Here is a 57,618-nt window from a genome sequence, read left to right as displayed (position 1 = left end):
GTTCTTGTCATGTTTTAATGTTGTAACCTGCTGTCGGTGAGTCTAGTCTGTTCATGCCACGTCTGTTCAAGTCAAGTTTGTTCAAGTCAGAAGTTTTCGTTTGGATTTTGGATTTCACGTTTGTCAAAAAACTGCACTTGGGTTCATCACTATGCTTGCCTTCAGTGGACTCTTTACAGACTGCACGACCGCACCATGGACCCAGCAATTAGCCTCCTCTGCTTTCATCAATGCGACAGGGCCATAGAGGACTATGTTGCCAACTTTTGTAGACTGTGCCATGTGGTGGATTTTAATGATGTGGCTTTAAAGGACATTTTTCAACATGGACTTAATGATTCTCTTAATTATCTCATGCCTCGCCATACCCCTCAGCGATATATCTTTTGTTGCTGGCTGGTTCACCTCTTACTGTGGGAATTGCGGATGAGAAGCCCCGCAACTGTTCTGTACCCGCTACTCCGAAGCTCACTCACGTCATGTCTGCCATGCCAGAGCCTGTTTCCCCGGCCAAGATGGCTGCCATGTCAGAGCCTTGTCATGCCACGGCTGTCACCAAAATTTCCCCAAAGGATTATTTTTGGGGGGGCTATAGTACCCAAGCTCCTGCGAATGCGGAGCTTGGGCCAGGACTTAAGAGTCTGATAGCTAGTGTGATGAACTTACCACTATTGTCAGTGAGAGCTGCAGGCATCCCGGTGGCATCAACGCTCTCAAGCCCCGCCATCTTAAAGGTCCTGCCACCCTCTACTGCCCTTCCTGTAGTGGCGGCTGCCATTTTGTGCATGTGGGCTGCACACTGCACTCCTGAGGCCTCTTCTGTCCACGAATCTGCTCCAGTGCCTCCAGAGGTGGCGGCGTCCACTGCAGAACCACCAGATGGGCGCCTTCCGCTGCAGAACCTCCAGAGGCGGTGGTGCCCGTTCATGAACTTACTGCCTGTCCTGTCACGGCCATGGCCCCTTGCTCTTCCGGCTCCGCCTGCTCCGTCACGGCTCCCAGCTCCATCTGTTCCGCTACTGCCCAATGCTCCAGGCCCGCCTTTGCCCCATGCTCCAGGCGCGCCTTTGCTCCACACTCCAGGTCCTGTTCCCCTTCATGGGCCTGGCCCTCCATCCCTGCTCCACCACCCTCCTGGCCTTTTTGGGTTCTGTTTATGGTTTTGTTTCATGTCCTTGTTTTCATGTCTCTTTGTTTTGAAGTTCTGTTATGGTTCCTCTTTGTTTCATGCTTCCCTTGCTATGTCTCTTTGATTATTTCACGTTGTTCATTGTCATGTTGTCATTGGTTTGTTCATGTCATGTGACCCTCATTGTTTGTTATAAGTAGCCATGTCCTTGCCTTTAGTTCTTGTCGTGTATTAATGTTGTAACCTGCTGCCGGTGAGTCTAGTCTGTTCATGCCACATCTGTTCATGCCATGCCAAGTCTGTTCAAGTCAAGTTTTTGTTTGGATTTTGGATTTCACGTTTGTCAAACTGCACTTGGGTTCATCACTAACCTCGCCTTCAGTGGACTCTTTACACTCTAGTTCTAAAATCTTCTCTGTCAGCCTAACTATATCCCTGCATTTATCACATGTGAATCCCACATCGCCAACAGAGAGAGATAAACTGTGCATGTGACATGAAGTGCAAATAACAAGAGAAGGAGAAGCCATTACTCAACATGACAGATGAATTATTCACTTACCACTGTTGTTTGAACTCGTGAGTTCAAACGGAGTGAGAGAAAAGAAAACAATAATAGGCGCGAGTGGAAACGCGAATGACAACCTAACCGGCTAACGAATGCTAACGCATGGCACTCGCGGTTTCAGATTAAAAGCAAACGATCAAATTAGTCAGATTAGTTTGATAGATAATATCAAAAATACGGAGGGAATTAAGTTATATTTTATCCTACTATCACTCTCTGTTGTTTAAAGTGATAGAGTTTCAGCAGAAAAGCGAAGCTACACGGAGCAAATCGCAAACCTCTAAGCAGAACGGCAGACAGGGACCTTCAGAAAAAAAAAAAAAATCTGCTTCACTGAAGGGTCATAGAAGCATGTAGTCTCTGTTACCCTTAATGGAAGAGGTTTGAAACAACCAGGATTCTTCCAAGAGCTGGCCTCCTGGCCAAACTGAGCAATTGATGGAGAAGGGGCTTGGTTATACGGGGGACCAAGAAGCTGATGGTTACTCTAGTTGAGGTCAATGATCATATATGCAGATGGAAGAAACCTACAGATGGACAAACATCACTGCAACACTCCACCGATCTGGGCTTTATGGCAGTGTGGCAAGACTCAATCCTCTCCTCAGTGAAAACAAAAGAAAACCCACTTGGAATTTGCAACAAAAAAAAAGCACCTAAAGGACCCTCAGACTCTGAGAAACAAGATTCTCTGGTTTGATGAACCTATATTCAGTTTGAAGGGAACCAGCTCTGCTCATCACCTGTGGAGTAGCATCCCAAAAGTAAAGTGTGCTGGTAGCAGCCTCATGTTATGGGGCTGTTTTTCAGCAGCAGGGACTGAGGCACTTGTCAGAGTAGAAAAAAAGCACAATGCACCAAAATATAGAGAGAGCCTTAATGAAAACCCAGTCCAGAGCATTCAGTACCTCAGACGGCCGGAAGATTTACCTTTCAACAGGACAGTGACCCTAAGCACACAGCGAGAGTGGCTTATAGACAACTCTGTGAATGTCCTTGAGTGGCCCAGCCATAGCCTGGGCTTGAATGCAATCAAATATTTCTAGAGAAACCTGAAAATGTGCATCTGCCCCATTCAACCTGGCAGAGCTTGAGGCGTGAACAGCTGAGGAGAGGAATTGCAGATAATTGCCAAATTCTGATGTGTAAAGCCTGTCGTATCATACCCAAAAAGACTTGAGGCTGTAAAGGTGCTTCAACTAAGTACTGAGTTAAGGGTATGAAGACTTATGCAAAGTTTTTGTACTGCTAAAATATCAGGAAGCGAATGATAACAGAAGACTCCACGCAAAGCCACTAGAAGGGAAGCCTGCAACCTTTAGCCAAAAAAGCTTAACAGCTAGTGCTAACACTTCCGCTTTGGGAGTACATGGGAAAAGGCCTTTTTTTTTTAAATGGATGTCACCGCTGGAGAGGTTTCACTACACTGAATAAACGGCATTATAGACTGTTACAACGGCAACAACATAAACAAACGTTACTGCGCATGCGCGTTTTTGTGGCCCTAACTTAACTTCCGGTAGACAGTCAAATAGAATCAATAACAACAGCTAGCCTAAATCTCTCTAGAGTAGATTCTTTTTTGATAAGCAAAATATGTTTGCTGCGTAAATCAGATTGACTTATTAAAAATGCTAATTCATTATCTGCCAGCAGGAGGCGCTTTAAAATGGGAGAATTAGAGGCTACCCTGGTAACGGCTGTAGGCTGAGCTTACAAACGCTACTTTATCAGGCATTACATGCAAGAAGCAAAGAAATTGACATCGAACATTTTCTAAAGACATGCAGTCTTTCTTCAGAAATACAGTGATATAAAAACACCCGTGCATCGTTTCGATTTTTAAACGTGCATTACATGCTCATGTTTACTCAACGAAGCCTTTTGGAAAATCGGTCAGTTTATAAATAAATGTATGGGAAATACATCCCACAGCACAACAACCTGAGGCCAACTTCATTACTACTTTAACTTTAACTGCGTTTGTAGCCGGCGACACTAACCAGACCAATAGACATACACTGATCGGAAGTTAACTTCGGGCCAGGCGTGTGCGCCCGATGAAACCGTCTATAGAGGAAACAGCTTATCATTTAATGAATCGACAGCCCGTCGGATAATCTTCAACATGTTTTACACTAAATAATACTTTTGGATTTAACTATTTTTAAAGTTTACACTGAAAAAAATGCTGTTTTATAAGAGAAATCACTGACTTTTTGCGACAGGTGGTATTCAGCTTACAGCACTTCCCATTCATCCCTATGGGATCCGTAAACGACGACTGAAGCTGTGTCTCATTTAGAAGGCTGCGGCCTCCGGAGGTCGCATTCGAAGGCTGCATGCGTCATCGAGGCCGTCTCATTTCAGAAAAGCCAGTAGGACACTCCAAATGCAACCTTCAAATGTGACCTTCTTTCACAGGAATTCGGAGGATGCATCATGTGTTTCCTTCTCTGCTACAGATAACCCACAGTGCTTTGCGTCGCTGTAAACAACCGTTGTTAATTTGAAAAATGCCGGGGCCAGATCTTCACCTGTCAGATGTGGTGTTTACAACTTAGTTTAAATCTTCTCCGGTAAAAACAGATGAACTTTGCTCTTAATATCCTCCTCCTTTTTTTCTCTAACAGATTTGTAGGTATGCTGCAGCTCCTCAAACATTAAGCAAAATAAAACAAGTAAAAGCTTTTTTTTTCCTCAAATGACTTTCCAAATTTAGAAATAATTTAACTTCATTTAAGTATTATGAGAGCACAATTATTCTCTAAATTTTTTGGCATAGCAACGTGATACTTCCTGTTTCCTTTTCCGCCCATGAAGGCCGTCTCGTTTAATTCTTGGTTGAGGACACTTTGTATGCACATCCTACAGAGGATGCGACCTCCGGAGGGCGCAGCCTTCTAAATGAGACACAACTTCAGTGTCGCACAACGGACTGAAATTCAGTGACATCAAGGATGTAAAGTGATTGGTCATTAAAGGACACGTGATCCAAGTTGACCGTTATAGTAAGTATAAGACCCTCTCATCTCCCTATAGCAAGACAAACTCTCGTATACGTTCAAATTACAAATGGCCACGCCATTAAGGTAAATGGACTTACCTTAAAAATAATGTGGATATAGCGATTCATTCAAAGTAAGTTTCCCCACGTGTGTGTGTGTGTGTGTGTGTTTATGGAGAAGGATAAGCATTATGTCATTGTGTGCTGAGCTAGAAGGCTCTTATGAAACAATGGCTTTTTGTTTTTGAATGATTTCCATCAATTCTATCTCCGCGTTGAGCTGCGCTATTCCCGTGAGGCTAAACAATCGGCAGCGAGCGAGTGAGCGAGCATTAACTGCAGACTGTCCGCTGTGACGCAGAGCTCTGGCTCTCGCTGATCGATCGGCGTGTACTTTTTACCCCGCTCAACCATTGTTGCTGCACTCCCACCCTCACACACACACACACGCATACTTCCTAATTAAACCCAGGAGTGCGTAGCTCAGGCCATTTAGCCTTTGTTCAACTTTCCTCATCAAGAGCTCTCTTAGATATGCAGAGCTGCGGCCATCTGCCTCATACAGACATATCCCACAATGCCACAGAGGAGGAAAGACGTCAAGCCTCCAGCAAGGGAAACTGCAGAGCGATATTTGATTGAAATCTGTGTGAGAAAACGACAGATGTGCGCTGGGAGTAGGCTCATTCATTCGCTCGATCATGGTACGAGTGAAAGTGAATGCAACCTTTAAAAATTTCAAAGGAATTAATATCTACTTTTATTCTGCAAGGATGCATTACATTGTTTAAAAGTGACAGAAGATTTCTATTTAAAATAAATGTTGTTCTTTTGGACTTTGTTCTTTTGCGATTCACATAACGAGCCGTTCAGTCTGCTTAGCGAACCGATTCAATAGTTCAAAAGAAATCAATACTTTTATTCAGAAATGGTGTAGGCCTGTTAAATTGATCAAAAGTGATAGTGAAGACATTCATAATTTTAGATAAGGTTTCTATTTCAAGTATGTTGCGTTCTTTTGAACCTTTTATTTAAAGAATCTTTCCACAAAAAAAGTGTTTGTTTTGGTGATTTATATTTATATGTTGAAATATTAATATTGGCTACCAGAAATCACTTACCCCACCTTTAAGCAACAAATCAGCATATTATATATTATATTATATTATATATGTGACAAAGATGCTGAAAATTTTGCTTTGTCACAGGAATAAATTTGATTCACTTTACGCAGTATTACTGCTTTTACTGTATTTTTTTAATCAAATAAACGCAGCTTTGTTGAGCAGAAGAGATTTGTTTTTCCCCTGAAGTAGTCATTATTTCCACCCTTACAATTAAATAAACTGTGAGATTAGAAAATATATATTTTTAATGTCTCAGTATTTGTATAGAAACATCTGATTCATTTACTGTGTACCATAGGCTGGTTAAACCAACAAAAAGATTAAATATTAACATTTCAGAGCGGTAGTTTTGGTCAGAAGAAGAAAGCTTTGTGAAAACGGTTCAATGAAATCTCAAAGGAAGCGGCCCAGTGTTGGTGTCAATCGCTCTTACATCGGCTTGTGTAGTTTCTTGACGTGTGAGATCGGCTGACCTTTGAACAACCTCTTTAGACAATGATCTCAGAGCTGGGATTCAGGAAAACACTATGACATCAGCACTGGTATCAATGAGCCTCAGGACACACACACACACACCTAATACGCTCGTATACATTTTAAATGGGAAAACAGAACAATCCAAGCTTGTCATAGTTACCAAGCACACATATTTATGCAGTATGAACTTGTGTGTAGTTCACAGAAGGAACTTCTATAAAGGCCAATGTCCAAAGAAGAGGCAGTTTATAGGATAGAAAAATTATGAACCTTTGAGGGAAAATTCCAGGTACAGTTCAAGTCGACTGCAATTGTTGCATAATGTTGATTTAAATAATAATAAATAAGAAAAGTTTGATTCAACCTTTTATTTGAAATGAATCAGCTAGAATGAATGATTCTTTGTGATTCATGAAATGAGTTATTCAGAGAGTTATTAAAAAAGAATAGGCTAGAACGACCAATTTTTCTGCAACTCTAAAAAGTCTTTCAGACCGCTTTCTGAACCTGTTAGACCTTTCTTTGAAAATAATCAATTGGCATGAACTATTATTGTCCTATTCGCAAACAAGTCTTCTTCGAATTGCAAATGAGTGATTCAGAAGACTTTGCAAACCAATCTGATCTTTCCTTTGAAGAGAATGGACTAGAATGAATGTTTCTTTTGCAATTGTTGTTTAGTTGAGCTTTTCAAACTTATTTGACCAAAATGGGAGTAAACTGTGTCAACACCTGCAGGGTTTAAAGTCTGCATGAAATGGCAATTCCTTTTTAAATGCGTGTTATTGCTCTTATTATGAACAATTTTTCATGCACGTTTCTTAAATTTTTTGGCCTCATAATTTTTTTATTCAAATTGTCATAACTTCCAGTCTTTGCATCCATCCCTTTCTTAAAATCATCTGCAAGCTCCAGTCAACACTTAATGCACAGATCCAAGTCCGGCCCTACATCTTTTATTTTCCAAAAGCAGATGGCGTTTGTTTGGACTTCTTCTGACATGGTTTTCATCATTTTGTTCTTCCCCTTTTACGCCCATGTCACCTTGTAACTGCAAAAACCAACCAAACAAACAAGTCAAGACATTATTTTCTGTGATAAAGAACATCTCTAAAATATTACCAGCAAGTAATGACTTTAAATTTTGACTTTAGTGGACTTGACATATAGCAAAGTTATATGGACTGCTTCTGGGCTAAACAGTAGTTCTGAATGAAACATCTAATATTACATTCACCCACAATCTCTGTACAAGTTTACATCAGTGTCCAATCTGATCTGGGTTGGGACACACTATTAAAATTAAACCGAAGGTCATTTTATTAGGCTTTTGTGACCACAAAATAACAAGGGGTTTCTCATTCTCTCAGACCTACATGGAAATTCGTGGCTGGCAGCGAGGCGTTTTTCCCAGGGTAAATGATGTGAATTGTTGAGATGGTTCATGCAGGAAGCGTGAGGGTGTGTCTCTCTCAGCAGCTGCGGAGGTCGGGAAGCATTTAACGGTGATGTCATGAGCGGTACGGTCTTCACAGCGCTAGGTTTCCTTTTATCTCACCTCGGCCTGCTGTGAGAAAAAGCTCACAGTTCATCCGTCAACCTCCAGAGACGCATTAAACACTGTGACACAACGGCTGAGGGTCTGTTATGCGTTTAGTCACAGGAAGACTGATGCATTGTGGAACTGTCAACTAGCAGGTCATTTACTTCTGGTTTGTGTGCTGAAACAGTTTCACAATAAACTCCTGTGAACCCTCATGTCTCATGAGTTTTTGGAGTCACAGAAACTTTAAACACATTTTGGAGTCACTTAAATTCCCTTGTCCAACTTTTTTTGTTCGCTTGCAAAATATGTGCACTCTCTCGCAAGTGTTGCACTGCCCCAAGAAACTGTGTTCGTTCGCAGAACATTTGAGTTCCCCCAAGAAACAATGCAATACTTTTATTAGAAAACACAAATGTTTTGCGAACAAACGCAAAAGCGTGTTCCTTTTTTTTGCGATGAATGCAGCTTCTTCTGCGTTTGTTCGCAAAATATTTGCATTCTCTTGTAAGTTTTTTTTTTTTTATTAAGTGAAAGTGAAGTGACGTGTGGCCAAGAATGGTGACCCATACTTGGAATTTGTGCTCTGTATTTAACCCATCCAAGTCCCCACCCCCACCCGCATCATTCTGTAGGTTACTGATGGGCACAGCAGGAGTGTGAGTTTGAGATCGCAGGGCGTTATTGGACTGACAGGCTCTAAATTAGCTGTGAACATTCCTGCCTCCGCCGAGGGATGAGCGTGAAAAGGGTTTCCGATGGAGATTTAAAAGAGAGGCCGAAACCAGGGTTAAGTGTGTGATCGTCGCAGGAAAACTAAAACATACAGATGACGCCTTTAGAAAACTGCTGCTACAACCCATAGTAAAACTATCTCAAGTTGTTTCTCCTATACAGCAGTGAGATAAAAATGAAAAGTCAATTCTTGCTCTTTAGCTGATGTCTACAGTTGTTTCCCCTGAGAAAAATTTATCTCACGTGTCTCCTCTAGATTTTCAGAAGAGCTCTACAATCAAAACACTTATTTTCAAATGATCTGTGCTATCCACAATGGATTACTGGATGACAACTCATTTACTGTATATGTACTGCATATTTCATTAGAGTAGAATATAAACGGATACAGACTTAGTCTCAATCAAACAGTATTTCAGATGTCAACTAGGTAAACTATAACTTAGGGCTTGGTTTCATTTGTCAATGAAACCAACCTGTGCGTGTGTACATTCTGACATTCGTGTTGAATGTAGGCGAAATACAGTGGCTCAGATGGGCCTGGGTTTCGGCTGCTCAGTCCTTGACTAGAGGAAATGTGGAGACCAGGGAGGAGACGTTCCCACACCCAGAAGAAGGGCTTTCGGCTGATCTAACACAAACACTGTAGCCCTCAGGAAGGAAAGGGTTCCCAGACACCTCACAGACCGAGTGACATTGCAGGTTTGCATTCACGCACGAACAAAGAAACAGACACTCATTTACATTTTTGTGGAGTTTGAGACAAAAATCACTATTGCTCATAATTATAATCCAGAAGCGAAGGTTGAATTTACGCAAAAAGTCTCTTCCAATTGCTTTTTGTCAGAGGAACTACAAGCTTGCTACACGAGTGTTTCGATTTGCGTTTGAAAAAATGTAATGATTATTTTACTGTTTACAACACGAGTCGTTCAGACCACAAACTAGGAGTTGAGACCGCTTTCAAACCACTATGACTGATTAATTGAAAAGAGTCGAACCAAATTAACTATTCTTTAATCATTCACGAGTCATTAAGACGCTTTATGAACCAATTAGACCGATAAATAATCGAGTAGACTGAACGATTCTTTTGCAATATTCAAAACGAGTCTCAGAACGCTTTGCAAACCCATTTGACCTTTTCGTTTTCGATTAGAATTAATGATTCTTTTGTGATTCAGACCGCTCCCTCTGCAAACCAATTTGGCCGATTCAGTGAAAAGAATTACAATGAACGATTCCCAAAATGAGTCATTTTGAAATTTTGTGATTCACTTAGGCTATGAATCAGGCTTCTTCCGGTGTTTTTTTTTTTTAATACGGTTGCTTGTTAGGAAAATCTGACAAGCAACTTAGTTTCTTTACATTGTTTGCTGTATTCTCCATTGCATTGATTGACACTCTAGGTGTGTTCGGCTTGAAGTAGTGCTGCGCAGACCGAACGGTTTTTAAAGGGGTCATCGGATGCCCATTTTGCACAAGTTGATATGATTCTTTAGGGTCTTAATTAAAAGTCTATAATATACTTTGGTTAAAATGTCTCAATGGTAGTGTAAAAAACACCTTTTTAAACATATCAAAATCAGCTCTGTTTTCATCAAGCCATGCTAGTCCATGTTTCTTTAAATGCTAATGAGCTCTGCTGACCCCGCCCTTCTCTTCCGTGGGGTGACGAGCAGTACTGTGAACTTCAGCCGTGAAACTGGCTAACTAGCATGTTATTAGGAAATTTGCAAAGATTCATAAAAACCCTTATACTCACTTCTACTGTAGATGAAGCTGGATCACGAATGATTCGTGCAAACATAGATGCATTTAGGCAGATCGGGGATCGGCGCATTCACTTAAAAGCCTAAGTAATGTTAATCCTCTGCATCTTCAGTGGCTCAGATGTTGGGAGTAAATGACGACTGCTATATTCATCATTACATCCAACAACATAACACCTCAATCGCTTAATCAGACATCTTGTCTTCCCCTGCACCGGAGTCGACACAATGGCGGACAGCTCTCAGTTCACTCAGGGCGGGTCAAAGATAAGATGGTCTTGTCAATCAACTATTGTGGGGGGGGCCTGTACAGAACTACGTCATTCTGACAAGAATCTCAGAACAGCCTGATTTGAGAAAGGGGATTTTAAAATAGGGATTTAAAGAAAAAACAAAAAACAACACGGTGGATTTTTATCATTATAGGATGGATGTGTACACATCAACACACATTTATGTTCAAACAACTTGAAAAGTGAATTTTGCGTCGGATGAACCCCTTTAACATCACAATACAGTGAGCTATAGAAAGCGAAGGCTGTGATTTCGAATTGCTCTCATGGTACATTGATGTCAAACACTGATTAGTCTTTGCATTGCCGCTTCAATATCTTTTCGTTTATCTTAGAGCTGACAGCGCGAATATAATGATGTCGTCATTCATAATATGCTTGTGCAAACACTGCAGCTTTACAAAGCTCATCGACGTCCTTCACGTCCACCTCGGAGGAGGAAGACAAGCGGAGCGTCGAGCCCTCTCTCTGGGGGAAGAAACCGCGGTGCGGGCTTCTGAACACAGGGAGCGGGCGCTGGATCTGATGGGAAAGGAAGAAGATAGGGGCTCGCCCGTCTCCATCCCCTCCACCTGATCCATGTGCAAGCCCCACGAGTGCAGCCGCCACTCCGCCTCAGCAGCCAGCACCGTGAGGAACACTCGCAAAGGCTCCTTTCTCGAAGAGAGCCCTCCGGGAGCGAAGCGTGCGTAGCGGCAGCCGCTCACAGTGTGAGCAGTCGGCTTCCTCGAGAGCAGACTCCGCATGCTTCGCACCCAGGCAGACCACACCACGCACAAACTGTGTATCCCCGCTCGTGATTGTAGCGAGAGCAGGGAGGGACACACAGCTTGAAGCGTGATCCGAGATCGCCCTTATGCTTTGATTTACTTGTGGCTTTGGACATAGTGCTTTATCTTGACAAACAACACCAAATAAGACTCACAAAACAAATATCGGACTGACAGACACACAGAGCGCTTGCTGAATGACAGAAAGCTGAAGCCGGCTCCACCTCACATGCTTTTAAAGCTTCCTGGTCGTGACGTCACCCGCCCGTGACGCCTCGCCCTTCCATTGGACTGATTGTACAGATGATTCAGAGCACGGTCACGCTGAAGGCGTTCCCAAAGCGTTTCAGACGCAGCTCGAGTTCCTGAAGGGGAACAGAATACTGTATTTTTCAAAATGGCCTCTACTGTAATGGGTGGAGTCTTAATGAAAGCTACTGAGTGTGATCAGCACGAGGAGAGTAATCAGGTATACAAAGTTTCCTTTTTCTAGAATTAAGGGCTCAAGAGTTATTACCATTTTAATGTTGAATTTTTGAACTAGTGGTGGTGCTATAGAGTTGGTCCTAGAGATCCCAAAGTTGGTCAGATCACTATTCATGGCCATCACTACAAGTGTGCCAATTTGCATAATTTTCCTATATTCCGTTCATAGGGCTGCCATAGACTCCCATTGGGAAGAATAATAAAGTAAATGTACAGATACAATAATAACACTGACCCATACGTTATTATATAAATACCATAGATCCATAGAGCGACGTCCACAACCATTGCTGCAGCACTTCTCATTCTTTAGACAGTTACAGTAACAGTAACAATAATACTAACTAAAATGTAACTTATGCTCATATGCCACTGAATAATATAGGCATTATCTTAAAATTACACCCAGGGTGACCTTTAAAATTTTTACACAGACAATCTTTAAAAACAGGGTGACACCTGATCTATGTCATCCCTGTTACCCAAATGTCAAAACTGAAAAGTAACAAGGATGACAACAGGTTAACTAATTTGCTAATTTCTAGCTAATAGTGAGTTTCACATAAGCACATGTTGAACACTTTGAAAGGATTTTACTTGTAGATATTGATTATATTAAATGTAATAAATAATTGTTTAAATTTATATTTTAAAAATGGTAACAGTATTGACACTGCATGATGCCCCCTCAGTAATATCTCATAAAACATCAAAAACATAATATTATAGAAGTGAGAGAGAAACATGCTTGAGTTTTAAGTGTAGGAATCCTGGTTGGGAGATGATGTAACCTCCTAGAAGTGATATCACTTGAATGTAAATTATTTTACAATTATTATTATTTTTATGAGGTTAACAGGGCTGACATGGAATCAGGGGACACCAATGCATACTTGTGCCAAAAACACTGCTTAACAATGAGACTATGTTGAAAACAATATGCAAATTAGATTTTTATATCATTTTGCCTTCATTTTACAAATTAAAAGTCCCACTGAAAAAGAAAAATAATAGTGAGGGACAGGCCAAAAACCTTACCCTTATTAGCATAAATGCTATTTAAATTAATTAAAATAATATTTAATTGACTTTTTTGATGCAATATTGATGAAAGAATACTTAGTATTGTTACATTTCTAATTTATTAGTTATTATGCTAAATCTATGTTTGATTATTTATTGGGGTTGCAAAAGGCACCGATTTAATAGAGTTATCTAATAGACTAATAGATCTAATCTAGTTGTAATCGATCTAATAGAGTTGTCCTATGTCTTACACTGCAGAATCATCCACATCCACATTACCCAGTTATAATCAGATTACGATGAATGGGTTGATGAAAATTTAGAAGCAAATAAACCAGGTCCAGATCCATTTTGAACTGAGCTCCAGTCATGATAAACTTTTAACACATGCCGAGGAGCTCCTGCTGGATGTCCCCTTTAAACGACCTGCCCCTTAAAACAGGTCAGTAAGTAAACATCAAGGGACATAAAAAAAAAATCTATGTTATGACACAATCAGTTAAATATATTTTACCGTTCAGTCACAAAAACACACATATATTTCGTACTGGCAGGTGTGTGTGAATATTCAGGGTATCAAGTTCAGACCCTCTCTCTCATAATCGAATAAGTCTTGCTGCCCATGTCTAATGGACTCATCTCCACAGAAACAATAAATAGGCTCAGAGCAGTACACACACACACACACATCTGCTCTCTGCTTTTCTCCTACAGCCATGCCAGTCTCTCAGCACAGGAAAAACACTCACACAGCTCTTCTTAATACGTGAGTTCACACAACATGAAGTTCATTTGGAAATCTCTGGCAGATCATGTTTTTGTAAACAGAACAGAACTACAAGCAAACTGTAGATGTGCTTGTGCTTTTTCAAAGCTTCCAAATGATAGTTTATCGGCTCTTAATGAGTGTGAACTTTACAGAATTTCAGTCTGGCAAACCTCTGATATGAGTCTTCTTGGTTTATCGTATACCAAATGTCCTCCGACGCAAACTGCTGCCAAAGGCATTGAGAAAGTCTGTTTTTGACCTCAAGAACTCCAGCGAAATAAAATGCTTTCTAGGGGTTTCAAAACTCTTCCACATGATTCGTGTCAACGTTCCTCACGCCACAAGTCAAGCCACAGCATGTACCGGCACCACATGCATTGACAGTCAGATGTTGCAATGCACTTGTTCAGACCACTTTGCAAATCGATTCTACAGTTAATAAGTGTAAACTTGCGAAACTATTCGCAATCGGCTGTTTTGCAAATCCATTTGATCGATTCATTAAAAAGAGACGATTCACAAAACAACCATTCACTTTGTGAAATGAATTGAGAAATTCATAGAAAGGAATCGACTAGAATGAATTATTCTTCTATATATATTCTATATAAAATAACCAGAGTGCTTTGCAGTCTAATTTTACTAATTCATTGAAACGAATCCACTAGAACATTTTGTTTTCAATTCACAAAACAGTTCAGACTGCTTTGCAAACCAATTAATAATAGTCAAATTTTACTTTTGTGAAAACAATTCAGGGAATTGCAAGAGAGGAAATATGTATTTGCCAACAGTGGCACAGGGATGCAGGAACAGGAATAAACGTGACAAACTCGTTAAGCGACAGGAAACAGAATTGTGGGTATTGACGTGGAAGAGAGGGTGGCTTTGTTTATGCATGTCTGTCAAAAATAAAGTCTGAATTCTGAAACCATCAAACCTGATCCTGGAGCAGGGAGGTAAAACATTCGGCGTCGCTCTTTCTGGACAGTTTGGCACCACAGACAGGACAGACTCCACCCACACCTCCGACTACACAAACTGATATGGCAAAAAGCATTTAATTCCTGCTTATTCATTAAATAAATGTCTGACACGCTAAAAAACAGCTTGTGATTTCAAAATGCATGCACAGATGTTGTGGTGCCTCTGTATCTCTGAGATTTCACTTATCAGTTTGATAATGTCAGCAGAGTGAATGAAGGCAACAATCTGTTCTTCAGGCTGAGAGCCATCAGAGCTCCTCTAATTATTAACAGTCATTACTATTATTGCTCATATTAGTGTTAGTGATGTGATTAAACCTCTAGCATTTAAGTATTAAAGTATTAAAATGTCATGCTCTGACATATTGCACCTAAAAAATATATTTTCTGAATGTGTATCATTTCATGAACTCATTGTACTTTTATTGCAGCATTGCGAATGATATAAGAGCATAATTCTGGTTTTGAAGCACTTGTGTCTGCTTCGAATGACTCTGGGTCAAAGTTCATGTGAAGCTTGAGGACTGTATTATTCTGCCCTCTGCTGCTCAGAAGAGACTTTGCAGTGAATATGACCTGAATAGACCTGCTGTCATGATGAATGATCTGCTTTAGGAATGAGTGAATTATTCATATCCAGCATATCAATTTCATGGATATGTACTAATCTGCAAATTCATGCTTTTCTCTTGCTCTGTCAGATTTAACTCCAGGTTTTGCTATGCTAAAATACCTTGCATTGCCAATGCATTTGCACCATTTATGACCTATATATTTTCCCCTGACTTCATTAGGAACGAGAGACTTACTGATTAACTTTAACAGATTTAACTGATTGGCTAACTGACTGATATGATTAAATTGTTTTCAAATGTGTATTTTAATTTTTTTAATTAATTAATTTGATTCTTTAGTGCATTTTGGAGCATTTAGTTGCATTTCAGTTTATGCAGAGTTTTCCCATTGATTGATTAAATGGTTGGTTGGTGCATTTTGAAGCCAATTGCATTGTAGTTTAGGTTCAGTTTTTTCAATTTCCATTCGTTTTTATTTTTTCTTGTTTTTAGTTGGATGATAACATTGTCTCTAGTGGTGATGTGTGTCTCTCTGTCGTGCTTATGATAGATTTAGAGTGAACTCTACTAAAACAGATGGTTCAATCCCTCCTCACAATCAAGATTAGGATTACACAGGAGCCCTGCTGCGTATTACACACACCTACACAATCAGTGCATGTGTCTTAAAGACACGGAACACAGAAAACAATAGAGACTCTGCCCCGTCTCCATCTGCACCAATAACTTTAACCTAGATTTCAGACTGCACTAATGTTTTGCTGGAGTCACTAGAATACCAATGATATAAATGCATTTACAAATACGTGTGCATATGCAGTGATTTTAGTGAATGCACGAAGTCAGTTCCCAACAAGATTTATATACCAAATAAATCCAGTTTCCACAGAAATATGAAGCTGCACAACTGTTTTTAACATTGATGATTGATAATGTTTCTTGAGCAGCAAATCAGTATATTAGAATGATTTCTGAAGCATCATGTGACACTGAAGACTGGAGTTGATGCTGAAAATACAGCTTTACATCACAAGTATAAATTACATTTTATAATCTATTCAAATAGGAAACAGTTATTTGAAATTGTAATATATTTTACAATTTTTACCGTATTTTTTAATAAATAAATGCAGTCTTAAAAACACAGGATCTAACCTACCCCAAACATTAGGCCCAATGTATCTGAATATGGAGCTACTGTAGTGTCTTTTATCTTTTAGACTCTGTTCCTGATTTCTTTGTCCAGTCTTGTTACTGAAGAAGGTACAGGTAAAGATCTGCTGTGGATTATAATATTTTTAGACATTAAACACTCATATTCAGTGCGTTTTTGTGCACAGTTTTTACTTTGCCCTAATATGCAACTCATCTGAAAATGCTTTGGCAGTACAAACGTGTTTGTGATGCCAAAATGCATTAAAACTGAACGATGGACAGATAGAGATATAAGCCGCAAATGCTCTGGCGATACAGATGTATGATTATTAGTCATGCCAATAAAGCACATTAAACCGAATTGAAAGACAGTCAGACAGACAGTGAAGGAGAGAGAGAGAGAGAGAGAATGAGAGAGAGATTTGTGTCAGTTAATCCCTCACAGGTCTGTATGTCCTGAGAGACACGGCTCACGATCCGTCTCAGTCCTTCACCGTCCCGCCGCCACCATGAGCTTCATCGCCGACGATGTGGAGATAGACCCGGTCACCCTCAACCTCATCATCCTCATCGCCAGCTATGTCATCCTCCTCCTCGTCTTCCTCATCTCCTGCATCCTCTATGACTGCCAGGGCAAGGACCCCACCAAGGAGTACGCACCCGACCCTGTGCCCAACGTCAACCCCACTCCCATCCGGCTGGTGGTCATGCAGAGTTCACCCGCCAATGCCAGGTGGGACCAGAACAAGATGGTGACCACTTACGAACCTCTGGGCACCGAGAAAAAGAGTACTTTGGTCTGACATGCTGGAAAAAGAAGGACTGATAACAGCAGCTACAGCATACATTATCTTTTCTATCTACTGTAAATACTCAAAGTACAATATCTCTCATTTTATAACTTGTGTACACTTGTAACTTTGCTTTTTAAATAACTCATAACTTCTGTGCAAGATTGAATCATGTCGGGATTGGATTATCAGAAGAAACGGTGAGTAAAAACATCTCTTTCATATCTGTTGTTTCTTCTGAAGCACTGAGATTCAATGGAGAATGAATAGAGGTTTGTTCTGTTTCTCTGGGAAAACGATCTCTAAGTTTCTAAAATGGATTCTAAAATTGTTCATTCTAAAAATGGATCATTTGTTAAACTGTGCTCAGATTTAGGCCTACATAATGTAGGAGTTTAGGATTTTTTACTGTAAATTAAAAGATGATAGTTCGCATTTACTTCCAAAGTCTGTCAATTTAACAGTATTTTACTGTAAAGCTACTTAATATGTCCCCTCGTCTCACGGGATGTTCTCACAATTTGCATTAACATTTTTTAAAAGTGATATAAATGGTTGGACAACACGTTCTTAAAGTAATGTGCATGGAATGTTCTTATAAATTTATTATTTACAGTAAAAATCAGCAGCTGTGGTTTTTAGAATTTTACTGTTAAAATAACGTAGCAACATCTACATCAACATCTACAACAAGGATACTTTACATTTTAACGTTCTTAGAATATATTTAAAAAAAATTCAAATAACATTATATTTTGGTTGAAAATATAGTTAGTAGAAAGTTGTAAAAAAAAAAAAACTTTTTCATAAACTTTAAATAACATTCTAATCACAACAATAAAACCGGACATTCTAACATTAGAATATAAAAAAAACATTTTGAGTTAAAATAAAGTTAGTAGAACACTGTAAAAACATTTAAATAACATTCTGATTACAGCAAGAAAACAGGACATTTTAACGTTATTTGAATATTAAAAAAGAACTTTCAAATAACGTTATATTTTGTGTGGAAAACATTAGTAGAATTTTGTACGAAATGTTTTTTTTTTTAAATAACGTTATAATCGTGACATGAAAACATTTCAGCATTTTATCAGCACCTTAAAATAATGTGCCCACAATGTTTTTATAACCTAAATTTGTTACCTGGGCCATTACTAAGTGAACTTGCCATTAGCCAATTAGCAGGTGTTTTTTCCATAGCATTTCTACAATCTTTTACTTTAAAATTTCAAACATTTTTGGCTAACTATTGACTGTTGTTGGAGAAACATCTGATGAGACAGAGCTGATGCTTAAATGTGACGTAACAGACAATGTCATTAAGTCTCCTGAGCTATAAAAGAGCAACTTCGGAGCAATTCAGAGCTTTTTCTGAACCCCGTTAGATCCATGAATCAGTGAAATTGAGGTCAGACGTTTCCGTGAAGTGTCCGCAGTGCCGGTGATTGGTTAATAAACAGTTGTCCAAGACGACATACCGCATCTATTCTGAGTCGGCATGTCACACACTTTGATCTCGTTGGCTTGTGGATTAGATCCACGGCTGAAGCTGTTTGAAGGATATGTTCAGTGTTTTTGTTTGGGTGTGTGTCTGCAGTATTGTGAGGGTTTGAATTGCTGTTTTGTCACAGAGGTCTTGACCCCATTAGCTGCTGAGCTTTACATCATGCTACTTCGTACTTACTAGCTATTTTTACACTTCAGTTTCTCAGAGCGAGAAGCTTTTGAACGATTACAGTACATTTACATTATACCTTCCCCGGAACGATTCTGAAAGATTAATTTAAGCACTGCAACTAATTTTCATAACAATTTCATGATTGTTTGTTTGATTAATCAGTAAGTGGAATAAAGAGGCCACATTTTACGTTTTTTTTTGTTTGTTTTTATAAATGAAAATCAATTTATTCTATGTTTTCCTATGAGCAAATTGAAGGCCATGAAATGAGTAAAAATGTAAACACATGCTACATATTATATGCAAAAATACATAAAAATAATAAACTATTTAAATTCTAAAAGTAATAGGCTAATATATGAAAAAAATAAATCAAATTCTATTAAAATAAACATTTAGACCCAACTAATTAATAAGTCAACTACTGTTGTTGTTGTTTTAATTGAAAATGGATTCCTAATTAACTTTTTTCAGTAGAAAAAATACCATTCAAAGGGTCAGTAAGGGTCATATTTTCACAAAAATATGAAGCAGCACAACTGTTTTCAACATTGATAATAATCAGAAATGTTTCTTGAGCAGCAGTTTTTGTTTGTTTTTACTGTAGTTTTTATCAAATAAATGCAGCCTCGGTGAGCAGAATAAACTACTTTCAAAAACGTTAAAACATCTCACTGATCCCAAACTTGTGAACACTAGTGTAGCTGTATTTACTGTTTTGGAAACTGTATCTGCCATATTGCATACATGACTTTCTTCCAAAAAATAATGCATAATTTATCCAAATAGAGCATCATAAAAATGCTCGCCAGCTCACAGCGCTGGTGATTAGATATAGGATAATTTAACACAATCATCTGTGGAAGTTTATCGTTGTCGAACATCATTGACACACTCACACACTCCATCTATTTCAAAGGTTGAGTGACACGTAGCACAGAGTAAATATTTAATGTGAAGATAACAGAAGATAGCGCTGTGTTGCACTAACACACGTACGAAGAGCACTTCAAAACTGGACACATACGTTTCATTTCCATTATGATAATTACTCATCAAGCTATTTTATGGGGTCTTTATAATGAAAAACATGAAAAACAAAGACACTTTTAGCATTAGCTAAGCATTTTACTTGGTGTTAATGCAAGAGAACAACATAACTGACATCTCCACTAGAATAAATGCATCTGGGACAAATTTCCATTACAGAAACAGGGCCAAGGGAGCACGTTTGATCCGGGCTGATCCCGAGAGGTTCTGACAGGGCTGTCAGGAGACTGACAGAGAGGATTCTGGGAGGTCGGCATTGTCACTGTGTTTGGGGCTCTGGTTCTAGCAGCATGTTTGTCCCTGCTCTTGGGGATATTATTTCAGCTTTCTCCTCTCAGGTGGCCCCTTTTGTTATGTCACCGCAGTTCCTACTCTTACAGTCCATGAAAGAGTAATGAGAGATGTTTCCCACTGGGAACATGCGCTGTGCAAAAACTATCTGGGTGTAATTTAATTTTCAAGTCCCTCCGGACCTTTACCTCGAGACAAAGTGAAAAATATTGTTCGTTTTGGTGACCTGGATCTATGGATAGTCTTTTTATAATAAGAACATAGGCTAGGTTACCATTAGCATTTCAGTTGATCTAATAGATTTTTTATTTGAATATATTACATATTTTGTGTGTGTGTTTGTGTACATGTATATTATAATATTCACCTAAGTATGCCAAGTCCGTTTAATGTGATTCAGCCAAGTAGGGGATTTGAATTTTTATTCTCAGACCAACATCTGATGCTGGGCCAGGAACATGTCCTACTTGGCTAAATCACATTGCGTGTACAACCCTGGTACTGCCATTACACTTTTTTTTTTTTTTTGTGATGATCTAGACGACCTTAAATCCATCTGGACCAGTGTCAGGGCAAGCCAGGCTACCAAAAGATCCAAGAACCATTGCAGGTCACTTGTCTGGAGTGATTGTGAAAGGAGAAACAAATGCATATGGTGCCAAACGCTGAATGTTGTTCTGCAGTTAAGCTGAATGGGTGAGGCCTGAAAATGACAGCTTACCTTAAGTTTGAGATGTAGAAATATTGATATGCTGTTTTGGGCAGATGAACACATCCAAAACTTGATAAAGATTGATAAAAGAGCTAAGATTGAGATAAAAAATGGAGATGACAAGTGTTTTTGGTTGTGTTCCAGTCATTCAGTGTTCCGAGGTAGAATTCAAAGTTCCATAGTGCATATTTAAGTATATGTTTAAAGGAACGCTCATTTTACATCTCCCCTAGTGATAAACAGTTGACTTTTACCGTTTTTGAATCCATTCAGCTGATCTCCGGGTCTGGCGGTAGCACTTTTAGCTTAGCTTACCATTAGCATCGATAATTTTCCTATTTAATACTTGACTCTTCTGTAGTTACATCGTGTGCTAAGACTCACAGAAAATGAAAAGTTGCGATTTTCTAGGCTGATATGGCTAGGAACTATACTCTCATTCCGGCGTAATAATCAAGGAACTTTGCTGCCGTACCATGAGTGCAGCAGGCGCAATGATATTACGCAGCGCCTGAAAGTAGTCCCCAGCTATATCATAACTAGTTAACAGGATTGGAACAAGTCATGCATGACAGATTTTTTGGGGGGTGGTGGACTATGCCATTAATGTTTGCTTTAAAAAAACAAATTTTTTAAAGCATATAAAAAACACAGAGAACATATAAATAACATTTTAATGGGAACATTAGCAAAACATGGAACACATTTTGGCAGCTGGGTATGTTAATGTTTTCATATATGAACAGAAGATTTGACTGTAGAGAATTACGTCATGAAAGATTACAAGAAGGAAGAGAAGGATCAGCTTTCCTGTTAGTGTCTTAGTGTAATTCCACCGGTTTATTTAGCCCTCTCAACTTCCTCTAGCTGCTCTGGACTCAAGAGTTTGCTGGTTTCCGAGAGCCGGGCTGCATTGGTTTTGACTACCAATCAGAGGGTGCAAATCATTGCTATTTCCATGAACACATGTGGCTTCTAAGGGCCTCTGTCACTGTTTCTTTGTGTGCGTTACAGAAGAGGTTAAGCTGAAGAAGTAGGGCTGCCGTGGATTTATCTGGATATGGTTATCTTGCATTTGCCTAAGAGACTAAAGCACACATTATCCAACACCTCTTATATTTAAAAGTGGTTGGGTTGATGCCATTTAAACTCATATTACACTCTATCATGTCCTGCAAATAAAAATCACAGGTCTTGTGGTGGTTTTTCAGGACTTATTTATATTTTTGCTGCAGTTTTGTTGCAGTATTTTTTGTTTTATTGTTCAATGCATGTGGTTGCACTTCTCAGTTCTATTTCTGGTGCATTGTGGGATGGTTTTGGGAACATTGTTAAAGACCAGATAACATTGAATAGATGTTCTGGTAAGTTTACTGGAGGAATGTTTGTTCGTAACTTTAAGAGAACCTTTCCAGAACATTAGCCAAACGTTCTTAGCTCGGTAGTAACCATACTCTGTAATCAGATGACCTGGCAAATGTTTAAAGTCTGAGACAATTAGACCTACAGTCAGACAGCTAAATCCGTCTGTAGTGCAGTTAATAGATCTTGTTACTGTCAACATGGTGAACCACATTTTTTCATTTAACAAAGCATTTGCTTTTGAGTCAAGGAGAACTATATGTTTTATTCTTGCACCAATGAAAAACAATTTGTCAGTTTCGCTGAAAACCAGAACATTTTTTGCCAACCTCCCTCAAAACAAGGAATTGTCTTTTCTCAAGGATGTTTGGAAGTTTTTCCTGGAAAACAAGACCAAATGTAACAAAACAAGACATGGACTCCTTCTCAATTCAGTTAAAAGCCTTGCATAAATGTTCTGTGACATCTAATGCCGTTGCTGCTGGTTTATGTAATGTTGCTTCTGGTCACAGAATCCCTGAGCCTCGGTGGCTCTTCACCCAAACACGCTTCACATTAATATTGTGCAAGTTTGCCTTCAGCGTTAGTTGCAACATGCGGGTCGGGACACATTTAATGCGTAAGTGTGTGTGTGTGTGTGTGTTCATACACAGAGTGGCTCAGAAGAAGTGCACAATTAGCCTACACAACACACAAAATGCAAGCAAACTGAGAGAAAAGCACTCATTGCACATCATTCACTTTGATACAGACCAGAACAGCATGGTAGTATCACCTGGTAAAACCACATACTTTGGAAATGAATGATCACCATTTCCATGTACCATGGTATTCTACCTCATAGTTAAATGGGTCATTTGACACCAAAGCAATATGCATTATGCATACCACTGCATTTACATATTACTCATTTAAAGATTGTACATGTCCAAAAGCATGAAGGAAATGAGTGGTTTGTTGCTCATGGCATTAGGTTTGTGTTACAGTTACACTACATTTCAACTGATTGACAAAGGAAACAGGTTTTATGGCAGATTGCAAAGCGTCATTTGTCCTTTTCAGTGTCACTTTTGAATAACAGGACAGGATTCAAACAGGTATGGCAACTCTCTCGCCACCATAAGCCCCGCCCTCTATTGTTGCGTCAAACAAAGCGATATCATTCCGGCCGATGATTGGTCGAACGCATCGAACGCCTCACGCCCACCGCGCTCTCATTGGCTGAAGGCCCCGTCAATCAGGCATGCCTAAAAAAATGCGTAAAATGTACAACTCCGGCTTTCGATAGACACAGAAAGAGGGAGAGAAAGAGAGTGGGATCGGACGCGAGATGAAATGATGTGACAAAACGGTGTCCTATGGATGATTTAGGGAGTATTTGAGCAGTTATGGTGCCACGGACGCGTTTCGTTTCGATCTGGGATAGTTTTTTGTGAATGGGGATTTCGTCGCAGGCCTCGGACATCTGCTTCATTTTCATCATCTGATTGATTTTCTGTTTTTATTTGTGATTTCGCGAGATGAAGAGAGTTAATAGTTTCCAGAGGTGAGTACAGAGGCTAATCAGCTAACGGGTCCGATCACGTGCTGTTATGATTATTTATGCATTGTAAGATGTCTCTGTTTGTTCACAAATCAGACATTGAATGGATCATGCATCTTGTTAAGCAATATCCAGAGCTCAGATCATGCATCTTTATTGATTCTGTGCTGTATTGAGATCACCAGGCACATCCTGATGTGATTTTATTTTAATGCATGATGTTTATTAATGTAATCAGATCATGCATAGAAAGCAGAGTGTGTTTTAATGACTCTATATTCTCTGTTAAGAGATCAGACTATTTATTGTGGTCTGATCATGTATTTGTCAATGCAAATCAAGCCAATAAGGGCTATTATTATTGACTGTATTTGGAGATTACACCATGCATAGATTACAGATCATGTGTTTTTGTTGACTGTATATTGCATAATCACAGATCAGACCATAAACTCTATTCTTGATGCAGAAATTAGACCATGCATGCACTGGGACAAAAGTTTATCCTGCAACCTTAACATTTACATCTCATTTTGACATTTTATATCATTATTATTTGTTATTCTCTTGTAGCTGCATGCTTTATTTATAGATCAGAACACACACAGAGCATGTCAGATCATGCCAGTAAAAATGCAATGTTTAGAGATGAGGCGTTGCATTGAAATAAGATTGTCTCCATATTCTCTACACTGACTCCTAGCCTCATTTCTGCAGTCTGATTGTGGTTTTCTCATCTGATATCTGCTCTCCAAACATCAGCAGTGTCAGAATTGGTCCGCATGGGTGCTGGGACGCAGGGAATGCTGCATGGATACGGATGCGTGTGTGTTTTTAATGAGCACGCACCACTGCATCACACTCCACCACGTTTGACATCTCTGCTGCATCCTTGAGGAGTTTCCATCTCAAACAAACAAACAAAGGAGAAACAGAACATGTGCATGAGTCACACTGCAGATTATGAGGCTAGTGGCCATTTACTGATGGGATGATAGTGAAAGATATGATAGTGATTATATAAAAACAAATCAGCTCAGAGTGAGTCGCAGGGTGTTGTCTATGCACACGAACACATGCATATGTTATTAAAAAAAAATCATAATTTATTTATAGTTTAGACTGATACAGAGGTATAAATGACATGGTTTCTTCTAACAAGGGTTTTATTTTATTATCATGTAGAAATATAGTGTGTATTTTGGAAAAAGTTGGATGCATTTGTTTTTCATGATGACAACAGTTTGATCTCAAGGCGTGAAATTATTATTATCATTTTCAGACAAATATTACATCTGTTAGGGGCAGGACACAATAAATGAACGAAAAGGGACCAAAAAGGACCCAAACAAAATCACCATAAATCATAAGGCAAATTTAATGTAGATCACAAGGGGGAAACCACCAAGCAGTAGTAGATTTCCTTAAGGGACAACAGTAACATTAAAGCAATACAATTCATCTGAAGAAAAAAATAAAAAGAACAAGAATAATCATTTTTCGTCAGAGAGACCCAAGGCCAAAATAACAATCAAAACCAATCTAATAAAATAAAACAACAATATAAATAACCTACCACAGAGAAAAGGGGGAAGAAAAGAAAATACAATCAACCTAACCTAACTACTCTTAACATAAACATCATAAAACATGAGGTTTAAACAAAAAGGCAGGTCTCTCCTGCATTTCTACCATGTTCAAAACTAAACCAGCGACCAGAAAGAAAACCCTCAGAAACACTGAAAACACATTTTGGTCTGGCGGCTAGCAGGAAGTTTAATATTCATGATTCGTTTTGATTTTTATATATATTTTTGTTTTCATTTTAGCTACAGTTTTAGTCATTTTGTTGTGTGTCTTTGTATGATTATTTTTAAACATGTCTTTAATTTGATTATTTTATCGGTTTTATTTGCGTTATTTTCAGTTTTGGTAATTTTGGTAATTTACTGGAATATTTCTGTAAAGTATAACAAACTTTTTTTAGATTTAATTTTATGAAATTATTTTGAATTTTGAATTCAAATGATGATGAATTTTAGTTAACAATGACAACACTGGTCCAAACGTATAAGTCGGATGAAAGCCGTCTGTTTTCCACTCCATTATTAATTATGAATGTGTCGTTTGTTGTGTTTCAGGTTTATGAACACCCGGGCGGCTGCGAACTGCCGTTACCAGCCCACATGTTATGAGCACGCGGCCAACTGCTACACCCACGCGGTAACGGACATTCATTCTTTAATGAATAGCATTAAAGAGCTCCACCTAAGTGCTTATTTGGAGTGTAAGTGTTGGCATATGAAATGCTTATTTCTTGCTCAAACTCTGGCCTGTAGCTGCTGATTGTGCCGGCGTTCGTGGGAATGGCTCTGTTATACCGGCTGTCTGATGACCGCTGGGAGCGGATCACGGCCTGGGTGTACGGCATGGGTTTGATCGCACTGTTCCTCATCTCCACGGTCTTTCACATCATTTCCTGGAAAAAGAGCCACATGAGGTATGCTTGCCATCGTACAGCATCACTTAGACTGAATCACTTCAGTTATTGTTTCAAACGGATCACTGAATTACAGGAATAGGTCATCCAAAAATGTGACCCTGGACCACAAAATCAGTTATAAGCGTCAATTTTTTAAAATTGATATTTATGCATCATCTGAAAGTCGAATGAATAAGCTTTGTTAGGATAGGACAATATTTGGCCCGAGATACAACTATTTGAAAATCTGGACGGGTGCAAAAAAAACTAAATATTGAGAAAATCGCCTTTAAAGTTGTCCAAATGAAGTTCTTATCAATGCATATTACTAATCAAAAATTAAGTTGTGATATATTTACAGTTGGACATTTACAAAATATCTTCATGGAACATGATCTTTATTTAATATCCTAATGATTTTTGGCATAAAAGAAAAATGGATAATTTTGACCCATACAGTGTATTTTTGGTTATTGCTACAAATATACCCCAGCGACTTAAGACTGGTTTTGTGCTCCAGGGTCACAAGCGTTCTTAAAATTCACTCATGCTCAGGCTATTCAAGATGTTGATGAAGAAACACTCATCTCAACAGATTTGGAGAAATGCAGCATTATGTTACTTGCTCACCAATGGACCCTCTGCAGTGAATGGGTGCCGTCAGAATGATGGATTTGTTTCTTAAAAACACACAGCTTTTCTCTTCACAAGATGTTAACTGATGGACTGGAGTGGTGTGGATTACTTGTGGATTATTGTGATGTTTTTATCAGCTGTCTGGACTCTGACGGCACCCATTCACTGCAGAGGATCCATTGATGAGCAAGTGATGTAATGCTAAATTGATCCAAATCTGTTCTGATGAAGAAACAAACTCATCTACATCTTGGAAGGCCTGAGGGTGAGTACATTTTACATATTAGTTGTGCACTTCAGTTCTCAAGATCATCAAATCATTTAGCTTTTCTTAACATAAGTTTGTATTCTTCTATTGATCAGCTATGCATCAAAATATGACATTTCAAGGCACATGGTACACAAACTCTAGTGTGAACACACTTCACGTTAATATCGTCTCCTGTGTGTTTTATTTCTCAGAACCATGGAGCACTGCTTCCACATGTGTGATAGAGTCGTCATATACTTCTTTATCGCTGCCTCTTATACACCATGGTATGTTTTCTTTATACACATTTATTGCTATGGTATAACTTAAATGCATCTAAACATACTTTACAAGCTTTATATTTAAATGACCATATTTTTTCTTAGAGATGATGCCTTGTTAATACCACGTTTGGTATCACAATTTATGTTTTTGAAAGAAGTTTCTTCTGCTCATCAAGGCTGCATTTATTTGTTCAAATTTTTACCATTTTAAAATGTATTCTATGTGAATATATTGTAAAATATAATTTATTCCTGTGATCAAAGCTGAATTTTCAGCATCATTACTCCAGTCTGCGGGAATCAGTCTAATATGATGACTTGCTGCTCAAGAAACATTTCTGATTATTATCAATGATGAAAACAGTTGTGCTGCTTCATATTTTTGTGGAAACCATGATCCATTTCATTTTTCAGGGTTATTTTACGAATGTACAGTTCAAAAGAACAGCATTTATTTGACATTGAAATCTTTTGTAGCATTATAAATATCTTTACTGTCACTTTTGATCAATGTAATACATCCTTGCTGAATAAAAGTGTCAGATTCTTTGAAGAAATATTTAATACCGTAAATACGGTAAGCATTCGGTACTTTGGTATTGTCCCATACCTCGGCGGTACTGTTTCTAATGTTAAATATGCCATATAGTCTACTTATGTGTAATATTTAAGCTTCAGGATCCACAAGCGATGCATTTCCTCTTTTTTTTTTTTTTTTTTTTTTTTGTCTCCTATCTAACAATCTTGCGGAAGAGGAGTCACTGTGTAAAAATGCATTCACACTTGGCTCCTGTGAAGTTATTGATCTGATAACACATTTTTGGCTATAACGGTTTCAATGATTCTGACAGTGGTGTGACTGAAAGTGTTTGGTCCCTTTACTCTGCGAGTGTGCTTTAGCGCTCAAGTACAGCAGTAAAGTGCGATTTAACCTCCGAGCATATTAAATTAACACCGGCTACTGAGTGAAACTGTACGAAATCACGTGTAATGTGGAAACTTAATTTTAATAGTCAAATGTGTTTATATAGCGCTTGTAATGCACAGTTTCAGAGCAGCTTTACAGAAAATCACGATGTTGATGCATAATATTTTCAGATCTTCATTCCTTGTAGTTGCATTGAGCAGATAAGAGCTGTGCAATAATAAACTTCACAATTTTCAACGATATAAATATTTAAACAGTTGACGTTTGTTATATAGTATATTAATATAACCTAATGCAAATATACGCGTATATCCAACATTATATAAGAGATAATGGTAGGCACTGGATGTACTATATATCCAATGTACTAGTAAATGATGAGTTGAATTATATGAAGATTTGATATGCATCTCACCATGCACTGAATGATTTAACATAAACGTTTACCACAATATTGATATGCATTCAAAGAAAGCCTTGTTTGGTGTCTGACAGCTTTTTACATGCTGTGCATTGACAATGGATCAAGCATTGCTGTTTTTTTTCTTGCTGATGGTTGATTGATCAGGGTGTGTGTGTGTGTTACGGTTCCACACATTCCTGTGTGATGAGCACTAATGAGGGTGTGTTTTCCCGCAGGCTCAATCTCCGGGAGCTCGGGCCGCTCGCTGCTCACATGCGCTGGTTTGTGTGGCTGATGGCGGCTGCTGGGACCATCTATGTGTTCAACTACCACGAGAAGTACGTTTGACTTCACCACAGTGTCTTATGGTGTCAGGGGTTGCCAGATACATCATATCGTAATCATGCAAAATTGATAAAAGACACACAAAGTGTTAAATTATATGTAGTTGAATGTACAATTAGACTGGTTGTCATTATTGGTAGAGTAACCACAAGAATTCTGCAAGTCACATACATTACAGTGAGGACACATTACGTAGAATTACTAAAATATTCCAATTATGAATTTTATTATTGCTAACATTAGGGGCAAGATTGATAATCAACATGCACAAAGTGTTTATTTATTTTTTGCTGAATGTACAACTTGGCCGGTTGTGATTTATTTATGGTAACCACAGTTATTCAATATTTTAAAGTCCCAATCACGTACAGCCACCCAAGTGAGGACATATGCATTTTAAATAAATAAAATAATAAATATTAAAAGGTTACAATTTGTATCATTTATAAATTATTAATACAATCAAATTATTATTATTTTATACAACAACAACAATTAATAATAGTGATGATAATTATTATAAATAAAATATTTAAAAAATACTTGTGCAATTTGCAATATTGGTTTACACATCCTTCAAGAAAATCTATAAAGAAAACTATATAAAATTATATATAAAATAAAAAATAAAATATATATATAGCAGTTGTATTTCAAAGTTCTTAAAGTGTATGTGGATTAAGCACAAGAGAATGGGTAATTAAACATGCACAACATATACAATGAAGTAAATGAACACTATTTACCTGTAGAAATTGTCCTGAAGTGAGAGAGATGTTGTTTGTGCATGTGTTTGTGTTAGGTATAAGTTAGTGGAGCTGGCGTTCTACCTGACCATGGGCTTCTTTCCTGCGCTGGTGGTGACATCAATGGTGAGTCTATCAGCTCAACTTAATCTGATCTATGTGCTGCTAAAGGCCAAGCACTAATTAGCAGACCCCTAATTAACCTGACCATTTAAAGCTGGTGTAGGAGAGGACGGAGAACAGGTTGTAGATGTAAACGTCCAAATGTTAGGCTGAAAAGGACTTAATTACCAGCCTTCAGAAGTAATTCTGTATTATAGAGTTGAATGTCATCATGATGTTTTATTGTGATTCAGGGGAAGGTTGGAAATTTCTTGTATGTTTTTCCCCTGAAGGAAATCTGATCACCTTCACCTTTGTCCCAGTTGTCCTCAAGCTGTTCACGTTAACCTGTCACACCTGAAATATTCACCATCACTGCGAGTGTGGGAATCTGTTGCTAGGCAACCAGCTCACACTTGATCTGGGATTTTTACTATTCAGATTCAAAATTGAGTCACTGATACACCTGATTAGAATTGAATATAAACTTAGTTACCACATGGACAAATACATGTGAATCTCCCAAACAAACAATCATACAGATCATAGTTTACCCTAAAATCTATTTATAATCGCTATAAATGCACATTTTAAATTTGTATTATATATATATATATATATATATATATATATATATATATATATATATATATATATATATATATATATATATATAATATTATTTTTATTTATTTATTTATTTATTTTATAAATATGCATGCTAGGCTAGTTCCAAAATAATTTTTGTAGTGTAATAAGTGCATTAATATAATTGTTGAAATAATTTTATTTTTTTTGTAATGTAACAGCTACATTAATGTAATGGACTTAATGTTTTTCTGTCTTGTAACCACAGTTTTTATTTTTTGCTGTATTACTCACAAACAATACTAATATTAAAAATCTAATATATTCATATGATTTATATATCAGTTTTCATTATTATGTTTTCTTTTGACTTCTGGGTGAAATATGATCCAGGTATGGTTTGACAGGTTTTGTGAGATTCACCCTTACATATACAGTGTAAATACAGCACATGTGCACAGTGTGCATTCTACCATACAATAAAGACTTGGGTTCGATGTAGTAAGCCAACAGAAATGCTTTGACTCGAACACCATACTAAAGTAAAGGTTATCAACAGTGATTCAGTTTCAAAGACAGCAGCAGAACTGTGTTCATTACATATAAAATACAGCATGTCTCATGTCACAGACACTTACGCTTCCTTGTGGTTAGGAGGAGGAGTTGCACCTGCTTGAAAAAAAATGCATTCAAAGCTCAACTTTTCCTTTGGCTTTTGGATCATTGCATAAAATAAGCTCTGTGACCAACAAAAGTTTATGATGCTTACATGTTTTGTTCACCATGATAATCTTCACAACTTTTATGAATTTTGAAGCCTAAATGCAATCAGCAGAAGTCAAAAGCTAAACGTTGGCTATAAATGAACTGCACCATGGTCACATGACCTCAAGGTCACCATTGTTAAGCGTCCAGTCTTTATTTTAAAATATTTTCCTTGAATTGTTTGCGTTTGCCTTGCCTTAAAAATAAAGGTCCCTTATTGTCATTGATGGTTCTATGTAGAACCTTTAACATCCTTGGAACCTTTCTATTGATCAAAAGATCTTTATAGTGGAAAAAAACCATTTCATTTTTTAAGAGTATTGGACTTTTAGGAACCTTTAGTTTTCTGGATTTTTGCGCGGTTAGCAATTTGTCAAATGTGTGTAAAACAACTTTACTCAATGATTTTCATGCCAGTAACTGTGTTTGGTTCTTGTTTTGATCAGAGTAACACAGACGGGCTGTATGAGCTGGCGTTCGGAGGCTTGGTCTACTGCCTGGGTGTCGTCTTCTTCAAATCAGACGGTGTGATTCCGTTCGCTCACGCCATCTGGCATGTGTTCGTGGCTCTTGCTGCCGCCATCCACTACTACGCCATCTGGAAGTACTTGTACCGCAGTCCCCCGCTGGAGGACATCAGGGATGCTTGAGCTCCTCTTCCTCTTTCCTCCTCCATCACCAAAACATCACAACCGGATGCTCCAAACACCAACGTTTACCAGTACGACCATGCAATGTTTACGGTTTTCTAACCAACTGGGATCAGTGAAGTGTGTGTGTGTGTGTGTGTCGCAGTACTGAATGCACATTTACAACATTTGCAACAAGACAGCAATGTTTGTGCGTGTTTTCAATTTCCGTCAGTATTATGTAAATATATTCCACTGAAAGCAGATGAATTGTGATTCTTTTTGATATTTAATGATTTTTCCATGCATTCAGTCACACACACACACACATTTCATATCATCTGTAGTGAATTACTTTTCTTTATTCGTGTGACTTTCTGTATCAAATCTGTATTTTTGCATCTCAACTCACTGGGTTTTCACTTCAGACGTATGGCTAGTTGTTTTCTAAGAAGCGCTGGTGGTTTTCTACACTCCTGGCGTCTCCTTCCCCCGTGTTTCTGCTCTTTCAGCAGGATTTGAAAGTGTTGCACAGAGCTTTTTTTCTATGCAGCACTTTTCTAACAGGAAGAACCACTTCTCTTTGATACTCCGAATGTAGGCTGAGGGTGGATAAAAACAATGTTGAATGCTTCTCTGCACAACCAGGTTTATGATGCTATAGGATGTTTTATCTCACTGCCTGAACCACCTTAAAGACACTTTGTGAGGTTTCTCAAATTTGGCACAATATTCGATGGATTTTTGATTAAGAAGTGTTAGCCAATGACATTTGAATGACTTCCTAGAATAACATCCTCTGTCTGGTATGAATCTGACAAAAAAATATTTCATATTTCACCCCCAAATCTTGAAAGAACAGAAAAATTGCAAGAAACTAAAGCATGCTATTTTTAGGACCATTGTTTGTTTGTATTTTTATTTTTATTATTATTATTTTTTTTGCATTATGACATTCTCATGACATTTTTCTTCTCATTACTATATATATATATATATATATATATATATATATATATATATATATATATATATATATATATATATATATATCTATAATATAAAATATACTACTGTGATAGATATATTTACATGCATTTATTGCTATAAATATATTTTATTTATACTTACAAATTAGGGATGTAACGGTATGAAAATTTCTTATCACGATTATAGTGACCAAAATTATCACGGTTATCAGTATTATCACGGTATTGTTAAAATGTGCTGGAGATGTACAAAAAGTACCGATACATAAATCACTTCACCAAATTTTATACTTAAAAATCAACAAACAGCAAATAAAATGACTTTTTGTTTGCATAATCACTAAAACAATAACATTACCAATGAGGTCTGGATTTTAAATGACAACTTGACTGACACCAGTTTAATAGCATGTTCAAATAAAGCTTTGAAAAAGTTTCATATAAAGGTAAACTGAATTGTTTAAATGTGTAGAATCCACATAAGCTTGTTTTTCATCAACCGGTTAAAATTTACAGCAGGGCATGCAAATTTGGTCCGTTTTTTGGCCAGACAGAAACTGCACACAGGCTGAATGTAAATAAGTGTCTGTAAATCCAGTCTCTGACAGCAGGTGGCGCTTTATACGGAAAAGCTGAATTACAGCTGATTCACGTGAAGTCCGCGAACAAAGCAGTATTGTGTTTAAGAACACTTCCTTTAGGTCTTATATGGAGCTAAGATGAAAACAAAATGCCATCGAATCGTTTCTGAAGACAGTCAGATCCTTCAGAGGTACATTCATATAATTAATTCACTGATATATTCATTTGTATAATTCCCTCAGCACTCTTTTAAAACCTCTCATCTTTTCCGCCGTTTTCTCTCAGAATGAAACTCTGCTGCTGTGCGCTCGTGACACTGTTAACACTCTGCTTTATGCCGGACAGTATTTATTTATCGTGAGTTGTTCAAATCGTGGTAATCGAATACGGTTTTAATGATAATTAAAATATGAAACGGTAATACTAACCGTGGGGAATTTTATCATGATTTATCGTCAAACCGGTAATCGTTACATCCCTAAATGCAATAATTTTATTCATTGTTATAAATATGTAAAAAAAAATGTATATGTAAATTTAATTCTACTTTTAATTATATATTGCTTAATTGTCATAAATGTCACAATGCAAAAAAAAAAAATCTTTTTTTTAAAGAAATTACGAAATATTTTTAATAATTTTTTCTTTTTTTGATTTGAAGTGAAATATGACTCTACAATCTTCTTTACAGGTTAATGAGATTTACTTGCAATATGGGCAAACAAAACATTTCTGAACTAATGTTGTTTTTCTGCCATGATATCTCCTGCTAAACGGTGCCAGCGAAACGCTCATCGTCCCGTCATGCACATCACTACCGGTATTTCTCTAGTTTCTTCAGGAGACACTGTGACACTGTGACGTTTGACTGCAGTTCTGTTGAAGCACTGATCTGATGGGATTCAGGAAACGTGATCCGATGTGCAGCTTCTCGCATATTGAAGTGTTTTCGCTCAAAGGCTGAAGCTCTTGTTTTGTAATATTTTCACTGTGGTCTATAGACATGCTTATTCTTCTCGCGTCGCATCGGAATATCCATACTTTTTCATCCTGTAATAATTACAGACTTTAAAAAGAAAGTTTATGCAAGCGCTGATGTGAGTAACGCAGGTTTTTCTTCTTGCAGGTGAATTATTGTCCTGTTTTTGTAATTCCATCATGCAGATGAATTATGATTTGGGGATGTTTGATGAGACTGCATAAAGAGTCATTTCGACCACCTCTTATACTGTGGGACAGACTTTTGTAAAAATCTTTCTACATCCTGTTTTGGCACATAATTCTGCACTGGTCTTCTCAAATCCAACCACAAAACCTCTTCTAACGCTTCTGATGTTCTCATCACACATCATTCTAGTGTTTTGGTGCTGGTGTTACTATAAAGACTACATGTGTCCAATAATGAACAAGTTTCTAAAGTGTTAATAAACACGAGCTGTAACTCTCATGCATGTGTGTTTGGGGTCACTTCAGTGGAATATTGTGGCTCAGTCCATGTTTCACACATGGTACAATGAAGACGGTCGCTGAAACAAAGGTGTAGGATTTACTTTTAATCATTTTACACTCAACACTTTACAATAAGATCCCACTTAATTAGATACAATTAACTAAGAATTAATACTTTCATAGCATTCATTAATCTTAATGTTCATTGTTGAGCATTTACCAATATGTTAATATCATGATGTTAATAATGCACTGGAAACGTATGTGAACCATGAGCAATTATATTTTTATTAACTAACATGAAGATTAATAATTACTGAAAGATATGTTAATGCAGTGTATTCATTTTATGAAATGAGTTGATTTTGAAGCTGATTTTGAAAAGAAGTATTTTTAGATGTACAAATCTAAATACAAAATGTTTTCATATAAAGGAGAAATATATTTAGAATTTGTCATATTTTTATATATTTTCTAAAAACATATTATTTTATTTTTAATAATCCGTGCATACTAATGTACAAACTAATTAGACTTATATTAATAATACATGTATAATAATAATTCATATACAGAAATAATGTTTTTGAGTGATTTATCAGTGCATGTTATTCCTATGAGGAAAAAACGTTTGTATTATTTTAATCAAAATGTAATAATATGCCCAACCTGACTTTATTTACACATTTTTATAATTTCTCATTTTTATTTAAAAAAAAAAAAACTTGAACAAATACCAGTTTTAATGCCTAGAATCCAGACAAACCAAGTTATGAAAAAAGACAGAATTTGAGAGAAAAACTGAAGTCTTTATTGAACACTAAATGCACAGATAAACAAGGAGTCAAAAGGTGGCAGCAGAGAGTAAAGGTTCAGGTTTCTGCTTCCATTTGTGTGACACAAGATCAAACATGTCCAGCTTTGAGTCTCTCTCACAGACTGTCTGCAGGTGTTGCCTTCAATACGGCAAAACGTATTTTGAATAAAACCAGATTCGTTTACAACCCGCGCTAAATATTGAGATGGTAAGCATAACAATACACACCAATTTGTTATACAGCAATATACATGGCTGTAAGGAAAATGCGGTTACATTTACCTCTTTTTTTTTTTTCAGCGAAAATTCGCAAGCGAAATCCAGTCGTTCGAATAGGAATCCACGCGATCGGGAATTTCGCGCAATAGCGAAAACGTTCGTTTTCAAGTTGATTACATATGATTTCTGTGTGAGCAATGCTTTATAAGTTGCGTGACAATTGAAAATGGATATTTTGTGCGTGCAAAATTTCTTTAATGTTACAGCCGTCACTTGTTATTGTTCTTTCCTCCACCATGTTTAACATTTTTGATTCGCGCAATTTGACAAACCAGGTAGGCTATCAAAATTATTTCAGCTTCCCAGTCATGAATGCAACCTGATAGGCAGTTCATGTCCAATTTGTTAATATTCATGATCATTTTGATAGCACATGAAGGAAACATAATTCGTGGCCTAGGACTCCACATTGGTGAAATGCTGAAAGCTGGGTTGGGTCTTCCTCACGCCCTCAGGGAGGTATTTTCGGGGGTGATTATTCACGAGAAGCGGTTTGGCTTAATCCTGGATTTATTTCAGTTTTGCAGATAGAAACAGTCTACACAGGGCTTTACACGTGTCTCACATCTGCATTTATACCACAAACAAACAGACATGAGGAAGAAAATCAAGGGAAATAAAATGAAACAAAAACAGCGCCATTTCTGCCCCATCAATCCTCAGTAATACAACTCTGTGCACATCTCAACTTTGGCCTGAACTGGGGCAGACGAGGACTTTTACTGTCGACAAAGTCACCAGCACATCAAACGCAACTTCTGACCTGAGATCAGAAGTCCTGGCTTTAAACCCTGTAACTTCTAATAGAATAAACAGAATAAAAAACTGATCTCAGACCAGAAAAAAATGTACAGAACCTTACGAAACATTGTACTCAAACCCAATGACTCCATCGATCGACTACGAGACTTTTCTAACATTCAACCAAGCAAAGCTCTCAGAGCTGCCGCACTAAACATTCACTATCAACTCTGTTGTGAAAAAGACTCAATATAGACTAAAAAGCATAGCCTTTAGATTTCCATTCAAAGAACCAATAGCAATACTGTAAAATGCTCTGCAATGAAACTCATTACACAGCATCAAGAGTGTGAGTTAGACTGAGCAATTGCAGCTCCTTCCTATAGGAAAAACTACTAATGTACAGAACACAGCAATATTTTTTCATATTTATTAGGAGTTATGGTTTGAGGTCCGGCTGCTAGCGTTCCCTGAGACAGAATACTAAAGGCTATTTGAATACGAGGGTGCAGAAGGTTTTTAATGCCCAAAACCGAGGACATTATGGCGGGTTTCGCATTTACTCCCAGTTATATACTTCATAATATATCAAAACACTGTCACTTGAATAATAGATATATATGTAAGCTATCATATATTTCTCTTGCACTACTCTGGATTTGTTGTGCCTTGAAAATATTCAGACAGTATTGTATAGGAAAAATACTGTACAAAAAAGCAACTTAGAATAGATTTCATATATATATATATAAACATTAAAACTCTGTTCTATCAATAAATCTGTGTGCTGTATCTTTTGGTCTGCAGTAAACAAACTGATTTCAACCACAGTATTTGAGACAATACCATCCTGCTCAACGAACGCCTCAAAACCTCTTAAAACACGTTCATTACAGTCATACAGCCAACAGACACGCGAAGCTACAAAACAAAAAGAAAGAAAATAAATCACTACAAATATCCGCTTGTACTGACAAATCAAAATTCGAAAAAATGCTCTGGCAAAAAAAAAAAAAAATATAACAATAAAAATAAAAGGAGAGGATAGAATAATTGTCCATCCTAAAAAAAAGAAAAGACCCATTCACAATTAGATTTAGGCTGCAACTCTGAAACAATAGTCATGCTGAAATATCCAATAAAACAATAAACAATCAGGAAAAATTACTATACAGCCATAACAATAAGACCAGCTATAACAATAGTAGTAATTAACAGCAGAATATTTTTGAAAAAATTCTTCCATTCAAAAAAAACCGAAAGTCCATAAATATATCAGGCAGATTATAGTGTAGGTAGAAACATTGCACCAGATCAGATTGTGAAACACGCATTAGTGCAGGGAGTTAGAGCGAGACAGAAACACAGACGAATATGGATTCAGCATTTCTGGAGGGAAAGTTTTGAAGGGAAAGTTTCCGCACTAAAGCTAATGATGGCGCTATGAAACAGGCTTTGCAGAAATTTTAGTGTAGAAGAATCTAGCTTATATTTCATGTGTTTTGCCCTCTGAAGAGATTCAGGCTTATTGCTCCATGGACAATGCAGGAAAGACGCCAAAAACTACGCTGGTGTTGGTTTAAAACAAATGATGAAATAAAACAGACAAAACACATAGAATAGGAAAAGAACAAAACAAACATCATGTTCTTACGCTAGCTAGTGTTTTACACACTTCACAGAACGAAAGGTGTCGGTGCGTTACAGCTATTCAACTAAAATATATTAATATACACAAAAAGAAGCTCGAGCGGGAGTGGGCGGAGCCTCTGGGAAGAGGGGGGTGGGCCGAGCGGTTGATTGACAGACAGGAGGGTGAGCGGCGAGAAAAATATTCCTCAGTCTGTGTTACAGGTGTATAAAACACTCCAGAGAAAACCATTTCCAGACAAACGATCCATCGTTGGTGAAGGAATAAACGGATGAATGAAACAAATAAAAGAGAAGTGAATGTGCGAAACTACACACGAGGAAAAAGACACGCATGAAATACAAAATCAAATAAAGAACGCAAACTGGGTTTGTAAAGAGAGAAGTGAAAAGAGAAACATGAAAAAACAGGAAAGGAGAATTTGTCGCCTCTTAAAGAGGCGCGCAGAAGTCCCTGGGGGGGGGTTGGTGGTGGGCGGGGCGTTCGTGGAGGTGGGTGGGGTTTGTGTGGCTCACAGAGGGCCGTGTCGCGCCTCGTATTTGGCCAGAATGTTCTTACAGAGGCCGAGTTCCTTCCGCAGGTCGGCCACTTCCTGTCTGAGCGCCGTGTTCTCTTTCTCCAGGAATCCTGCGCGGATGGCGATCTGGTTCTCTTTCACCCGGCGAGCGTCCCGGGAGCGTTTGGCTGCGTAGTTGTTCTTTCTGCGCCGTGCCCAGTATCTGTCGTCCTGTGTGGAGACGGAGAGAGCGAAACATGTGAAAAACGAGTTATCCGTTTGGAATTACCGCTAGTGACAAAATTCCATGAAATATTCTATTCCGCAAAAATTCTTTAAAAACAAACAAACAAAAAAATGGAATAAATCTAAATAAATTTCAAACACAAACAGTATAGGGGTCTTTGTTTAAATTTTCTGACATGTTTTTAGATGTACAATATCGTTTGCCTACAGTCACATGACTCGTGACTAACTCTCTGATTGGCTGCTCTCTGTCGTCCCTCTGTGCTTCAAGCTTCAGTGTTTGTGTTTACCTTCAAGTCTTCTGGAATGAAGACCTTGCGCGCCTTCTTGATCATGGGCTGCGGCTTCAGCTCCTCTGCTGAGAATTTGCGCTTGCGTGGGTCGAAGATTTCCTGTCCCGGGACACTGGAGAGGGCGAGGTCTGCGGGGTCGGGCTCGTACCTGACCGGAACCTGGATGGAGTCTGGATCTATGGGACTGGGTGTGTCACGTGAGGGGAGAACTGAGGGAGAAAGACAGAGACAGAGAAGAGAGAAAACCAATCAGGATTTGTTTACAAATGTTTATTATCATTATAGAAAGGAAACATGCTCAGCAAAAAAAAAAAAAAAAAAAAAAGTTGCATAATTAAAACATTAACATTATTATAAAATGCTTACTAGACCAGAGAAATTTCTTTTAAAAAGTAAAAAAATATATTTTTTTTATATACATATATATGTATATACACACACATTAAAAATCAAAATAATAATCATCTAAATAAGTAAAAATGATAAATTGTCAATATATATTGTTATTACTATTACATTATAATTTATTGTTTTATAATAGAACATATGAAAATAAATGATTATTTATATAATTGTTTTATAGTATAATTTATGCCGCCAATTAATAATATAAATAATAATGTTACAAATACAGTATTATTATTTGTATAGTTGTATTTATATAAATAAACAATAATTATTATCATTATTACATCATTATTTGTTGTTTTATAATATAATTTGTGCTACAAAATAATAATATGAATTTTTTTATTATTTCATAAATACATTTACTTGTATTATATATAATAATGCGATATATTAATATAATATAACTAAGCGTATTACCCTAAAAACACACTGCACACTGATGCAATAAAGGCAACTACATGATTGAGTTTAACAAATACGTCAAACACAAGAGCAAGCGAGTGTGTTGTAAATGTGTGTGTTCGTTAGTGAAGGATTAGAAGATCAAATTAAACTCTTGACTGATTTAAGGGTTATTACACAGGAGCGGGGAGCCAGGAGCTGGCAAACGTCCACACACGCAATCCCACACACACACACACACACACACACACACAATAACGCAACATTAACTGCACATAACGCAGACACTTGCAATCACTACCAGGATATACAGTTCAACTCAAAAGCTGCTTGTCCTTCATGAGCTGCAGCAGCGTGAATATAAGGAGCTGTACAGAAACACACAGCAGGGGTCAGAGGTCACAGCTGTAAGCAATGAGAGTGCTGCTTAAGCCTGACAAAGCTCTCTCTCTCTCTCTGTGTGTGTGTGTGTGTGTGTGTGTGTGTGCTTCCCTGCCAGATTACAAACAAGAAGACAGTAAATCATGAACGACTTTATCTAAACTGACCCGATCTAAACTTGCTTTATGACGTCAAACGGCCAACATGACTCAGGACTTTTTTTAATAATAATAATAATTATTATTATTTAAAATAGTACAATGAAGTAATATAATCTCTAATTATTATAATGCATCTAATATTTGTATTATTATATACTATAAATAATACTATATTTATGTTATTAATATAATAATTAGTCATCATTTACAATCATCTATAGCAAACAGAATAAAGAGAATATATACAGAGAAAGATTAGATTAGGCTATGATTAGTCATTATTTCAATATTTCACCTGCAAGCAACAGAAAGTAAACAGTCACTCGTAAGTTTAATGGTTAGTAGAAAAGCCTGTGAAATAAAGAGTGTGTGTCTCTAGATCTTCCAGACGTATTCCTGTATAACAGCTCTGATCTCCACACGACGCCGTCTGAATAAACCTCACGAGAGCCCAAAGTTCACACTATCCATCTTAAATTCTGTGATATTGGTCATTTTCAATACTATTTAGGGCAGATAGGGTGGGTGGTATGCACATTGGGACGCAGGCTCAGTCTGTTCAGAGCGTCTGGTCTGGGCCTGAGGGGTGGAGGTCTGCTGGCCAATCACAGGCCTCTGTCCGGAGCGGGAGGCGGAGTCTGAGCGCTGAGAGTGAGTGAGCAAGTGCTGGGTGGCAGAGCGTTCAGGGGTGTGATCATGACCGTCCCATGAACCCTGGCCTTCACTTCCTCAAACACACACACTCGGAGGGAAGGGAGGCGTCTGCACTCGGGGAAGTGGACGGCTGCAGGAAGAAGAAGCCCTAACAAGCTCTATTTTAACCAGCCATAAGAGCGCGAGCGGCAGACGACAGCGAATACATATCTGCCATAAAATGAGCAGCTATTAATGTCTGAATGTCACCGCATTTGGCAAGCAAGTGCTGTTTACTGTACAGAAACACCTCAAGCACACACGAAAAAGAGATGTAAAAATATATGTAGGATAAATGTACATTTACAATATGAAGAAAATTAAGGGGAAAAAATGTAACAACAATGTTAATAATAATAATAATAATAAAATTCAAAACAGTATAGTATGTCTCGCTATCCAAATATTATATATAATAATAATAATAAGACAAATATAATGCAATAAAATACAAAAAAAGTGTCCAATTATTATTTTAGGATCAACAAAATAAAATGTTTTTATTAATAATAATATTAGTGTTTTGAATACATTTTAAACATATATTTTCTGTCTTAATTTATGTTATGGGTTCAGTGATTTTGTTGTTAGCTTTTGTCATTTTTAGTAGTTTTTTATATATAATGATTTTTATTTCAGTCTTAATTTGAGCACATTAAGTTAAACTGAAATAAAATGAGAAATGTTGCCTTAACAAGCTAATATAAGATGGACATATATATATATTTTTCAAGAAACAGAATATATTTTAATACAATTTAAATTTTTCATCTTTATTAAATTTGATTTTGATGATACATCAAGTTAATTAAAATGAGAAATGTTGGCAAAGAAATATAAAATTAGACTAATAACCCTGGTGTCCAAATACGTTTTTGGGTTCAGTAAGTGTTTTCTCTTATTCTAAATTTACAAGAAACGCACTAAAACATTCTTTGTATTCCGTTTCATTTAAATGTGTGGTATAAAACTGTTATGGAGAGATTTAAAGAGCAGCAGAGCGTAGATAAGGGGCACTAATAGGATTTAGCGCAAGGAGCAGCTTTCCATTGGCTGTGTGCTTCTGGACTGTTCCATGGTCCAGGACTTCATCCGATCAGGAATTCTGATCTTTCCTGAAAACACAAAATCCCTCTGAAGCCGCCAGCAGTGAGGAAGAGCATCGGGAAGCCTGGTTTATTTGCATCAGTCTGTTTGTTGGAAAGAAATACCTGATTCCTTTCAGTCAACAGCAGTGAGTAACTCAAACACATAGCAGACAGCGACAAATATACGTGTGCTTACTTTTGTTTATATGCAATTTTTTTAAATGCATTTTTCAAAAGATACATTACTACTGTTAAATGGCCATCAAGGGAAAAACAATCTTTTTTTGTTGTTGTTGCAGTTGCAACATTGACCAGCAGGGGCTGAAGCGAAGTCCACTGCTGCCTGCGGCTCACAGACAGAGCAAGCTGAGCAACAGATGTGTACAGAAAACACAACCATTCAGAAGGGAATTATTTAACTGGGAATCTGATTTGAGGTAGTGAAATGATGCAGAATAATAATTTACATTTGCTTTCAAGAAAAAAAATCGAAAGAAACTGACATAAATGCAAGCAACTGCTGTAAATGTAGAATTTAGTAATGCATCTATTTTTCTTTTCTTTTTTAATTCACTCGCATGTTCATTCACTCCAATATATATATAAAAAATGGCTTTTAATTAATTAGTTTTAGTTCATACATTTATTCAAAATGCCATCATATATTTAAAAAAATATATACATTATAAAATATTACATAACATAACACATTTTAGAAATATTTAATATTTTAAAATATATATTTGTTATTAAGGTCTCTGAAAACGATGTGGCAAAATGTGTAAACATTGCATAATTTACAAAGATTATTTAACTTAATTAAAATTTAATTTTATGAACCATGGGTGAAGAACAATAATTAATCCCAGAACAAATGTAATTAATGTCAGTATATATTAATTATATATTAGTAAATACATCTAATGTTACAACATATAATACATTCCGAATTAAATTATTGTAAAAAATATATATTGACTATTTAAAAAATGTTAAATATTCTGAATAAGTTACCTGAAAATGTGGCAAAAAGCTTCAAAACTCACTTCATTTCCAAGGATTATTTAATTTATATTATATATATATATATATATATATATATATATATATATATATATATATATATATAAACCATGGAGGTGGTAGAATAATTAATTTCAGATAATTCATGTATTAATATTTATAAATTTATTTATTAAAATATTAATATGTAAACATATTTTAATAAATATTAAATACATATAGTATTCAAATATTTTAATGTATTTAAATATAATTGTATTATTTGAATATAAAATATATTTAATATTACTAATATTGGACAAAATATTTTTAAGTTCTCTGAAAATAAAAAGTTGCATTGCTCTTCATTTGCCAAATGTATAGGCTACAGCATTTTAAAGAAAAATGAGTCAATATGAATTATGCAGTTATTTGTGCTGAATTTCTGTGAATTGCAATCTCTTGTCAATTTAGGCTTTTAGAGCCGTTTGCTCAACCCAGAAGCAAGTGACTCTGCAGCCTACATCTCGAAACACTTTGATCTGTGCCTCTCTCTCTTTATCCCTCCTGTGTTTTCTGCTCAAGCGTCCCGTCAGCGGCCGCACGTGAATCGGCACGACTCAGGCAATGTGAGTCTCATTGAGAACATACTGTACTTCTGCTGCGAGGAACACAGCCAGATGCACGCACACAGGTGGGAGGGGGCGGGGGGCGGGGCCTAATCAGGACGCTGGAGAGGAATATGGGAGGGGCGTGTCGTTCTCTCTCTCTCGGAGAAGCGCGGCACACGCGGATCACATGGCGGCGCACGCTGCTTTGGGAACGCGCAGGTTTCACGTGAGCCGAAATGTGCCGGACGGAGCCTGTCTAGATATTTGACATTTACAACTATGATTTAATTTATGCATAAAATTAAATTTAACTTTCATTTTATGGTGGAAGAACAATTAATTGATCAGGAAATCATATGTTTTAAATACAAAAATATATATTTTTAATTTTAATACATTTTAATTTAAATAAAACACTAATATTTTATATATTAAAGTATTTAAAATTATTTAGAATATTGTAATTAAAAATACAACATATTGACAATATTTTTGAATAGAATAAATTCTTATCAAGTTTTTAGAAAAGTTTAAGATTATTAATTTAACTTTTTCAGATTTAATAAATCCTTACACTTAAATATTATATTAAACTGTCAACTTCTCTCTTAACATTAAAAATGCCAATAAAATGTTATAAAAATATATTCATAAATATATGAAATTAATCTCCTGAAACCTGTCGAAACAGGTTATATTTCACTATTAAATTATATTATTACAAATTTGTGATAAATTTGTAGATACAAAAAAACACTGTTAGGATGTTACATATTGCAACAATTACATAAATAAATACAATTATTGTAATATTAGTAACCTTGGTAGCATTTACTGTGCTTTTAAATTAAGCTCATGTATGCTTGCTTGCGTATTTATGAATTAATACTTAAATTTACTTTATTAATAATTTAGTAAAGTACGTTTTCATTGTAATTCAGTAATGAGAATTTAGGATGAAACTGTGCTTAATTATTAATGTTGCAATACAAAAAAATCGTAAAGGTCATGAAAATATGCTTGATTTTCTTTATGCAAAATACTATTATTTTTACTCATTTTGATTTTGGGGAAAAATGGACCGTGTTTTGTGAGATTTACACAAATAATCGCCATTCATGTATGTAGGAGTGTGTTTGTTTGTCATTTCTCATCCATTCGTGCTTAAATACCTGCATTAGTAACATCCATAAACTGTTATCTGCTGTAGTTTGGTGTGTTTAGAGGAGGAATGTCACATTTATGTCTCTATAGGGTTTCCACCTAGCCATAAAACATATTTGATTTAATGCACTAACTGCATTTACGCAAATTAAAGGTGTGATGCATGTTGTTGGAAATGTGTCTAATTTCACATGACAGGTTTAATGGCTGTAAAAGCATTGAAGTATATGTGAAAGTCACTAGTTCATGAAGGCATGCATGATCAATGTGACGGGTGACTCTGACGGTTTGGCTAGAGCTGTTAGTCACGCTTGGGCAGATGCACTCATGGTCTGAGTAACAAAACACACATCAAGCATGTGCTGTGATACATACTGCATTAGTGTAGCAAACACCATCACTACTTTTTTTATTTTTATGATTAAAAAAATGAATTTAATGCCTGTAATGCACCAATGTGCATGTGGAAACTGTCTTTTTTTTTTTTTTTTTTTTGAAAAATGTGTCACAATCATAATACCCACTACAAACAATGTATTTATGTCATTTATACAGAATGAATTTAAACAATACATCATAATATATAATAAACAGATTTAATATTAAATGCATATACTATTAAATCATAATATTAAATAATATGTTCAAGTATTACGCATTATACAGTATTATACAATGAACTGTACATTACAAAAAATACATAATTGTATTTTTAAATGTAAAATATTTTTATTTAAAATATTTACATTTCATTATTTTTTATCTAATAAAATATTGAACAAATTAAATACATATACTATCAAACATCTGTTAAAATACATACTTATATATTTTGAAATAAAAATATTTATATTTTAAATACTTACATTTATTACATTATTTTAATACTTACAAAATATTTATATTATTAAGTACATATATATATATTAAATAACACGTGTATATATATATATATATATATATATATATATATATATATATATATATATATATATATATATATATATATATATATATATATATATAAATATTTGTATATTTTAAAAATAAAAATTATTTGTATTTAAAATATGTACATGTAGTTCTAAGAATATACAAAATATTGACATTAAAATACAATATATTTTGACGTTTTTCAAAACAATGCGGCAAATATTTGCTACAACAAATATTATACAAGTGCAACAAAAAGCATTACTAAACTTTTTTTTATTTCATTATTAAAAAAATAAAAAATTCTATTTTTACGCCTGTCACTGTGTAATGCACTAATGCATCAGTATGAACCGCACCATGTGCAAATCATCTATGGTTTTTCTTACAAAATCTGTGCAGTGTCAAATGAATTCAAATGCACATTCTTCCTGTTTTCCTCTGCAGCTTCTAGTGAAAAACAGGTTTGATTTGGTCTCAAAGGCAGCAGAGATAAAGCTTCCAACACAGCTGCGAGCGCAACATGATCCGCAAACACCTGAACACATGGATTTCAACCAAGTCCAAGGAATCCGACGAATGCTTCAAAACTCCACGACAGACGCTTGAGTTTTGGGTTATTACGTTGGAGAATCTTTAAAGGTTTATTTCCTCGACAGAAAACATTGATAATTAACCAAAGTGACATTCAGAAGATGTTTCACTCTTAAAATATAACGGTTCTTTATTTGCACTGATGGTTCAGGTTCCACAAAGAACCTTTAACATCCATGGAACCTTTTCATTCCACAGAAGGTTCTGTAGATTCTAAATATGTTCTTTTTTAAAACTGTTCACTGAAAGGTTCTTTTTGGAACCCAAAGTGGATCTTCTATGGATAACCCGCTATTTTTAAGAGATCAGATTTCGAGTGTCATTTCGAGGCTTGGGTCGGTACCTGCTCTGCTGGGACTCTGGAGGCAGTTCTGGCCCACGATCCCGGAGTGAACGGACGTGGCCGTCCGATTACTGAGATCCACCACCGAAGGTGTGGGTGGGGCGGAGGGCGGCTGCTGCTGCTGCTGCAGGGGCTGCTGGGAAGGTTGGCTCTGCTCGCTTCCAGGGTTGGCGGGAATATTGTTCTCCAACAGAAACTCCTCTAAATCCATATACTCTAGCTGAAAGTTGTCGCCGTCGTACGGCAGGGTCTTGTCCCACAGTGTCGGGCCCAAGAAGGCAGACTGAGGGGTGTTGAGAGCATTTCCATCCTCTTCCAACTTCTTCTCCTTCTCTTTCTCTTTCCCAAACCCTGAAGGAACAAGATTGAGGCGTTATTGTCACTGTACAGGTAGAAAAAATGCCAATTTTGTCATTGTTTATGCATATTTGTGTTGTGTTGTATGCCAATTTTAATGAAAACATTACTGTATTCAAATATATATATATATATATATACAATTTTTTTTATTTAGACTTCGGGGTTAAAATGTGTTTAATTGTCATAATTTTAATGTTATAATAAACAACCTAATGAAAATATGTTTTATTTTCTTAATGCAAAATGTTATTATATATTACACATTTGTGTTGTTCCAGAACTGAATTTAATTTATGCTGATTTAAGTAAATACATTACTTTATTAAAGTAATTTTACACTGGAATGCAAATAATGAAAATATGGGGTAAAAATGTGCTTAATTTTCTCAATTTCACAATTAAAAAAAATCTTAGTAAAATATGTTTTTTTTGTAAAATATTATTTTTTAAAATATGTGTTGTCCCAAACCAACATTTAATTTATGCAGATTTTAATAACAAAAAAGTTATGCTGTAATGAGAATTTGGGGTGAAAATGCGCATTTCACAATGCAAAAATATCTTTATGAAAATATGGTTTTTCATGCATAATATTTATTTTCCCCCAAAAAACAGTATAACTTGTTAAACACTAAAGAAGGAATTTTGAGCTATATTCAGGCACTTATTTTTCATATAACAAAAGTTGCAGCTCAAGTCCCATAAAAAAAGCACCACAGAAGTATCAAAATTTGATTCAGATTAAATCATTTTACACACAGAGTTTTTTTTTTTACAGTGTGCACTGTTCCAACGCATCTTAAAAGTGGCCCATAATACATTGTTGCACTCTATTCAAGGTCTTCTGAAGTCATACAACAGCGCAGTGTTTTTACCAGCTGTTACTTTTATGGTGCTTTTTGTGATTTTGGTGCTCAGCCCTGGAATAGAGTGCCTATTTATCAGCACTTCTCCAGAGAAGAAAGAAAGTACAGTTTTAGAAAGAATGCCATCAGAGTGAAGAAACCTGGTGAACCGATCCAAATCAACATATTTATTGTGCACACTGAAAAAACAGCATACATATGCTATAACTTGCCAATGCATGGCCTGCATATATGTGCATCCAAAGATAAAACAGCTCTTCATTTATACTATAAACGTGTGATGAGGATTGAGATAGCACAAAAACAATCAGAGCCTCTCAATGGCGCCCTCTATAGGGAACAAATACAAATCCTCTCCATTGCGTGCGAACTTCATCTATCCAAATAAAGTCAGTATCGGTTGAGTAGACTGCTTATTCTACCTCTTTGTGCGCAAATGCTTAATAAACAGCAAAATAAGCTTATTTGAAACAGGTAACATAATGCATTCCGGCTAAATCCACTGCGCGATGGATTTATGTTTGCGCGTAAAATGAATGCAATGCACTAAAATGCAATGCAAATATCAACCTAAATATAAATGTCCATCTAAAATCACATCAGAATTCCAATCAATTATACACGACAGCATGCATGCATGAGCAGGTACTTAAAAACACCGTGACATGACGCGCGTTTACGCGCAGATTATAATGAAAGCAAAGCGCGCACCGCGCCTGACACCCAACAGCTGATACAGAAGACCATTTAAATTTTCCAAAGCAACATCCACCCACCTTTACCTTCATCGTGGTGGAAGGGCAGCTTCATGGGGTTTTCCAGCAGAGATTTCAGGACGCCGTGGGTTGGAGGTAGGAAAGTTGGGTTTATAGAAAGAGGTCGAGACATCTTCTCCATCGCGTAAAGGAGAGATCAGTCTTGCTGAAGAAACGAAATAAAAAAGCCAACTTATAAAAATAAAAGCTCTACAGCGGGGTGTCGGAATACAGTCCTCAGCCCGTGTGCAGCACCGATGAGCGGGGGATATTCTCGCGCGTCCGTGAGCTCGGTTGGCTGGAGCGCAAAAGCTCAACTGATTCGCAATTCCATGTGCGAAGACTGAGGTCCATGACGTCAATGGACAGGGCAAGCTGTTGAATAGAGCCCCGACCAATGAGAGCGCGGGGGCGTGTTCTTCCGTCATGAATAGATACATTGTTGCACGTTCTCGATTACATTCTTTTTGGTTTCAAGAGTATTACATTGATTTATTTTGCAACCACGCTTTTAGCTTTAGTTAACAATAATAAAACCGTTCCAAACCTAGTGATCTGGAACTCTCTATATCGGCAGAAACTGTCTGGTGCCTACAATGCTGCATACATAAGCAGCTCACTGTGTTTTGAAGGACAGCTAGAGAATGCTTCGTTGAACAATATAGATGCAGTTATCAATCAGACTCTGATATGCATAAAGTAAAATCAGGAAAGAAGTTGAACTAAATGCATTGTTTTATAGTAAACCCTCCCGATTTCTGACGTACCTAAACAAAAAATCTACTTCTTGGAATGGCCAATGCTCCCTGACTACACAGTAACAGCCAGTGTTAGTAACCAGCAGTCACCAGAACGAGAACACGCGTGCGTGTGATTGGCGGAGAGTTGAGTGCGCGGAGCCTGGCATCCAATCACAGCGAAGCTGGTGCGCAATGCGCTGACTTTAGGAACATCTGGGCAGCGTTCAGCCCTCGGCTGGAACTGACCTATTTTTGTCCAATAGCAGCAGCCAGTCGGTAATTCCGCTGAGATCAGACCTGTCCACGGCACATTGAGTGTCATGTGTTCGCGATCCCTGTAGAGTGAGTCTGTGAAAACAGCTCCAGCTCTGACTTCACGTCTGCACATTTACACTGATCACCACATCATCAGCGCTCTCGTGGAAATCAGCTCTCACCGCACATTGATTCCCTAGATATAAATAAACAATTATACAGCCGAGTGTGAGTGCTTTAAAATAATTTAAATATGACATGCAAGTCCAAAGGATCCACCAGCGGCTGCTACGTGAGCGCGCAGGGGTGTGCGCGTGCACCGGGCAGGTGCGTGAGACGGAGCGTGCGACAGAGTACCGTGTATCATGCTTAGTAACGGCGGTTGCCACAGCAAAGGACTGTTGTGACGACGAGTGCACAAAAGTAGGACACACACACACACACACACACACACACACAAGAGACAGTAGAGGGGAATAGACGCCATGACAACTGCATCATCATCATCATCTTCCAGCAGCTGTGGAATCTCACTGCATGAGATGAAAAACTCACTAACAAGCAACACAAACACTGACACTGCAGATACCACAGGAGGATAAAACTATCTATCTATCTATCTATCTATCTATCTATCTATCTATCTATCTATCTATCTATCTATCTATCTATCTATCTATCTATCTATCTATCTGTACCGAATTAAAGGATGCCGTGTTGTGTTGGGCCCACTCACTCCACCCACAGGTGCACGACCCTCACGCTGGAGCGAATGGCCATCAGTCACAGCTCCTGTCCTGTTCACCCGTCACATCCTGCAGCAGCTGCTGTATTCATCCCAAAGGCCTGCGTGAATCACAGAGGAGAAAAATGGTAAAAATAGCCAAATTTCTAGTGGGAGTTATGTGAATTCATTCAAGCTGTAGGCTCTTTGCAGCACATACCACAGATAATAAAAGGATTATTGGCCAAATATATGAATTTAACAAACCATTCCTGCAGAAATGTATGCCTGTGTCTTAGTTGCTAAAATTTCATCAATAATACACAAAACGTTTTTAATCTTTATGAGCATAAGAGATTTTTTTCTAAAACATTAACAATTCTTACCAACACCAAACTTTCAAGAAAGTGGCTCATTTATTTCTGATTACCAATACTATACTTTTAACAAAATAAACTGACATATAACCATCCTAAATATTACAGATCAAGACATTTGGATCTCTATTACATCTATTAAGTGCTACAAAGCAGGTAAAAATGAAAGATACTTGTTTGTATAAACTATATTCTATGATCATGTTTCACTTCAGACAATAGAAACATGAGCTCACATTATTATCAGTTGAGGAAGAGAAATGGAGATTTTATAGGTACTTCACGCTGTCAGATACAGTTTCTTTCCCGTAAAGTCTTTCCTGTATGTTTTCATTGTCTCCTTTTTTTAATGCACGAAGAGATGCTTTGCCTTTTGTTATTGCATTGTTTAAAAAAATACTGCATTTTTAATAAGATTCCCTTTCATGTGCACGAAACACATTTAAAACAAATGTTTGAAATGAATGAACTACATAATAAATGTTTAATTATACAGAAAACCCAAAAGTGATGTCTGTTCGGTATATTCAGATTTCCCGTCCGGGCAGCAGGTTAATCGAGATGCTTTTAGAAAAACCTCCTTGTTTGTGGTTCTTTTAGATGTTTCAAGCATTTCCTTTATTGAAGCGCTCTGTTTCCTTCAAGGAAAACTGCTTTGTTCTTTGCATTTCTGTTCAGAACTTCCCCTTCAGTTTACAGGTAAAGTCACTCCTATGAACACAAGCGGTGTTTGTTGCATAATATGCGAAGACATGTCAAGCATTCAGAAAGAAAAGATGAAATGCAGAAACAATAGTCTGTTATGGCTGTGAAATTAAAAAATAACGCTTATAGGGATATACAATACTTTTAAGCTAGGCAGTTTGTGCTCCTCTCATTTACTGAGGCTTTTTCAGATTTATTACAGTTTGTGGTTAGTACTATGACACGCAAATGAGAGAAAACGACGACACATCTGACTAATTTCATTAAAGTGCATTTTTTAACCACTGGAATGGCAGGTAATTAGATCATTTTCATAGGTTGCCCCAGTTTTCATGGGAATTATGAAAGAATTTAAAGGAATAGCTCATCCAAAAATGAAAACATACTCATTTTCAGGCCATCCAAGATGTAGGTGAGTTTGTTTCTTTATCAGATTTGGAGAATTGTATCATTACGTCACTTGCTCATCAATGTATCCTCTGCAGTGAATGGGTGCCGTCAGCATCCGTTGGTGAGCAAGTGATATAATGCTACATTTCTCCAAATCGGATGAAGAAACAAACTCAGGATGGCCTGAAAGGGAGTACATTTTCAGTAAATTGTCATTTCTGGGTGAACTGTTCCTTTAAAATGTTGGTGATTTGATGTTACTTGAGTGTGTGTCTGTGTGTATAGTAAGCAACTGAGACTCGACTGTAAACAAATGAACGCTTTGTGTTTGTGTGCATCATGTGGTCTTTTAGACTGGCTATTTCTGCCTGATACTTTATCAGCGTGAAGCGTGTTTTTGAAAAATACAATTACTCAATTGAATTGTGCAATTGCACACCAACAGTCAGAAACACAGATGTGGTCAAAGACGTACCACACTGCTGTTCAAAAGTTTGGAGGGTTAAAATCAACCGTATATGTTACTTGAAGTAAACTAAACCTTAACTGAAATAGGATTCAATTAAAACAAATAGTAATAAAAATAATATTGACATCTTTAAAAAAAAAAAAAAAACTTTCAAAAGCAGATAACAAATAAAAAAAAAAGGAAACAAATTAAGAAAACAAAATTATTGACGTAAAAACTAATTCAAAATATTATGGAAAAGTTATGAACAAAAATTCTTCTAGTAACATTACTAGAGCGTTTGTTTAAAATGTTCTGATCTTTAATAACATTCTAAAAAAGTACAAAGAATGTTTGTACAAAGAAATACAATTTTCATAACAATGGGAACGTTAGCAAAACGTTCTCAGCTGGGTTCATATGCAGTTGTTGGTTCTGATTGTATTTCTTATGTGGAGTTAATAGCTTTTCTATTTGTCTCTTCACGCCTCTCAGGGGACGACAGTGGCAGGGTGGTCACTTCCTGCGAGACAATCGGAGCCCACAGAGAGAACACACAACAACAGGCACATTCTCTGTCTCTCACACTCTCTCTCTCACACACACACACACACACACACACACACACACACACACACACACACACAGAAGGTCTTCTCTGACGTGTTAGAATTTCAGAGTTGCTGTTACGTAACATAACCCAGCACTTCTGCACTCACTGAAAGCCACTCCGCTGCGTTCCAGCAGACACTAAACTCCACTTATGTTCATCATCAACCTCGTGTCAAATAGACTGTGCACATGCAAGAGAAAAATCATATATGACATCTCCTTAATATCTCCTGTCCTGAAAGTCCTGATATTTCTACAGAGAGCTGAGGGTTTCGGGAGAGATCTTAGCGATGTCGCAAACTGCACACAGATTTGCCAAGTGAGGGAGCAACTTTTGAGTAATAAAAGGTTCCTCTGGCACTATACTGATTTCAGATATTTTTAAATAATAATAATTTTAAATGATAAATTATATATACATGAATAATGCTCACTAATTTTATTATTAGTAATTAATTATAAATAAGAAGTATGGTTTATACTGTATAATACTACTGATAATATATAATATATTATTATTATTATTATTACAGTGTGTGTCAGAATCAGAATCATGTTTATTGCCAAGTACTGTATGTATACATGTACGAGGACTTTGTCTTGGTAAATTGGTGCTTGACAAAGACAACAGAAAAACAAAAATAAATAATAGAACAATGAGGTAAACTATTTTAAAATAAGACAAGTAAAAGCTATACAATAAGAGCAAGAAACAATTTAGGAAGATACAAATGTAAAATACAAAATAAACAGTATAAACATTAACTCTACATTTTTGCAGAATATGTAAAGTGGGGCAGTGCATATATATATGTGTGTGTGTGTGCGTTACAATTTCCAAACTGAAAGACAGAGGGAAGCTTGGCATCTCAGCGGATTTGATTACTTTCTCTGAGTTTTTTGGAAGCTCAAGGCGAGATTGAGAAAGTGGGTTATTTTAGGATTTATTTGGCCTGTTCAGCAGTGGGAACTGAGATCAGAGAGCAAAGAAGACGCAGATAATCCCGATTACTGAGAACATCTGACTGACACACACACACACACACACACACACACACACACACACACACACACACACACACACACTACTGTACTCAGAATCTCTCCCTTCACTTGACAAATACCCTGCTTTTTATCATGCTTTATTGATATTTTCTCTTTACTGTCAGGGTATATTTTTACTGAATAATCATGTGAAGGACTTTTTACCATGGTAAGAATAGAGGTCCTAATTGGATTAACAGTGACTCACTCTTAACTTGTGTTCATGTCACTAAACTTAGACTGCTAAGACTGAATTAGCACGCAGCTACTGGTGAAAAATAACACTGTTTTAGCTGGATAAACACACACACATCAGTTCTCCAGTGCCATCATTGATTGTTCTGCAGCCAGAATTTATTTCCATTCATTTAAGATATCATCTGAGGGTAGAGAACTAGAGTCCAAAACACACAATGCTGCCAGTTGACAGAGAAAATGTAATAGCAACACATTGCTACTGGCTGTGAAACTGTACATTGTATTGTTTTATTAAAATAACACGTTGTTGTCCCTGTGAAAACCAATTTTTGAAAATGAATAAATAATAAAAAATATCACAATTTCTTTACTAAACCTAAAACCTAAAATATTTATGATTTCATTCACTCATGTCAGAGTTAGACAATTATGAATGAATGAATTAATTAATGGATAACATTATTTTCTTGTAATGCATTTGTATTAAACAATTGTAACTTTGTTTCTTACAATTCGATACTTTATTTCTCATTTTTGTAACCTTTTATTGCACAAAGATGTATAAAAGTACCTTTTTTATTCTGAGCCATAAATGTATAGCATTCAAAGCATAAATTATTCCCAAATTTCCCAGTATTTTTTTAAATACCATTTCAAGTTAGGTAAGTGTTAATGGACTAGTTTACCCATAAATACACTTGCTCTCACATTTTCCTCACTCTCATGTTGTTCTATATGACTTTCTTTCTTCATGGAACACAAATGAGATGTTAAAACAGTTTATGATGCTGCACATTTTCAGGGCCTGAAAAAGATTTAAGTATAATAACAGTTCAGTTCAAGTCTTGTGAAGTCACATGATGCTCTGTGTGATAAACAGACTAAAAGAGTATTCATTATTTCATGAAAATCTTCCTCTTAATTGACATTCTCATTCACACTTCCACATATTCAAATATGCTGTATTGTGCATTATACCCTCAAAACACTGAATATTTGTGTGCATGAAGCAGATTTGAGAACTCATTTTAGGGTGAATCATTGCTTTGGACTCTGTAGGGAACTCACAAGATCTAAAGCTCTTCACAGACAGTGACGTCGTGAGCCTCATGATCACTGTGGATTTCCTTTGGGCTGAGCACAGAAAAAAATGTTTAGTCATAACAGTTCACAGTATAGTGTTCTTACTTACAATGACTGCTTTTCACTACAGGACAGCCCAGCTCTGAACTCGAGGGAGTGAGCGGTTAACCAGCGATTCTCTCAGCTCTCTGGAAGCATCTGATGCCACTGTACGGCTTAGGGGTCAAATGTTTGAAGAGCTCAAGGTTTGTGGGTTCAAATCCCCTGGAGAAAATCTACTGCGGTGAGCTGCTGGTGACGGGATTCTCTCTGGTGCACTGCTGCTGCAGCACTCAGCACCTCACCATGTGAAAATCTACTGTAAATAATAATAATAATAACAACAACAACTGATTTTTCCACTACTACAATATTCTATTGATTATCAATAATAATAATAATAATAATAATCGATTGCTTATTTCAAATTATTTCACTGGATTCCTACCAAAAAAAAAGAGAAGCTGTTTAAAACCTACTAACGAACTAAACAAACTACATTTTTTCCCCATTTCATTACCATAATTTTCTATTACTTATCAAATTGACACTGGGTTATTCCTCAAAACAACACGTTAAAGGGTTAGTTCACCCTCACCTAAAAGCATCCTAAGTGTATATGACTTTCTTTTTTTCAGACGAGTCCAATCGGAGTTATATTAAAAATATATATTATATTAAAAAAGGGAGTTTGTTCAACAGTCCAAAAGTAGTCAAATAAAGCATGCGCATTCATAATAAAATATGCCTCCCACGGCTCCGGGGGGTGAATAAAGGCCTGTATGTATTTTTATAAGAAAAATCTCCATATTTAAAATGATATCAATACTTTTTATTCATTTCTGCAGACTGTCATACGTGCAAGCCATTCCAGCTGAACACATGCTTTAAGTACTAAATAACTAAATAACTATTCCTTTTCTTATGGAGTAATTCACTGGATTATTTCCAAAAAGAGCACTTGAACTAACTAACTAACTCACTCACTCCCCTGTTCCACAAGAATATCCCTTTAATTATCAGATTATTCTCTACATGGATTATTCACTAACTAACAATGTTGTCCTGTTTTATTAGAAGAATATTCCTTTACTTGTCACATTATTTAATCCCAAAGGCACCACTAGATTTTTCATGTTCTAACTAACTAACTAACTAACTAACTGAATTACAGTAAATAACAGAAATGTTTAAGTTTGATTGCACAATATCAGTTTATGGTAACTACCTTTTTGCCACTTTTTGTGATATCTTTTCATAACTACAAACCATCACAGTGATCACGATTATTGATTATTGAGATAGTCAGTGTGGTCTGAATGTCCATGAACGTTTCGTTCTTGCATGTAACAGGAAGTTGATATCTCTCAGTAATTGAGCTCAACCCATGAGCGCTGTGAGTTTTCCCATCTCTGTGAGAAAAGAGAGATGTGAGAGGAGAGACGGGGAGGTGTGAATCGCCACACGCTCTGCTCAGCCAACAACAATCACAGACGCCAAGCTGCATTTCCAGTCAATTTCATTAATGTTTCTGTGTGAAAACAGGACTTTTCTTGCTCTGTTTTCAAAGTCAAGTCAAAGTTTATTTCTATAGCACATTTAAAAGCAACAGAGTTGCACCAAAGTGCTGTACAACCAATACAAATACAATACAGCTGTTGCGAAAGACCAGACTGGGTTGGATCCA

At 36.8% G+C, this 57,618-nt stretch overlaps 3 protein-coding genes across 6 annotated transcripts; 2 read left to right on the top strand and 1 right to left on the bottom strand.

Annotated features, from left to right (window-relative positions):
* The first annotated feature begins 16,884 nt into the window (after nt 1-16,884).
* LOC306859848 (small integral membrane protein 36-like) lies at nt 16,885-17,403 on the top strand. Its single transcript, XM_079401202.1, has one exon. The coding sequence runs from the start codon at nt 16,928-16,930 to the stop codon at nt 17,219-17,221; it is 294 nt and encodes a 97-aa protein (XP_079257328.1). The 5' UTR covers nt 16,885-16,927; the 3' UTR covers nt 17,222-17,403.
* A 6,148-nt stretch (nt 17,404-23,551) lies between these two features.
* On the top strand, nt 23,552-35,026 carry mmd (monocyte to macrophage differentiation-associated). 3 transcript variants are annotated; one of them, XR_013783335.1, is made up of 8 exons: nt 23,599-23,854; nt 25,993-26,074; nt 26,191-26,351; nt 27,432-27,506; nt 29,071-29,172; nt 29,982-30,051; nt 31,827-32,101; nt 34,707-35,026. XR_013783335.1 is itself a non-coding variant. In XM_079401175.1 (7 exons), exons 1-7 carry the CDS (start codon nt 23,829-23,831, stop codon nt 32,028-32,030), a joined length of 720 nt encoding a protein of 239 aa, XP_079257301.1. In that variant the 5' UTR covers nt 23,552-23,828; the 3' UTR covers nt 32,031-32,862. The 3 variants fall into 3 exon arrangements, 2 of the variants coding, with proteins under 2 accessions (XP_079257301.1, XP_079257302.1); XM_079401175.1 differs by lacking the exon at nt 34,707-35,026 and having other exon boundaries at nt 23,552-23,854; nt 31,827-32,862; XM_079401176.1 differs by lacking the exons at nt 27,432-27,506; nt 34,707-35,026 and having other exon boundaries at nt 31,827-32,862.
* Nucleotides 35,027-35,820: 794 nt separating this feature from the next.
* hlfa (HLF transcription factor, PAR bZIP family member a) lies at nt 35,821-49,670 on the bottom strand. Of its 2 annotated transcripts, none has more exons than XM_079401154.1 (4): nt 49,338-49,670; nt 47,336-47,686; nt 39,550-39,761; nt 35,821-39,244 (listed from the first exon to the last, which is right to left on the bottom strand). In XM_079401154.1, the coding sequence occupies exons 1-4, from the start codon at nt 49,456-49,458 to the stop codon at nt 39,029-39,031; spliced, it is 900 nt and encodes a 299-aa protein (XP_079257280.1). In that variant the 5' UTR covers nt 49,459-49,670; the 3' UTR covers nt 35,821-39,028. The 2 variants fall into 2 exon arrangements, with proteins under 2 accessions (XP_079257280.1, XP_079257281.1); XM_079401155.1 differs by having other exon boundaries at nt 49,344-49,661.
* Nucleotides 49,671-57,618: the final 7,948 nt, after the last annotated feature.

The sequence above is a fragment of the Barbus barbus genome, assembly GCF_936440315.1.
Source record: "Barbus barbus genome assembly, chromosome: 3".
NCBI classification, from domain to species: domain Eukaryota; kingdom Metazoa; phylum Chordata; class Actinopteri; order Cypriniformes; family Cyprinidae; genus Barbus; species Barbus barbus.
Note: the sequence above shows the minus strand (reverse complement) of the source record. Positions and strands in the feature narration are given on the sequence as shown.

Coding starts and splice junctions, on each gene's coding strand:
- hlfa (XM_079401154.1), bottom strand. CDS start 49,458: ATGGAGAAGATGTCTCGACCTCTTTCTATAAACCCAACTTTCCTACCT. Junction 47,687..49,337: donor CCACCACGATGAAGGTAAAG/GTGGGTGGATGT, acceptor TTGTTCCTTCAG/GGTTTGGGAAAGAGAAAGAG. Junction 39,762..47,335: donor CCAGAGTCCCAGCAGAGCAG/GTACCGACCCAA, acceptor TTTCTCCCTCAG/TTCTCCCCTCACGTGACACA.
- mmd (XM_079401175.1), top strand. CDS start 23,829: ATGAAGAGAGTTAATAGTTTCCAGAG. Junction 23,855..25,992: donor AGAGTTAATAGTTTCCAGAG/GTGAGTACAGAG, acceptor GTTGTGTTTCAG/GTTTATGAACACCCGGGCGG. Junction 30,052..31,826: donor CGCTGGTGGTGACATCAATG/GTGAGTCTATCA, acceptor TGTTTTGATCAG/AGTAACACAGACGGGCTGTA.
- LOC306859848 (XM_079401202.1), top strand. CDS start 16,928: ATGAGCTTCATCGCCGACGATGTGGAGATAGACCCGGTCACCCTCAAC.